Raw genomic sequence first — 72,089 nt, 5'->3', positions numbered from 1 at the left:
AGAACCATCACCCGATTCTAACACTTGGTTCATATTATATACTCCGAGCCACCCTGCTCCAATTTAATAACAACGGAGAGGCAAATGACAAAATACCACACAAAAACCTGAAAGGACATAACCATTACACTATCGATCATGCAATACCCAATTACTTATCACACTCAAATTTGGCTATAAAGCTCAAATAGAACCGCTCCATCTGTGCACATAACCAATGAATCACAACTCCTCGTAGCATAAAGGAATAACTCCCAGATCATTTGAGAACACGAATAAGTTCAACATCAACCAAATGACACATTCCTCAATAATAGCAGTATGGAGCCAACCATTCCGACTCGGTGTAGAATACACATCTTAATTGGGCCTACCTATGGACCCATAAATCAACTCGGGTTACCCAAAAATAGTAAAAATTCTTTCGAAAATCTATAATGACTGAATCATAACACATTCTATCATATGGCTAGCTCCGGCCACAACTTCACAGTCCACATCCACGAAATAATCCGCTCCTGAGAACTCCTAATCTCCAAATCCATATAACACACGAATCACCATATTTGATTCCATCTCCACTGCCCGATTGCCTAATAACTCTCTCATACATGATCATCCCACGAGAAATACTTTAAAAGTCCTTCCGTGCCAATTGATAAAATTTGAATATCATCAGTCTATCAACCATGTGAGTACCGCAATACTAATTTATACATCCGTAAGTAAAAAAAATACAATGCGCCTTCTGAAGTCTGCCCCTTTCTCATACAACACCAAGTAGTAATAGTATTTATCTAGTTATTTGAAACCGTCCATGTGGTCCAACATTTGTTACCTTCTCTTCAAGACTACACTGCCACCTTGTACATGAAAATCTAGCTTTCGTACAACACGTAACATCTATATTGCCATCATATGAAAAGCACAAGAATCCTATTATCACCTTTGAGTCACCAATAATTTATATATCATCTTAGTTAGAAACCTTTCTCTTGCTTCTTTCCAGGAGGAAATCACAATTCACAACACATTCTCCATACCGGTAGAAACCATCAAGAATACTTTGGAATCCATTTGCACATAATCAAGCCCTTAAAACTAAATTCCTCTAACTCGACCAAGCCACGTAGGTCGCCAAGTTCAGGTGTATTGCCACAAAGCACCTGTAGAAAAACCCCATATCATAAGCACTCAAAGATCCAATCATATCCATTACCATACTGATCCAACCTACTACCAAGCTGTCCTATTTCTCCAAGTCCCTTCCGAATTTGTCTTCAGATTGATACTTCTTCTTGCTAAAATACCATGATCTTTAACCACAACTTACCCCACAAACGTTAGCATAGAACCACAATGCCCTACGGCCCATAAGCAACTGTATTCTTCTTAAGCACCTTCAAAAATACTACCACTATAACACTCACTCTGAGAATACCTTACGTGAATTTGAAATTGTTCTTCTTACCTTCCTTACACAAAAATGTAGAATCCATACACAAGTCCGGAAACATTCTCACTTGCTATATATAATTCTCAAACCCACTGAAATTTTCTTTCTCGGGAGTCACCCACTTTGCTCAAATCTAATTGCACCGTCCAAATGGGCCAAAAGACAAGTGGCCCATTAGCACCACAACACTCAAAGAAGTAACTCTACTTTAACACCACATATCAAATTCATACTCCGTGCGCACTACATCATTCACCAATAACAACTCACTCATCCTGTGAATTTCATTTACTCATACGTGAAATATAATCCTTAACCAGGAATCTCCTTATTCGAGTCATCCTCGATCTCAACTTATGCAAGTCATAGCTATCCCACAAGTATGGCTCCGACCAAAATTAAAATTTAACACCTAATCATGGAATCAAATGGTCAATAGCAGACTCCCCCACTTGGCTCAAAGCCATAGATTAAAATATTCCATAACTCACAATACCAATACTCTCTTACTGCCATAATGCCACAGTCAGTCCAACAAAACTTCTTCCCAAGTTCATACAACGCCAACCATAAAAATACCTCAATCATCCGCTAAGCTCGTATTCATCCTCTTAACACACAAGTCAACTTTCTCAACCAGATTTAGATTCAAATCTCCACTCATACACCCCGTTGGAAGAAAAGAAACTCTCCACTCACATCATAAGAAGTACTCCTACATAGATTACTCCGCAGGGGATAATCCACCTGCTTAGCCTCAATCTAGTATCTTGTTATATCTTTTCGCAGTCATAATTACTATGCAATCACTTAAAAAATCTGCATCCAAACTCATTACCCAGACATGAGAATTTAATTTATCCCAAAATTTAACAATATAAAAGACACTTCAAAACATTCATACTCGAGACTGTGCGTCACATTAAAATGAAAATCAAGCACCCAATGGCCATTTCTTTACATTTCAAGGAAACACTTCTCGTCACATTCAAATCTTCTTAACGCATCCCGCATTTATATCATACTCATCACAAAGCCATTCTTCCGTTTATCGAGCCACAACTTCCCCCCCATAGGGATATTACCGGACATATGAGTCCAAATGTACAGGTTACAACTGAAGCTGCCGAGCTTAAACTGCGGTCTAACCATGGCCTCAAGTCCTCCAAACTAGCCCACCTCCAAAACACAGAATACTCACCTCGAACCTCTTTCATAGAATCACAATCCGGCGATGCACAGCTGATACTGAGCGCTCATGTGCGCATACGAATACGTGGAAGGAATTCAAAGAGTTTATATCTCAAGCTGAATCAATCTCGCACGATAAGGAAAGAAAAATGGGAAGTATATATCCTAAATGCCGTGTAGCCTCTCGAAGATAAGTATGGATATCATCATACCGATCCGCAAGACTCTACTAGACACTTGCTCATGACTTGTAGAACCTATGAACCTAGTGCCCTGATACCACCTTGTCACGACCCAAAATCCAACTAGTCGCGATGGCACCTAACCCAACCCGTTAGGTAAGCCGATTACTAACTATCCGATTTCAATAATAATCATTAAAGCAATTTAAGTGAATAAAGGTCTAAATCGTGTACAATCCCCAAGAACTGGTAGTACAAATCATGAGCTTCTAAGAATAGAGTATACAAAGCGGAAATGAAATAAATACATAATCTATTTGAATAATACATAAATAGAGCTTTTATAAATCTAAGGCTACCCTGAACAAAAGGCAGCTACAACATGAATGCAGGTACATCTTCAAGTCCCGCAACCATTGAGCACAGCAATAACAGCAGCCGACATCTGCACGCAATGTGCAGAAGTGTAGTATCTGTACAACCGACCCCATGTACTGAGTAAGTAACAAACCTAGTCGTAGGTTGAAAGTACTGACGAGCTTCCACCAAGTCGGGTCCAAAACCAACAGTCCACAACAATCCATAACAACAATAAGCAAATAATACCAGAAGCAACTCAGGGATAAAATACCCAGCCAAATCATGATTTCAAAAATAGTAGTTCTTTCTTTCAAATACATCAGTGAAAACCCAAATCGTTTGTTGGAGTTGCCAAAAAAATATGAATAGTTTGAAAACAATAAATTTCTCCCAAAATCTTGTCAATAATAAATAAGATGTTTCATTTTCCTTCCGGATAACCCGTGCAAAACAAATGCATCACTATGCCCATCTGTCAAAAACATATGTGAGAAATCATGAATGATGTGATGTTGTACAGCATGAGAAAAAATACATCTCTATGCATGTATGCCATGTGTGCATGCCAATGCAATGCAACTCAATGATAAAATCATAAACAGCCCCTCAGGCAGAACATCACTCATATACAGCCCCTCAGGCAAAACCTCACAGTCACTCGTGCCACTCGGGCATACCTCACAATCACTCTTGCCACTCGGGCATACCTCACGGTCACTCATGCCTCCCAGTCACTCAGTACTCGGCACTCAGCACACGCACTCAGTATGTACCTGCGCTCACTGGGGGTGTGTACAGGCTCCGGAATGGATCCTTCATCCCAAGCGCTATAATCTACATGGACAACTCACGTGCGATAATAATAAAGTATTCTGCAGGCGGGCAGCCCCGATCCACACTCATCCTCACCAATCAGGCCCTCGGCCTCACTCAGTCATAAGTATGCTGCAGGCGGGCAGCCCCGATCCACACTCATCCTCACCAATCAGGCCCTCGGCCGATATCAAACATGCTGCGGCGTGCAGCCCGATCCCATAAATATGCAACATGCTGCAGCGTGCCACCCGATCCCATGAATATGCAACATAAATCAGGCCCTCGGCCTTACTCAGTCATAAACCTCTCAAGCCACTCGGGCATCTCAGTGAAACAGGGCATTCGGCCCAAAACATTTATATGCATCAAAATAGAGTCATAAAACTGAGTTATGATATGCAATGAAATGAATATGACTGGGTATGAATTTTTTAATTTAACACAATAATTCACAACAATATGACCTATGTGGGTCCCAATAATACTGGCACATAGCCTCAACATGATTTTTAATATTCTTTTCAGCTCAATTTCTTTAACACATGAAACCGCATGGAAAATGCCAAGATTATTTAACTATAAAATTCCACATAAACAATTATGTCACAATTTTTATAGTGCACGCGAGCATGTGCGTCACCTAGCATGTGCGTCATTTCCCAACAAATCACAAAATACATATATTCAGGGTTCATACCCTCAACTCCAAGATTAGAAGAGTTACTTACCTCGAACAAGCCAAATCCAATGTCGAGCAAGCTAAACAATGCTCCAGAAATCTCATTATGTGCGTATCAACTCCCGAACGGCTCGAATCTACCACAATTAATTTGATTCAGCCCACAAAATTTATAGAAATTAATTCCATATCAAAATACTAATATTTTCACAAAATCCGATATTACGCCCCAAAAATCACCTTTGGGGCCCATGTCTCAAAATCCGACGAAACTTACAAAATACGACAACCCATCTAATTACAAGTTCAACCATACTAATTTCACTCAAATCCGACTCCAAATCGGTATTCAAACTTGAAAAATTCATTTTTGTGACATTATAGAAATTCCCTTCTATTTCTCTTGAAGATTCAATAATCTTACCCCAAAAATGAAGATGAATTCATGGAATATAATCCCAAGGGAGTTAAAAACACTTACCCCAAGTTGTGTGGAAAATTTCCCCTCCAAAATCGCCTAACCTGAGCTCCAAAATGTCCAAAATGAGAAAAATCTCGGAACCCTCGTTTTTTAAACACTACCCAGGCATTTCCGCATATGCGGTGCCTGGGCTCGCACCTACGCATCTGCATTTGCGGACAAAAATGTGCACCTGCGAAAAACAACCAACCTCCCAAAACCTCGCATCTGCATCCCTTCTCTCGCATCTGCGGGCTCGCAGATGCGCATTCTCCTTCGCACCTGCGGCCTCGTAGATGCGGCAAATTCCTCGCACCTGCGAGCACTGCCCAGTCTCACTCTTGGCCGCTTCTGCGGCTTATTTCACGCACATGTGGCTTCGCACCTGCGATCAAAATCTTTCAGGTGCGATCACACCAATAGGCAGCAGTTCCAGCATTTCCTTAAGTCCAAATTTGAACCGTTAACCGTCCGAAACTCACCCGAGGCCCCCGGGACCTCAACCAATTATATCAACAAGTCCCATAACATAACACGGACCTACTCGAGGCCTCAAATCACACATAACAACATCAAAACGATGAATTACACCTCAATCCGAAATCATTGAACCTTGAAACTTCAAATTCTATAACTTACGTCGAAACACATCAAATTACGTCCGATTGACCTTAAATTTTGCACACAAGTCACATTTCACATTACGGACGTATTCCAATTTCCCGAATCAGATTCCGACCCCGATATCAAAAAGTCAACCCCCCGGTCAAACTTCCCAAAAATTTAACTTTTGGCAATTCAAGCCAAATTCCACTATGGACCTCCAAATAATTTTTCGGACACGCTCCTATGTCCAAAATCACCATACGATGCTATTGGAATCATCAGAATTAAATTCCGAGGTCATTTAGATATAAGTCGACATCCCGTCACTATTTTAACTTAAGCTTTAACCCTTGGAACTAAGTGTTCCAATTCATTTCAAAATCTCACCGGACCCGAACCGATTACCCCAGCAATTCACACAACAACTGTAAAGTACAATTTGAGCAGTAAAGGGGGAAGCGGAGTTGTAATACTCAAAATGACCGGCCAGGTCATTACAACAGCCGGCAGAGGAAGAGTTGCAGATCTCTTCGAGACGAGCTCATATGTCCAGTCTAGGGAAGCATCAGAGGGTAACGCAGCCTCTGTTCAGGAGCAGTCGGCCGTACAGTCAAGGCCTCCATGGAGATTCCATCTCGGGGACAATACATCCTCATCTCATAGCACTTCCAAAAAGTCGGAGAGTTATGGTCAGGCTTTTGAGCCATTGGCTACACCAGTCCCTGAGGCATATGATGCTCCAGTTCATGATATCCCGATGATGGAAGAGGGGGAGATGCTACCACTGTCGGCCTCAAAAGGTCAAAGAAGAAAGAGGTTTGGGAGGTCCGATTTGTTAGCTAGGATTCCTTCACTAGCTTTCGTACCTAGTGGCCAATGAGGCCGCTAACCCTTGAGCGATAGTTTCTGTTGAAAGATTTAGAGAAGTACAATCCAGCAGTTTTGAGGCAGTTCAGGGAGCGCAAATGGTGGATGTGGTTCACTTAGAGTGTAGTATATGCCAAAGAATACCTTGTCCGGGAATTATACGCCAATGTGGCGCATATCAAAAAGGGGACAAAGGTGACCAAAGTGCGTAACCTCAAAGTGAGGTTTGATCAGCATACAGTTAATACGTACTTGGGTGAAGGGGTGTAAAACCTTTGTTTGCAGCAGACTAGACCCGAGCCAAAATAAGACTCATCTTCCTATTTCCTCGGGTAGTTTTGGTTGCTTATATTATGGCCGGGTACCCTATCAATGTGCGTGTCATGATGTCGGCCAACATCTCAGTGATTGCTCTGCCACAGTTCTTTCCACAGGTAGTTTTAGTGTGAAGCGGGTGACTCGTCCTAACAATGAATGGCGTGACAACCTTCTTAAGGGAATGAGTCTGTTTTTTACTTTAGGTAATAATAGTATTAGTAATGAATAAAAAGACCTAATTGAGTCATGCTCGAAGAGTCAGGCATGCTTCAATTGGCACCAACACACTTAACTACGTGCTTATGGTTAGAAACAAGGTTTTTGAAAGAAATAAACCTAGTTAGTGACTTTATGACTCTTGAGTTGACTTTGGCAATCATTGAGTGCTTTAATTAGATCATAGTGATCTTTAAACTTAAATGTAGTCATTGTGGGCCCTCGAATATGTCCTCTTTTACAGTCCGATTGCGTGAGGGGTAAGATGAATTATTACTAGTCCAAGTATCTGTATGAAAGGTCTAGAACTTTCCCTGAATGTGTTTCATTGCGAAATCCTAAGTTTTGCTTAGTTTGAGAAGTGATTGTAGGCTCTCCTTCGCCCGTTTGAGTTTTCTAGTGCCAACCAATGTCATTATCCCTAATCAACCCCTTTGAGCCTCTAGCCTTTCTCATTTGATAACCATGTTACAATTCTTTACCTATTTTGTCGTGGCCCTCTCTTGACACCCGAGCTTTCCTTAACACTCTTGTGAAATAAATGACTTAAAACTTAAGTTTGGGGGAGAGATGAGAAACTTGAAAAAGGTATCAAGTCACAAAAAATAGAAAAGAAATGATCTCTATGAGAAGAGAAGGCAAGAAAAGAAAAGAACAAAAAGAAAAATGCAAAAAGTGAATAAGCGGAAGGGTTGAATAGATTCAAAAAAAGGTAATGATCCCAAATATAGAGAAATCAGAAAGGGAGAAAAAGAATGAAATTATCAAGAAAGAGTGATGCGAAGTTCATCTAGTCCCCAATGAAAAGAAAGTGCCTCTAAGAATTAGCAAAGTGAGCAGAGAAACGAAAGATGGAGTGAAAGATGTAACCACTTACCCATACGATATCCTACCCTAACCCAAAAGCCTTCATTACATTCTTAAAGAACTCCTACTTGATTTCAAACCGAGTGAGCTTACATGAGTGGCGATCTACATGAGGGGCAAGCCTATGGTACTTGAAGTCGTACTTGTGACATTCTCTTAAGAGAGATGAGTGAACCTTTCATAAATATTTGGATTGAGTGCTAAATTTCTTAAGTAAGCTAGGAAAATGGAAAGTAGAGGAGGAAGAGTTTGGAGTCCACCATAACCTACATGATAGAGCAAGAGTCCTTGATGAGTAAAGTAAATACTTGAAGCTCAAATGTCACATTAGAGCTATATGTGCATGAATAATGAACTTTGAACAGAGAAAGAGCAGATTTTTTATGATATCAATGTAATGAAAACGATCTAGGGTTATGGGCTATCTAACAATCATATTGTATTCTTAAATTGAATTGACCGACTAATTTATCTAGCTTATTGGTTGACAGGGTTAATATTGCTCATAAGAATCTGTCGAGTTCTTACTCGCCTATTCAAGCTAACCTAACGCCTATATGTCTATGGAGTTAGAATCAACAAGAACGCATTTATAATTGCTGTAAATCAACCAAGCAAGGCAATTAGGTATATGTCTATCCTAACCACGAATCTGTTCCCCGATGCCCGAGTTCAAGAACTTTCTCTACTCAATCCTATATGCAATCTAAAATTCCCACTTTCGAGTTCAATTCTAGATTCGTAGATAATATTCAATTAGTGATCAAGCAATTAAATAATTAAGCGCAAGATTGAATAAATAAACTAATATGATAAATCAAGAAGGCAAAATCAATATCCGAATAACAATAATCATGAAAGAACCACAACCCTAGAACGTGAAGTTTAGCTCCATATAGACATGGTAGCCAAACAACAAATCATGCAAAGAAACATAAAAATTATTAAGTTTGGTGGGAGAAAGATGGAACTTGATGAATTCCGGCCTCCACAGCTTTGTCGTGGCTTTTTCCCCCTTCCCAATATGTTAGATGCCCTAAAAGAGGTATTTTTGGCTTATATATTGCGTACAAAAGTCGTGGGCCAAAGTTCTCCTATTCCTAATCCGACTTGGCTACAGGGATTGATGCTGGGGTGGATGTGTCGCATCCACCTCGTCCTCCACTTCTCAGTTTCACATGCTAGGGTGGATGCGACTATGCGTCGCATCCACCCTTTGTTCCTCCTTCTCAGCTTTGCCCAGGTGCGGATGCTATGGGCCGACTTCACTGCCAAGGGTGCACGAAATCCAACTTTTTTTCTAGATTGGATGCGACGCATCCAACCCCTCTTCCACTAGCTAGAGCACATTTTCTTCATAATTTTGCACTCCAAACACCCTAATTCATCACACATAACTCAATTAGTCATAAAACTAATAATTAAACCATGTTGGGAATTTTAAAGATCAAATAGCATCAAAAAACGGTTAAAACATAGGTAAAGTAACATCAACACATATCGAAATATGCCAAACATCAATAATACATGAGTAGTGTGGATAATTGTTGGTCCCAACTGATGTGTGGATCGCTCACCTTTGACTTGCTGAAATGACACTTAACTTTTGGAGGTGGGAACTAACTTATTTGCTTGATGACAAGCAAAGACGTAAGTTTGGGGGAGTTGATAAGTGGGGATTTTTGACTGCTTATTAGCACCTTTTATCTTTTATTTTAGTCTGAAAGTATTGAATTGTGTTCCCAAAACTAATAAAATTGTGCAAATTGCATAAATGCTGGAAGTTTGGTCTATCAAGATGAAATCCGACTAAAAAAAAGGAGTGTTCCAAAGCACAAGGCAATAAAGGGCGCAGAAGCACAAATGTGTGGTCCGTAGAAAACATTGCAGAACATAGAATTCCATCTACGGCCGCAAACCAAGAAGCAATATTCAACAGAACTTTCAGCGATGTGCGGCCGCAGAACCAGGCTTTTACTCACAAAGATGCAAAGTTCAGAGAATATGCAAGAAGACCAAGTCTTGAAGCCTTTGTGAAGTGCGGACCACACAAGAATTATGTGGCCGCAGAAGTCTGCCTTGCGGCCGCAGTCCAGAAATGTACGGTCGCAGAAACCTCCTTCCTACCAACTGAAGCAATCTGGGAACTACACATGGAATTGTCCGGCCGCAGAACCTTCCGAGGGCAATTTTTGTCCGCGGTTTTTGGCCCTGTATAAATAGATGAGTTTCACTAAATTAGGTCAACTTTTGAACATACAAAGTTGGTGTGGTCGTTTCTTTTAGCTATTTTAGGAAGTTTTAGCTTATTTGAGTATTTTAACATTAGATTTCATTATTTTAATCTTCCATTATGAGTTTAATTAGATTTTCTTCTTTATTTTCTGCAAATTTTATTATGAGTAGCTAGATTTTTACTAGGGTTGTGACCCAACCCTAGTATGTAAACCTTATGGGTAATTAATTTAGTATTTATTTATGATTGGGTGTTGATTATTTAGCTTAGTTCATGCATCAACTTTAGAATTAATGGTTGCAAACATTGATTCGTGCCTATTTGACTTAGTCTTTACTTGAGAAAGAAAGACCTAGTCTAGGATAACTTAGCTAACAAGGAATTGGGTTAATTGAGAGATTGATTAACCTAATTAAAGGGTTCAAACTAGAGATAGTAAAAACCCAACTTGAGCTCTTATCAAATATTTTGGTTGATACCCATTTGGACTTAAGAAAGCTAAATTAGGAAAAATCACTCTCTGACCGGGAGGTATTGAGTGGGTAATGTAGAATTGAGAGCTATAATACACTTCAATCAACAAAATAAGCATTAACGTCTTTATCCCATTAGGAAAATACCTAGGTTATGGTCACAATCCTAGGCCTTTAAACTATTTGGAAAAATACCAAAAACACTGATTCTCTTCTAGTTTCTTTTCTTAGCTTATAATTGGTAGAGTAAAATTAGAATTAAAAATCAAAACCTGTTGTGGAAGTGAAATTTAGCTATTCCTTTCGCTTTCATCAAGTGTATACTCCTAACACCCCTAGTAACTCCCTGTGGAAATCAACCTCGGCTCTTGTTGGGTACTATTCTTCCAACGACCGTTTCCACTCACTATTGAGTGCGGATTGGACGTGGATCAGTTGCCTTCACCACCTTTAACACACACCCTACTGTTATTATTTTTTTATCCTTGGACCATTCCTCGGTGTGAAATATATAACCATTCACAAAATACTTAGACATAGTTATAACCATTGGTGCAGGTCCCCAAGATACACCTTTCAAAAATTGATCAACACTGTTGTTTGGACTATGGACCTACATGTAGTGCTAAAGAAATCGCAAGTGAGCAAGTATATTCACAAGTGACCAAGTATATATATTAACATATGAGAAAGTATGTAAGTTGCACTTACACACTCTTTAAACCATACCTCAAATGTAGGATATATAGCATCATGGCCAAATTGACTCACGAAGTCACTGAGCGACACATTGAAAATTTTGTTAGTTGCATCAACCTAATTAAATAATTGTATCGACCCGACCGGTCATTTTGAGAGTATTAGACCCGAACTCCTATTTATTTTTCCCTCTATTTTATTTTTGATGTTACATAACATGCCAGGAGGTTTGGTTTTTGGCTTTGGAGTGAAATGGGACATATAGTCCTTAAAATGGAAGTTTAAGTCGTAGGAATTGATCGTAGTTTGATTTGTGTGAAGTCAACTCTAGAATGGAGTTTTGACGGTTCCAATAGCTCCGTAGGGTAATTTTGGTCTTAGGAGCGTGTCCGAATGTTGATTTGGAGGTCCGTATGTCATTTCAGCGTTAATTGGCGAAGTTGGAAAGTTGGATGATTTTTAGGAAATTTGACCAGGAGTGGACTTTTTAATATCGGGGTCGGATCCTGATTCTGGAAGTTTGAGTAGGTCCGTAATGTCAATTATGACTTGTGCGCAAAATTCTAGGTCAATCGGATTTGATTTGATAGGTTTCGGCATCGGATGTAGAAGTTTGAAGTTCTAAAGTTCATTAGGCTTGAATCGATGTGCACTTTGTGTTTGTAGCATTGTTTAATATGATTTGAAGGCCTGACTAAGTTCGTATGGTGTTTTGAAACTTGTTGGTATATTCGGACAGGGTCCCGAGGGCCTCTGGTATGATTCGAATTGAATCCGGAACAATTTTGGACCTTAAGAATTGCTAAAGCACTACTGCTTCTGGTGTGATCGCACCTACGATGGGTGTGGCAGGTGCGATGCCGTAGGTGAGATGCCACAGGTGCGGCCTTACTAGTGCAGGTGCGGTAGTGAGTGGGGGATGCTGGGATTGCAGAAGCGGGAAGGTTTCCGTAGAAGCGAAGTCGCTTCTGCGATGGCAGGAAGCGCAGGAGCGGGCATTCGTTGCAGGTGCGACATTCCCTTCGCAGGTGCGCTTCCACAGATGCAGTTGTTTTCTCGCAGAAGCGAAGGATGCCGGTCTTAGTGTGGACCACACCTGCGATCAAAATTCCGCAGGTGCAGAGCCGCAGATGCGGCGATGGCTTAGCAGAAGCTGTTTAACTAGGCAGAAAAGGCCTAATTTCGAGGGTTTGATCTCACTTTGATTTTTGGACCTAGAGAGCTCGGTTTGTGGCGATTTTTCGAGAGATTTGCAAGGAAATCATTGGGGTAAGAAATTCTCACTCGGTATTGGCTATATTACACGAAGTTATTATTGTTTTCATCAATTAATTAGTGTTCTTAGTTGGAAATTTGAAGGCAAATTGGGAAAACTTCTTAGACTAAAATTTGGGGATTTGAAAGGCGATTTGAGGTCGGATTTGAGTAATTCTTGTATGGTTGGACTAGATATCGAATGGGTGTTCGGATTTTATAATTTTTGTCGGTTCCGAGAAGTGGGCCCGAGTCAAATTTTTGGGGCGATTTTTCAATTCTTTGCTAAAGTCGTAGATTTATTATTTAGATTAGTTTCTTATAGTTATATTTATAGTATGTAATTATTTTGGCTAGATTCAAGCCGATCGGAGTTGGAAAGACGAGGGAAAGACATTCTTATTGATTGATTGAGCGAGATTTGAGGTAAGTGACTTGTCTAACCTTGTATGGGGGAAACTCCCCTTAGGTTTTGGTGTTGTTATGGTATTTGCAATACATGAAGGCCGTGTATGCGAGGTGACGAGTGTGTATTCGGATTAAATATTAAAAATCCGGTTCTTGCTAAGTAGTTTCCTTTTTAATTCTTTAACTGAGTTATCCTAGCATATGCAATCATCATATTTAGCCTAATGTCGCATGTCTACGTGTCTTATCTCTTACTTGCAATTTGTGCAACATGCTTAGTTGGATTACCTGCTTCCTTGATTTTGTATTCAGTCTTTAACTGTAGGATTCTTGCTGTAATTTCATTGTCCCATTGGTTATCTGTTGTGTACTTAATTTTGGGACTACGGGACGGTACGTCAGGAGCGCCCCTCTTGTATATTTACTTTTGGGATTACGAGGCGGTACCTCGGGAGAGCCCATGTTACATCTTTACTTTTTGGACTACGAGGTGGTACCTCGTGAGTGCCACTGTTGTGTATTTACTTTTGGGATTACAAGGCGGTACCTTGGAAGCGCCCTTGTTGTTTTCTATTATTTCCAGTAGGGCCCTGACCTGACCTCGTCACTACTCTACTGAGGTTAGGCTTGGCACTTACTGGGTATCGTTCTGGTGTATTCATACTACACTTATGCACATCTTTTTGTGCAGATACAGGTACTGCTTACCAGACCAGGTACCAGTGAGATAGCCGTACGTGGAGACTTCAAGGTACGTCTAACAACGTCTGCATACCTCGGAGTCCCCCTCTATCTTTATAATGTTGTTTTCCTTATTTTCATTAGATTCTGATGTATAGAGATACTTAACATTTTCTCTTTAGAGCTTGTGACTTATTTCTACTGGATTTTGGGAGTTGTAACTATTTTGAATTCCAGTTCTTATTTATTTCAGCTTTATATTCAGTTTTTCCACAAAATTGTTAGACTTACCTAGTCTTAAGGACTAGGTGTCGTCACGACATCCTACGGAGGAAAATTGGGATCGTGACAATAATAGTACATGTAAATTAATCTTACGTCAACAAATACTTAAGAAAGGGTTCGTGACAATAATAGTACACGTATGTATGTATTCCAATCGTGTGATTTGACCGAGTATATGTTGTTGCTACAACTTAAGTTTTAATATATCACTACATCTTCTAGCACTATATTTTTTTTTTAAATATGTTATAGCGTGTTGGATGCCGATACTTAGAAAGTTAGAATCGATCGCTCCAACATTAAAACTCAATATATATTTAATTTACTAAGGCCGTAAGTACGGCCGTCAATATATGACTTAAATATATATAAATTGTAGTTTGACAAGTCAAAAGCATTCAGAGGCGGATCTAGAGCGTGTTCGGTTGATCCATGGCTTTCAATGTGCACTCTCTCTCTCACACACACACACACATACACAACCAATTCGAATCAATCGACTCTAAATCCGAAATCAAATTTGTTGAAGCAACAACAACAACAACAATAACAACGAACCCATCGAAATCCCACAAAGTGGGATTTGGGAGAGGATAGAGTGTATGCTCACCTTATACCTACCTTACGAAGGTAGAGAAAGGCTATTTCTGATGGACCCCCGACTCAAGAGGAAAAACTAAAAAGAAAGCAGAAACAACAAGTAACTATAGCAAGCATAGGTGATATAATAACCGAAACGAAAGAAACGATATATAGTAAAAGAAATATGCGGATACGAAGAAATGAAAATATAAGACTAACACTAATGATACCGGCATATAAATAAGACACGCCCGCTTAACCACTACCCTTCTACCCTGATTCTCAACCCCCATACCTTCATATCAAGTGTCATGTCCGCAGTAAGCTGAAACAGCGTCATGTCATGCCTAATCATCTTTGTTGAAGCATCTTGAAAAAACTCTAAGGGGAGACTTGATATGTAATCGAATTTAGTTCTTCCTCTATGAATTTAGAAAAACATTTTAACGATGGATTAATTCAGAAAATAACTACACAACATACTGTTGATCCCTAATGACTTTGTGTCGAAGTTTGCACAGCGGTTCTGAGTCAAAGAAAATGATTGAAGTCTTTTAAAACTCAAGTGAAGCGCCTAACGCAATAGTAAACTATTTGAGTCAAATACAGGTTTTTTCTGTTAAAAAAACATCTTCTCCCCTATTGAAGGCAATTTCAGTGAACCTTAACAAGGGAACCCATGCGTTATTTCACAAGAAATGTTTTTAAGTTCACTCAATATGAAATATATTATTGAACTCACCTGGATTAGGCTCACAGTTCTTTAGCTCAATTAGCTATAACAGTCAATATCTGCAAACTCAATAGGGATCTCTTCCAAATCAAGGCAATCTCTCATCAACAGGTGCTCAAGAGCAGAGATATTATCATTTGTGGCTTTCTAATACCTGAGATTATTAAGATGATCAATTAGCAAAAGCTTCAACTGAGTAAATGCTCCTTCAGTTGGATGCCATTCTCTGCCATGACAAGTGAAAGTACAAGAAGGGGGTGAATTGTAGCTGATTTTAAAACTTAGTTGACTTAGAGAGGAATTAGTCGACTAAACTTCACAGTGGAATCAATCGTAGCAGAATTAAATTGCACAAACAGAAAAAAGGAGGCACAACAGTTTTTATACTGGTTCAGTACCGGTATGCTACTTACGTCCAGTTCCCTTGGGTCACAAGGGTTCTCTTAGATCTTCGGTAAGCTTTTACAACAGTGATGGTTTTAGTACGTTCACCACCAACGACATACAACAACAATGTTTCTTTCTAATGTTGATACAACTCTTGTTTTGTTTTCTAACTCTTCCGCTATCTTTTGTGATATTTGTAGACTCAAGAATACAGTGTTTGTACTAAGAACTAAAAATGTGTAGAAATAAATGTGAAGTTGTGTAATCTTCCTTGTGCTTCTACATCTTCTTTTATATTGCTCGATGAGTCTTCTGGTTTTTCCTTTCTGGGATCACACGACAACAATGATTGGAGGTCTTTCCTTGTGAGGCATAGATTTCTAAGAATAAGACCCAAGGGTAGCCTCATGAATCTAGCTTGAGAAGTGTGGCCAGATTCATTCTCAGTTTGAAGTTTTGGTTCCTCCAATTTTCCTTGATTAGAGCTTCCGGAGATTGCCCTTTGCTCTCTATCCTTGATTTGCTCTCTTTCCTTTCTTGCACGCTTTGAGAATCTTCGGCAAGTCCGATTGATTGTCTTTCCTTCCTTGTTCCTTGATTGATTGATTCTCTGATTCTTTTTACATTTGATGAACATAGCCGTTGGCTTCCTCTTATTCTTGTTATTCCCGGTCAATATTGCTGTATTTGTAAATATTAATTCTGTAAAATATAAGTTAACGTAATGAAATAATAATAATAAATTCGAGCCCACTGAATTCACAGTATTTCCTTAAGGAATTTAATCCCCTCCTAGTACCCAAGGTAATGGATTATTTCCTCCCAGGATAGAACGAATAACACACTGGTGTAGCGGTACTTCAAACCCCAGTGTTTCGGCGAACACAAAGTTCGGTAGCAAATCACACTTACAGTTGCTTTGTTTGAAGTTAAAAACAATGCAGAACGAAGGAGTATATACTCAATGGAAGTTCTGAGAGGAAGGAATGCAATGTATAGCCAATTGTATGTTGAGTTTTTGGTGTCTTTCTTCAACATTTGCTGCTCATATATATAGCAGCCAAGAAGGAGTGCAAGACCAAACGTCCACCCTTCATGGTGGAGCAAGCATTACATGTTTGTGGAGCAAGCACTTCATGTTTGTGGAGCAAGCACTTCATGGTGGGAAGACCATTATCCGGCTGCCAAATTATCAATACACGGATTGGAAAATATCCGTTTACAAATACGGATAATCTTACGTTAATATTTACTATTAACAAATAAATTTGGTCCAAAAAATTAATCAATCAATCGATCATTTGACCAAATCCAAATCCAAATCCGAATTCGAATCCGAATCCGAAGCCGAAGCCGAAGCCGAAGCCGAAGCCGAAGCCGTAGCCGTAGCCGAAGCCGAAGCCGAAGCCGAGCCGAGCGAGCGACGACGACGACGGCGCGAGGCTTGCTTTCTTCTTAACTCTTTAAGAGCTACAAGAAGAGCAATTATATATATACCCACCAAAAATGTCTTCCACTTCCAATATGGGACAATGTCTCATTGTTAAGAGGGGAAACTTAAAATTTTACTCAAAATTTCATTTTCCCTCCATTTCCCATTCACCCTCATTTTAAGAATATTACATCTTAAAAAATAAAACCTCAACAATCCCCCACATGAATGGGGAATGGCTATATCACGGAAGTATGCATGAAAAAACTGTGTGATTTACAAGCAAGGATTAATTGCATCTGGATAAGTAGGTTTCCCTTTGAACTTTCCGTAGTAAACTTATGTCGGATATACTCGGTCAATCGGTAGATTTGATATCTTTGAACCGTCGATCTTTGGTGTATACCTAGACAACCATAAGTCACACAATCAACCCTTAACCGTCTTTGGTTCTCATTGTTGTGTTCGTTTCAGCCATGAACACCGCCTGGTTTCATAAGTGCGTAGAGAACTGGCCTTACAAAGTTCTCCTTGAAGCGGCTCACACTTCACACTTAAATAGGTGATTCCTAAACGTGTCATCCTGTAGATACACTATTTGATATACCCCGTATCAAATTTAGAAATCATTAAAAAGCCTTAATGCTTTATCCTTGGTACTGAACATTGTCTCATCACGAGAATGGACTAAAATTTTATTTGACAATGTTGAACCGTCATTAATGACTTTGTTTGATCTCTTTGAACCTAGATCTTGGGATCTCCAGTCTTCTAGGTAGAGTTACCGCCACAATGACTTGTTCTCGGCCATAGCCCCATTCCCCTTGATGATTTCTCAACTACCTCTCTAGTTAGGCCTTTTGTAAGTGGATCCGACACATTATCACTTGACTTTACATAGTCAATTGTGATAATTCCTCTAGAGAGTAATTGCCTAACGGTTTTATGTCTTCGTCGTATATGACGAGATTTACCGTTATACATGACGCTCCCAGCCCTTCCAATTGCCGCTTGACTATCACAATGTATGCATATTGGTGCCAACGGTTTGGGCCAAAATGGAATGTCTTCCAAGAAATTCCGGAGCCATTCAGCTTCTTCACCGGCTTTATCTAAGGCTATGAATTCAGCCTCCATTGTAGAGCGGGCAATACATGTTTGTTTGGACGACTTCCAAGATACCGCTCCTCCACCAATAGTGAATACATATCCACTCGTGGACTTAGAATCAGTTGAACCGGTGATCCAATTTGCATCACAGTATCCCTCAATCACCGCAGGGAAATTACTGTAGTGCAATTCAAAGTTCTGGGTATGTTCTAAATATCCCAAAACTCGTTTCATTGCCATCCAATGAGATTGGCCTGGATTGCTCGTATATCGACTCAGTTTACTTATAGCACAAGCTATGTCTGGTCGTGTACAATTCATGATATACATTAAGCATCCCAATACACGAGCATAATCCAATTGTGATATGCTTTGGCCTTTGTTCTTTGCTAATGCAAGATTCACGTCAATTGGAGTCTTTGCAACTTTAAAGCCCAAGTGCTTGAATTTTTCAAGTACTGTCTTAATATAATGAGATTGTGACAATGCCAGACCTTGAGGAGTCTTATTGATCTTAATTCCCAGAATTAAATCAGCAACTCCCAAGTCTTTCATATCAAACTTGCTATTGAGCATACGCTTAGTAGTATTTATGTTGGCAATGTCATTACTCATTATCAACATATCATCCACATATAGGCAAACAATGACTATGTGATTTGGAACATTTTTAATGTACACGCATTTATCACATTCATTTATCTTAAAACCATTTGACAACATTGTTTGGTCAAATTTCGCATGCCATTGTTTGGGTGCTTGTTTTAGTCCGTAAAGAGACTTAACAAGTCTACATACTTTCTTTTCTTTACCTGGAACCACAAACCCTTCAGGTTGTTCCATGTAAATTTCTTCCTCCAACTCTCCATTTAAGAAGGCCGTCTTAACATCCATTTGATGAATTTCAAGACCATACACTGCAGCTAATGCTACTAACATCCGTATGGACGTAATTCTTGTAACTGGAGAGTATGTATCAAAGTAGTCTAGACCTTCTCGTTGTCTATACCCTTTGACTACGAGCCTTGCCTTGAATTTATCAATAGTGCCATCATCTTTGATTTTTCTCTTAAAAATCCATTTAGAACCCAAAGGTTTATTTCCAGGAGGAAGATCAACCAATTCCCATGTATGGTTGTTCAATATGGATTCTATTTCACTATTGACTGCCTCTTTCCAAAATAATGATTCCGAAGAAGTCATAGCTTCTTTAAATGTTTGAGGCTCATTCTCCAATAAGAAAGTCACAAAATCTGGTCCAAATGAAGTAGACGTTCTTTGACGTTTACTACGTCTTGGATTCTCCTGATTACATGTACTTTCTTTTGTTTCTTCCCGAGGTCGTTTAGATCCTTCACCAAACGACTCACATTCCTTTTTATACGGATATATATTTTCAAAAAACTCAGCATTATCTGATTCTATAACCGTATTATTATGAATGTCGGGATTTTCTGATTTATGAACCAGAAATCGATATGCTTTACTATTTGTCGCATATCCTATGAAAACACAATCAACGGTTTTCGGTCCTATCTTTACCCTTTTGGGTTTAGGAACTTGCACTTTTGCCAAACACCCCCACACTTTAAAATAATTCAAGTTGGGCTTCCTTCCTTTCCATTGTTCATAAGGAATGGATTGTGTTTTGCTATGGGGCACTCGATTTAATATTCGATTAGCCGTAAGAATGGCTTCCCCCCACAAGTTCTGTGGCAAACCAGAACTTATCAACAACGCATTCATCATCTCCTTTAATGTGCGATTCTTTCTTTCCGCAATCCCATTAGATTGGGGCGTGTAAGGGGCTGTTGTTTGATGAATAATTCCATATTCTAAACATATTTCTTCAAAAGGAGATTCATATTCACCACCCCTATCACTTCTTATCATTTTTACTTTCTTGTTAAGTTGCGTTTCAACTTCATTTTTGTATTGCCTGAATGCGTCTATTGCTTCATCTTTACTATTCAGTAAGTAAACATAGCAATATCGAGTACCATCGTCAATAAAAGTTATGAAATACTTCTTTCCACCGCGAGATGGTATTGACTTCATGTCACAAATATCTGTGTGAATTAAGTCTAAAGGATTTGAATTCCTTTCAACTGACTTATAAGGATGTTTAACATACTTACATTCCACACATATTTGACATTTTGATTTTTCGCATTCAAACTTGGGCAGTACTTCCAAGTTAATCATTTTCCGCAAGGTTTTATAATTGACATGACCCAAACGTACATGCCATAAATCATTTGACTCAAGTAAGTAAGAAGAAGCTGAAATATTATTATTATTTTCAACAACCATTACATTTAGGTTGAAAAGGCCCTCGGTGAGGTAACCTTTTCCCACAAATATTTCATTCTTACTAATTACAACCTTGTTGGATACAAAAACGCACTTAAAACCGTGCTTAACAAGAAGTCCAGTAGAGACTAAATTCTTTCTCATTTCGGGAACATGAAGGACATTGTTCAAAGTCATGACCTTGCCAGAAGTCATTTTTAGAAATACCTTCCCATATCCTTCAACTTTTGCTGTTGAAGCATTTCCCATATAAACTGTCTCTCCGGGTTCAGCAAGAGCATAGGTAGCAAAAGCCTCTCTAACTGCACAAACATGGCGAGTGGCTCCTGAATCAAACCACCACAGTTTAGGATTTCCCACCAAGTTACATTCAGAGAGCATGGCACACAAGTTATCAACATCATCATGGTTTACTACCATGTTTGCTTGACCCCTTTTCTTGTCTTTCTTCGGAGCACGACACTCCGTAGATTTGTGTCCGGTTTTCCCACAGTTGTAGCAGTTTCCACTGAACCGCTTCTTGCTTGGGTTGTATTTCGGACCAGAAGCCTTCTTCCTCTTTTTGTTTGCTTCAACAATATTTGCTCCCATTATTGTTGAATTTCCACGGCCTCTCCTTTCAGCAGCTTTATTGTCCTCTTCGATTCTCAACCGAACAATGAGATCTTCAAGGGACATTTCCTTTCGTTTGTGTTTCAAATAATTTTTGAAGTCCTTCCACAACGGAGGCAACTTCTCAATCATTGCTGCTACTTGGAATGCTTCGTTGATTACAAGACCTTCAGCAAGTAGATCATGAATAATCACTTGCAATTCCTGGACTTGAGTAATAACAGACTTGCTATCTATCATTTTGTAGTCCAGAAATTTTGCGGCAACGAATTTCTTCATCCCGGCATCTTCAGTCTTATATTTCTTTTCAAGTGCATTCCACAATTCTTTGGATGTCTCCATGCTACTGTATACATTATACAGATTATCATCCAGTCCGCTAAGAATATAATTCTTGCATAAAAAATCAGAATGCTTCCACGCTTCAATCACGAGAAAGCGTTCATTATCTGGAGTTTTATCCGGCAGATCAGGAACATCTTCCTTGATGAACTTCTGTAGACATAACGTAGTTAAGTAGAAGAACATCTTCTGCTGCCAGCGTTTGAAATCAATCCCGGAAAATTTTCCGGGTTTTTCTGCCGGTGCCAACGCCGGTGTTCGGCTTGTCGTTGCGTTGGCAGTCGCCATCGGAACAGCTTGGTTTTCGTTTTCAGTCATCATCTTTTTCAGAAAAGAATGACACAAACAAACGTTTAATACACGTTTTCAAACTGGAGTAAAAATCACGTAGATTTTAATATCCAACAAAACGCCACGAAGGCTTAACTCTCCAAAACGGGAGTACACAAACCACAAAGGTTTTAGTTTGCAGAATAATAAGAATAACACAAGTACAGAAATAAATATTAAATTCCTTAAGATTGTTATTCCCGGTCAATATTGCTGTATTTGTAAATATTAATTCTGCAAAATATAAGTTAACGTAATGAAACAATAATAATAAATTCGAGCCCACTGAATTCACAGTGTTTCCTTAAGGAATTTAATCCCCTCCTAGTACCCAAGGTAATGGATTATTTTCTCCCAGGATAGAACGAATAACACACTGGTGTAGCGGTACTTCAAACCCCAGTGTTTCGGCGAACACAAAGTTCGGTAGCAAATCACACTTACAGTTGCTTTGTTTGAAGTTAAAAACAATGCAGAACGAAGGAGTATATACTCAGAAAAACGTATGGAAGTTCTGAGAGGAAGGAATGCAATGTATAGCCAATTTGTTGAGCGAATTGTATGTTGAGTTGAGTATCTTTCTTCAACATTTGCTGCTCATATATATAGCAGCCAAGAAGGAGTGCAAGACCAAACGTCCACCCTTCATGGTGGAGCAAGCATTACATGTTTGTGGAGCAAGCACTTCATGTTTGTGGAGCAAGCACTTCATGGTGGGAAGACCATTATCCGGCTGCCAAATTATCAATACACGGATTGAAAAATATCCGTTTACAAATACGGATAATCTTACGTTAATATTTACTATTAACAAATAAATTTGGTCCAAAAAATTAATCAATCAAGCCGAGCCGAGCGAGCGACGACGACGACGGCGCGAGGCTTGCTTTCTTCTTAACTCTTTAAGAGCTACAAGAAGAGCAATTATATATATACCCACCAAAAATATCTTCCACTTCCAATATGGGACAATGTCTCATTGTTAAGAGGGGAAACTTAAAATTTTACTCAAAATTTCATTTTCCCTCCATTTCCCATTCACCCTCATTTTAAGAATATTACATCTTAAAAAATAAAACCTCAACAATTCTCTCGTATGATTTTCTTTCCTTTCATTCATCAGTGTTGTTGCGAATCTGCACACAAAGTGAGATGACATAAGTTAGAGCTCTTTTGATTATTGATCATTATTAAAATTCAAAACCTAACAACAAGCACATAAACATCTTGCCATCATTACAATCTACTGAATTCACAATCACCTTGGAACAATAGATTGCTGAAACTTGCTAATATAATGATAAACAAATTAAAAGTTTAACAGTCTTCACCAGGATGAAATCTCTGGACTTCAAACCGTCGACTCAAACTCCACAGCTACGGAGAAGCATCTGACGCTTGTTCCTCATTTCTACATTTATCAATGGCAGAGAAAAAGCAAAAACAACAAGAAGAAGATTAAAGTGTCAGCTACACAAAAGTAACAATTAACAGTTGTTTATCTTATGTTAGTTGACTGATGTAATTAGCATAGTTTTGTTAAATAAATCCGGTCTATCAAAATTATTATTAGGTAATTGTAAAAGATAATATTTCTTAATTTAAGCTTTAGCTTGAGTATTGTAAAAGAAAATATTTCCTCTACCTCCTCGTCCTCATCCTCTTTTGTTGCAGAAATGTTGAGAGAAGTTAAATGAAATGACAGAAGTAATTTCATCCAAATGTTATGTGCATTATATTAATCAAGATTAGAACAGTAAAACAAAAGAAGCAAGTAAAGGAACTGTAATTAAACGAGTATAACCTTGTGGGAAATTGGAAACTAATGTAACCTTTATAAATTAATGCTAAGCAATTATGGGAAGTTCATTCTGGAATATAACCTGGATCTTTAAAGATACGAACATCCACAGGTTTGTTTCCAGAGGTCTTTTTGTTCTTGTTGAATCCGTGCAGCAGAAGCCTCGAGTTCAGGTGTACAGTTACTTAACTCAATTAGTTGTAATGAGTCAATATCTGCAAATTAAACTCAATAGGTATCTCTTCCAATTCCTCGCAATCTTCAATCACAAGGCGCTCAAAGACAGGAAAATTATCATTTGTGGCTTTCCAGTACTTGAGATCATTACTTTTAAATATCAAAAGCTTCAACCGAGTAAATCCCCCTGCTATTGGACAACATTCTTCACCAGAAACTTATAATATTCAAGTCTTCCCACCTTAAATAAGTTAATTATACAACCTTAACGTCTTGAGTGTTGCTGGAAAAGCTTTTGCACTTGGAAAGGTGATCGATGAAATCTTGCAATCTTCCGTATATCGACCTTCAAATTCTAAACTCAATGTTTCAAGTTGTTGTAGATGGACAAGATTTTCCAAAAGTTTAGATCCTTTAGAACTTCCATAGCCACCTAATTTTTTAACATTCTTAATCCCTGAAATAACCTCCTTTCTGCAACTACTTGGAGACAAGACAGAAATAGTTTGTATGTTTGAAAAAACCAAGTACCTCTCTTCTTCGTCAACAGCTACACTTGGAGGATTTGGCAAATAAATACTGTGGAGTTGAAGATGCCTTAATTGCATTAGTTCCCAAATTTGTTCTGGAAATTTTACACTTCTTGCCCCTTGAACAATGAATGTTTGCATATTCTATAACCAGCAAAATTCTAGAGGTATGTCAAAATCCCCCAACCAAAATACAAAAGGCATGCTTTTAGGTCACTGGTCAAGTGACTGTAACTCAATCCAAGAACATGTAAACATTGTTCACCAGGATCTTTTGTGACAAATGACATGACATCTTCAGCAACATTTTACCAATCTTCTATTGTCCAATAGTTACATTTGGATAGAAGCCCAGCAACCACAACAATAGTTAGTGGCAAGTGGCAACCCATGATATTTTCTACAATTTGCTTCCCAATAGTCTCAAATTCAGATAGTAATGCTTCATTTGCAAATGGTACACTTTTGAATAGGTACCAACTCTCAATCTGGATCCAGGAAGTCCATCTGCAAAGAAAGATTCTGGAGCATCAACAGTGAAAAATAAACCAAGAGAATCACCAATACAAATATAAAATATTACAAATACAAAATACTTCCGTCATTGTAATAAATCACTTTACCCAACAAAAAAAAATATAATCCATGCCCTCGACGTTAATTATGCACAAAACAGAAACTTAAAAATTGAGAACAAATTATGTGTAATAAACTTTTGCACTAGCCCAGGCTATGTATGTACATAAAAATTAGTAATGCCCAACAAGTTGTATCACTAACAATTCTACAAACTAAAAAATGTGGTACTATACAAATCTGACTGTTATAGGAAGCCACACAATATTGCTAAAACCTAGTAATGTAAATGTAAAGTGAAACAGTGTGAACTATGAAGAAATCCCTGGACTTCAATCCTTCTACTATTGAATTCCTTAGCTAATGTCAGTCTGAATCAAACTCACTTCCATTTTCTTTAGTTGTAGCAAAAGAGACATAAAGGGTCAGTAGTAGGATTTTTTTCTTGGGGGGAGGGGGGGGGGAATAAAATATTATTACCAACTGGAAGTATTACATCAGGAAAAAAATGAAGACTATACAGCCACAACTTAATCAAAAACAAACTACCACAATTACTAATAGTTCAGGGATCTCAAGTTTAGGCAACAAGTCGCCTTTACAGAAAATATCCTAGATAATCACTTGGACAATAGTCTCAGCGGACCTCTATTTGCTTTGAAATATTCTGAAGTTCGTCTCCTGCCAAACATGATCAACACATCCTTCAACAGACATTCTGAAGATGTTGTCCCTAGCAGTTTTTCCCTTCATATTGGAAGCCATCCATACCAACTCCTCTTGCCAAGTCAAAGCTACTCTCCTGATGCCCTGCCATTGTAGCAACTTGTTCCATATAGATGCAAAAAAATCACACTAAAAAAAAACAGATGATTGTCAATTTCCAGCCCATATGAAACCAAGAAATGGTCCAGACATACGTCATGTAGCAAGTCTATCTTTAGTACTATATAGTTTCCCTAGTGCTGCTAACCTTAGAATAAACATACATTTACAGGCACTATAGTTGTTGCAAACTACTCTTCTTAGTTAGACAAGTCACAAACATCCAGATGCCGATTTAGAGTATGTTCCACAATTTTTAACTCAGAATTATGTGTGCGTATATATACTAGTTTCCGGACACGTGCAAAATAATTATACCCAAAAGTTACATAAATAACAACATAGAGACTCAAAAATGAGGTAGTGAACAAATCTAGTTCATAAGCAATTATTAGAAGGTCACTCTGGAATATAATGTTAAACGTACCTCTATGATTATAGGATACTAACATCGACGGGTTTGTTTCCGATCTCTTCTTGTTCTTGTTGAATACGTACAGCAGAAGCCATGAGTTCGGGTGTACAGCTATCTAACTCAATTAACTGTAGTGACTGGATATCTGCAAACTCAAAGGGTATCTCTTCCAAATCAGAGCAAGATATAATCACGAGCCGCTCAAGGACAGGAAAACTATCACAAGTGGCGTTCCAGCACTTGATATTACACATCTGAATTAGCAAAAGCTTCAACCGAGTAAAACCCCCTTCAATTGGATGCCATTCTTGGCCACAACAAGCATCTAATATCAGCTTCAGTACCTCTAGGTTAGGCAACTCACCTATGATGTTCAAGTCCTCCCACCTTAGACCAGTTCCGACTAACTTTAAATTCTTGAGCGTTGCTGGAAAGGCTTTTGCGCTTGGAATAGTCGCTGGTGAGATCTGTTCTGACATCCAAACATATCTAAATTGAAACTTCAATGTTTCAAGTTGATGTAGATGGACAAGATTATCGAAAAATGCTGATTTTTGAAAAGTTCGATAGTCACCACCATCTCCAACGATTCCTAATTTTTTAACATTCTGAATACTTGAAATAACCTCCTTGGTGCAACTACATGGCGATAAGCCAGAAATAGTTTGTACATTTGAAAAAACTAAGTACCTCTCAGATACATTTGGAGGATTTGGCAAATAAAATAAGTTCAGTTTAAGATGCCTTATTCCTGTTAGTTCCCAGATATGTTGAGGAAATATTACATCTATGGAACCATAGCCTTCAACAATGAATGTTTGCAGATTCACTAACTTGAAAATTTCTGGAGGTATGTCAAAACCCCACCAACCGTACCTGGATAATACTAGGTACCTCAAACAAATGAGGCATAGTATCTCGGGAGGGAAGCTACTTAACTGTATGAGACTCAAGTCCAAGATTGTGAGTGTTTTGTAATGTCTAAGGTTTGACCGGAGAGTAAAAGTTGTACAAGGATAACGGCAAAGAAAGATAATAGAACAAGTTCGTTTGAAGCGATTGTTGTCATATAGATGACGTTTAGGGGTAAGAAGGGCCCTATAACAACCAGAGTAGGGAATATGTCTACTAAAGGGTTCCATTCCCATAACAAGCGTACTAACATCATTCATGAAAAAAATGTCTTGCCTTTGAGCTAATTCTCTCAAGCACAACTCATATATTAGATCATGAACCTTACATGATCTAATTTTTGTTCCATCCATACTTTTCTTGCTAACAAGAACTAGACATCTATCGATAAGATCTTGTAAGCACTTCTTAGCCTCTCCTTCCAAGTCTTTTCCCAACTTCAGAAACCCCGCAGCAATCCATAATCTTACCAATTTCTTCACTGATATATCACTGTCTTCTGAAAAAATTCCAAAGTACAGAAGACATGCTTTTAGGTCACTAGTCAAGTGATTGTAACTCAACCCAAGTACATGCAAACATTGTTCATCAGGATCATTTCTGACAAATGACATGACATCTTTAGCAATCTCTTCCCAATCTTTTATTGTCCTTTTAGATCTGGACAAAAGCCCAGCAACCACCACAATAGTTAATGGTAACCCTTGACATTTATTTGCAATTTGCTTCCCAATAGTCTCAAATTCAGATGCTAATCCTTCATTTGCAAACGCCGCTCTTACAAAAAGGTTCCAACTCTCGTTTGGATCCATGAAACCCATCTCAAAAGAAAGATTCTTTGTACCAGCATAACAAGCTAACTCAGTGTCACGGGTAGTCAATAATATTCGACTCCCATTGCTTTGAGTTGGAAAGCATTGTTTCACTTCATCCCATGCTTTACTGCTCCACATGTCATCCATGACAATTAAATATCTCTTACTCTTTAAACTTTTTTGTAGCATGTCTGCTAGATCTGCCTCATCTCCCATGTAAAATGTGTACCCCATTGTAGAACGTAAAAGGCTTAGCAAAATCTCTTTTACATCGTATTGTTGAGATATAGTAGCCCAGGCACGAACATCAAAATGAGATCTAATGGATACATCATTGAACACATCTTTAGCTAAAGTTGTTTTGCCAATACCCCCCATCCCGGTGATCGGGATGACTTTGCATTCACTAGAGAAGCCTCTAGTCAGATCTTCTAGCAACCTTTTCCTTTCATCATCACGTCCCATCATATTTTTCTTAACATTCAGAATATCTTTTGTTGAACTTGAATCTTGAACCAGCGATGATTTGTTTGATGCTAGTTTGCCTTTATCTTGAATCTTTGTTGACTCTTTCTGGAGACGGTCAATGTTATTTGCTGCTTGTTGCAGGCTATCACAAAGAACCTCATCTGCCTTTTCTTTCTGTATTTTATTATTTTCCATTGCAGCTTCTGTTAGTCGCAGTTGAATTGTGTGCTCAACATCATCTGCAACTTCTTTTATCTGTGCTTCAAAATCTGTCATTTCCCCAGAGACATTATTTTTCTCAAAGTTCTTTAGAAATACTTCCAAAGAACTAACTTTTTCATGAAGAAGTTTAAATTCTTCTCTGTGATTGCAAATTAGAGATTGCATTTGTGAATTGGATGTCAAGAGCAATTCTATTGTTCTCATAAGAAAAGTTATACTTGCATAAGCCATATTTACTGTATTCCCGCAGTTTTGACCTGGAACCTGCAATCTTGCTAGAGGTTAATGGTGTTTTCAACGTTGAAAAAGAAAAACTGGGAGAAGTTCAGGTAATTTCAATCGCCTCTATGCACTGATCTGGGCAAGTAAAATTGAATCTTAAATTGGTACCTTTTAGAGGCATTATATTTCGTCTATTCATATTCTGGTCATTCTAGTTACCACACATGATTTTACACTTAGTGCAGTATTTTTTATTTTTTATTTTTAGAAGTTAGTGCGGTATATATTTTAATCTCTAACCCTTGGAATTTGGTTAGAGATTAGGGAAATAATAATTTTTGGCAGCGTATTTGACTTGGAATGAAGTTTCACAAAGAAAGGAATATTTTTTATACTCCTGGTTATTATAAATTATCTCATTAATAGTAAAATATAAATTTTAAAATTAAATTTGTTCTAATTGTAAAAAAGTGATATTTTTTTTTGTTAGAATCGAAATAATCATATGTCATGCGAAAGCTAACAAAGCAAATCTTGAATGACGATATAAATGACGATATATCAAATAATAAAAGAGACATATACCATAAGAGACACAAACATTCAACATGGTTCGGTCAATTAACGAGATCTACGGATAGATATGAACAATCCACTATATAAAATAGAATAATATATCGAGAGGACAATCTCACAAAACTAACTTTAAATGACAAGGTAACACTTTTGTCTCACAAATTCTGCTCCTAAATAACTCTCAAACCCCTCTCCTGCCATGACCCGACTTGTCGTTTTGAGAATTTACGTTCTGTTCAGTGACTTAAGGTCTCAAGCAACTTTGTAATGTGTATTATGACCCGCGTGTGAGGTCGAGTTTGGTTTTCTGAAGATTCGGAATTTAATTGAAAGAACGATTCTCATTTATAAAGCTTGAATCTCTAATGTTTGACCGGAGATTTGATTTTTGAGCAAACGACTCCGGAATAGAATTTTGATAATTCAATAGCTTCGTATGGTGATTTTGGACTTCGGCGTATGTCCGGATTTGGATTTGGATGTCCGTAGGACAATTCGACGTATTTTGGCGAAAGTTAAAAATTGAAAGATTTTTAGAAAGTTTGACCGAGGAGTTGACTTTTATCGGGGTAGGAATCTAGTTCTGAAATTTTTCATAGGTCTGTTATGTCATTTATGACTTGTGTGCAAAATTTGAGGTCAATCGGACTCGATTTGATAGGTTTCAGCATCAAATGTAGAGGTTGGAATTTGTTAGTTTCATTAGACTTGAATTAGGGTATGATTCATGTTTTTAGCGTTGTTTGATGTGATTTGAGGCCTCGACTAAGTTCATAATATATTTTGGAACTTGTTGGTATATTCGGATGGGGTCCCGAGGGGCTCGGGTGAGTTTCGGAGTGGTTTCGGACCATTTCTAGTGCATTTTTAACTGCTGGTGTTTTTGGCTACAAGAGTGTGCATCGCAGAAAATTCTGTTGCACAGAGCTGAATTTGGGAGCTTATATCTCGTAATCTGTAAGGAATTTGGAGATTATTTAAAAACAAAATTTGTAGCCCTTTGAGTCTAGTTTCCAGAAATATAAACCCTTTATCATTTGGATATGTGTACAGAAAGTTATGATCAATTAGCCGAAGTCTGATACTTCAGTTGTTTTGCCTGACAGTGTGCATCGCAGAAATTTCTGCTGCACAAGACTGACTTTGGAAGCTTATATCTCGTAATCTATAAGGAATTGGAGGATGATACAAAAATGGAAGTTGTAGCCCTTTGTATCTAATTTTTAGAAGTTTAAACCATTTGGCAGTTAGAGCTGGGTACAAAAAGTTATGGTTGATACACAACAGGCTGTCTGGGAAGAGTTTTGGAAGAGTTTGGTGTTTTGAGCATAAGTATGTAATGATCCAAAGGTCCATTTTTAGTTCTAGAGATTGAAAATCGATTTTGAGACTTCTGAGAGTTTGATAATGAATTATAGGAATGATCTGGAATGTTTGGTCTAATTTCATCAAGTCGCGATTGAGTTTTTAGCGTGAAATATGAGTTAATTATTTAACGAGCGACTAGGTTCGTATTATTATTTGTGACTCATAGGAACAAGAATCGTCGAATTCTGAGTTCGTATAATGGAGTTAGAGCCTTTTTAGTGAAAAATAAACTACTGGTGTAAACAGTTCTGGTGCGCGCCTTTAGCGACCAGATTTGGCACTTTAGCGACGAGGATGAGGCTTTTAGCGACCAGATTGGTATTTTTATTGGACAAAAACTTAAGGACCAAAAATGGTCATTTCCTTGATTTCGTTTTGAATTTTTGGAGCACGGTTCTTGGGCGATTTTGAGGATTTCTTCATGGCATCAACTGGGGGAAGTGTTCTACATCCGAAAGTGATTATATTTCATAAATCCATGGTTATATTCATCGTTTAATTCGAGATTTAATGAAAAAAATTGGATTTTTTTGTAAAATCTTTCAAAACGAAAATTTTAGATTTGGATGTCGATTCGTTATCGGAATTTGATAAAATCGGTATGGTTGAACTCGTATCGGAATGGGTGTTCGGATTTCGTGAAAATTATGTCGGGTTCCGAGAGGTGAGCCCCGCATTGACTTTGGTTGACTTTTTAATACAAAATTTTAAGTTGACGTTTTATTATCCGAAATTATTTCCGATGAAGTTTAATGAAGTTATACATTCAATTTGCGTAGATTTGAGCTGTCCGGAGGTCAACTCAAGCAAGAAGGCTATTTTGAAATATCGGCCTAACTTCAAAAAGGTAAATATCTTGCTTAACCTTGAGTGGGGAATTACCCCTTAGGCATTGAGTCTTATGTAAAAATTGTGTAATTGAAAACCATGTACGCAAGGTGACGAGTATGTACTTGGTTTATATGTGCAAATTACATTGGTTGAAATTCGTAGACGCCCTTATATATTAAATTGAAAAATTATTGGAACATAGTAAATCCTTTATTTGTCATGCCGCATTCCTTGTTTGCCGAGGTTATTTTTATATGATAATTTGGTGTGATTTTCACTTTGATTTTTATGTGAAATACCGTGGTTAGTTGGGTTGACATTTTTTAAAAATAATTTCATTATGGATTCTTTATCTTCAAATAATTATTAAATAAGTTTAAAAGGAAGCATTAATCTATTTGCCAAAATTTGGATTTAAGAAGGCGTTGTTCCTTGATGAATTATTTTTCAGTTCATGTTGTTGAAACTGGTATTGAGTTATAAAGGCCGTAAATCATAGTGAGGCAAAGCGTTAAATTGTGAAATATTATTCTATTGAGTTGTTCACTCTCGGGTATTTTGTTAAGATTTTGTGCACATTATGGTCGAGTCATGGGCTCTTTATTGTGGAAAATAATGTATTGTTGATTTCTGTGGCAAGTTGTAATATTTGAGTACTTGAGATACAATTTATGAGATGTTGTGATATTGACACGTGATATTGTTGGGAGGTTTGTTCGGGTGTTTGCACGAGGTTTCTTCCGTGATATTGTTACTATTGATATATGCATATGCGGCGTGACAAGGCGGGCTATATATGTGGGTTTGTGCATGTTGCGAGACAAGTTAGGAATATTATTATGCGTGTGCGGCGAGGTAAGGCGGGCATTTACTTTATTATTACGCACGTGGCGAAACAAGGTGGGCTATATCGGGGATTGATTTGTGATGACTTGTGATGGCCTGGGGGCCTTGTTGTTGTTGATATTTGTGTTGAGACTACGAGGCGGTACCTCGGGAATGCCCTTTTGTTGATATTTCTCTATGGCTGCACTTGCCTTTGGTTATTTTATTTTTTCATAATATGTAAATTCTTGTATTCTCTGTGATGTATTATTTGACTTAATATTAAGTGTTTTGTATTTTTTGTTGTATTGTGTTAGCTTTGACTTTTTCGTACGAGACTCTTAAGATTTGTATGTTGGGTTTGTACTTGTTCTTAATGATTGAATTATTTTAAATAAAAGAAATTACTATTATATTTTAACTTAATAAGTTTTACATCCAAATTAGTAGCTTATCTGATGCTTTATTGTAATCGAAATGTCATTGTTCTTCACTCAAACTATTTCAAAAATAAACTCATTTCTTTGTTAAATTCGTACTTAATTTACGAAAAAATAAAAATAATTGTAACCTTACTTTATTAAAAATAAATTGATTGCGAAGATTTTATTTATTAATATATATTTGGCACGAGAGTTGTCTGTGCAGTTGTGATAGAGATATGGGCACAAGGTGCCGTGAGAATATAAAAAGGGGTTGAGACCCGTATTTATGATTATGATATAAGATATTTATTTAAAAGGATTGTTTTCCAAAGATTTCTATTCGAAAAGCTTGTAGATAAAAAGTGTATATTTTGAAGGACTTGATTAATTGATTGTGCTTGTGTTCATTATTCGTTTGGGCAATATTTATGGTGTTCTTGTTGCCTTGTTGTTTATATCACTAGTTGATTATTGTTGCTATCACTGCTATTTATTTTTTATTATTTTGGTATGCTATATTGCACAGGTTATTTGACTAGTGAGTGTCTTGATTGTACCTCATCACTACTCTACCGAGGTTAATCTTGATACTTACTGGGTACCGACTGTGGTGTACTCATACTACACTTTTGCATATTTTTTGTGCAGAGCCAGGTATTGGAGATATCGTACTCGGACAGAGTTAGTGTGTTGATCTCAAGGATTCAAGGTAGAGCTGCTTGGCCGTCGTAGTTCCTTGGAGTCTTTTCCATTTTTATTGTATTATCACTCTTATTCGAACAGTATTTTACACTCGATCCTTGATATCATTGCATGTATTCAGCTAGAGTTCGTGACTCAATATTACCAGTCTTGGGAGGTTGTTGTAATTGTTTTCACTTTTGGTTTTGACACTTGTATTAAATTACATGTTTCAAAAAAAAAAAAGCTCGAAATATAATTTTAATTGGCTTACCTAGTCTTAGAGACTTAGTGCCATAACAATGCCTATGGTGGGATTTTGGGTAGTGACAAGTTAGTATCAAAGCTCTATGTTCATAGGTTCTACGAGTCACGAACGAGTCTAGTAGAGTCTTGCGGATTGGTACGGAGATGTCTGTACTTATCTTCGAGAGGCTACAGAATTGTTAGGAAATTTCCACTTCTTTTATTCTTATCGTGCGGAATTTGTTTATCTTGGAATTTGAGTCTTTGTGTCTCTACTCTCTCACAAATGGTGAGGACACGTGCTACCGAATCAGCTGAGCATACACCCGCGCATTCTGCTAGGGCCGCAAGAGGCCAAGGCCGAGGTAGAGGCCGAGGTGGAGACCGAGGAAGGGCACATGCCGCAACTAGAGCACCGGTCAGGAGCAGCGTATCAATAGTGGCAAGCTTATGAAGGGGGTAGACCAGCCGACGCAACACCACCAACTTGGTCTCAATTTTCAGAGATATTTTTGAAAGAGTTTATTCCCTAGACTCTCCGGGATGCGTGGCGCACAGAGTTTGAACGGTTGCGTCAGGGCACTATGACTATGTCAGAATATGCTATCAGGTTTAATGAGTTAGCCCGTCATGCATCTATCTTGGTTCCTACAGTTAGAGAGCGATTCTGCAGATTCATCAAAGGGCTCGATTATGATTTTAAAATATGTATGGCTCGAGAGTTGCAGACTAACATTCCATTTCAGCAAGTAGAAGAGAATGCCAGAATGTTAGAACGTGTTCGAAGTGAGGAAAAAGAGTCTAAGGAGACCAAAAGGTCTCGGAACTCTGGAGGATTCAGTGAATTCTAATCTACAGCTATGACTCATAATGGTGGAGGCCCGAGTAATCGGTCAGCCCAGTCCGCAATTTAGTGCAAGTACTCTAAATTGGATTCAGTGGATTCTAATCTGCAGCTATAACTCAAGTTAATACTTTTAGTGCACCACCGGCATGAGATTCTTACAGTGGTTATTTTAGTTATCTGGCACAGATTCAGCACGAGCAGTCGCGACCTCAGAGGGGTTGTTATGAGTGTGGTGATACTAGGCACATCATGAAAGATTGTCCCAGATTTAGGAAAGGCGAATTTCATCAAAACACTCAGGCTACAGGCTTTATTCTAGTTAATACTCCAAGTGCACATCCGGTTAGGGGTAGAGGACAGGCGGGTAAAGGACGCCTTAGAGGGAGAGACCTAGCCCGTTGATATAATTGCTATGAATTGGATGAGGCCGATACACCAGATGTTGTCGTTACTGGTCTGATCTTGATTTGTTATAAAGGAATATTTTGATTAATTTGATATGGTTCTATATATCGAGGTGAGTCCTCCTATCATGCTCCACTTATAGGCAAGCTTCGTAATTCTATAATCGACTTTTGTGTTTATCCCTGTTGGGAGATTCTATGGCGATAACAGTGTCTATCATTCTGTCTTGATTACTATTGAGAGCTATGACGCTAAAAGTGATTTTTTGTTACTCCTTACGGTGAGTTTTGATGTAATTTTGGGATAATTGATTAAAATTTTATAAATTATATTCCCTACCGGTATGAGGGTTCATTATGTGTTGTGAAATTGTTTCACGGAATTTATCAAAAAAATAAAAAATTTCAGTTGGCACAATGTGCAAAGCACTTGTGATTCAGAATTTGAGGATGGGATGCTCGCGGTTTAATATGATTTGATATGTTAACCCGAACTACGTGCCGCGGTAGAAGTTATATGAGGATGAGATCTTTGTGGTTAAATTCATGTGTTTTAAATTCTCCCTTTGTGAAATTTAATTTGTACTCTAGTACTGATAGGGAGTCAAGCCTGTTAGGCTTATTTGATAATTCATCTATGTGTTTCTATGCATATTTAACCATATTCGTACTGTAATTATTGAGTTTTAGCCTACAAGGTGAGTACCCAGGTGGCGTTAAATGTGACTCATTAATTCGGATAGATAATTATGAAGTCTTCATGCCTCGTGTCTCGTTGTTAGTAAGGTGAAGGGTTGAAACGAGATTTTAGGCAACATGAGGTTAATTGACGATGCTACCGATTATAAACAACTATTATGACCAGAGGTGTGGTTATGGGAATACGTATAACGTGTGCGTAGGCACGAGTTGCTAAAACCGGTTAAGACTAATATCGTATGTTGATGTGAAAAATCAGGCCTTTTTGAAATGTTAGGAGTGTAAGAAATTGGTTTTAAAGTTTATAAGTATGGATAAAACAAAAATATCTCAACTGAGATGGTGTTGTCGGACCATGTTAAAATTTTGGTGAAGTAGACTCACTGCGATTAGGTGTGTAATAGTAGACTCAGTAATTTAATTTCCTCAAAATAATTCTTGGCACGTTCGAGAACGAACGTATGTTTTAAGAGGGGGAGAATATAACGACCCGACTTGTCGTTTTGAGAATTCACGTTCCGTTCAGTGACCCGCATGTGAGGTCGAGTTTGGTTTTCCGAAGATTCGGAATTTAATTGAAAGAACAATTCTCATTTATAAAGCTTGAATCTCTAATGTTTGACCGAAGATTTGACTTTTGAGCAAACGACTTCAGAATGGAATTTTGATGATTCCAATAGCTTCGTATGGTGATTTTGGACTTCGGCGTATGTCCGAATTTGGATTTGGATGTCCGTAGGACAATTCGACGCCTTTTGGCGAAAGTTGGAAAATGAATTTTTTTTATAAAGTTTGACCAAGGAGTTGACTTTTCGATATCGGGGTCGGAATCCAGTTCTGAAAATTTGTATAGGTCCGTTATGTCATTTATGACTTGTGTACAAAATTTGAGGTCAATCGGACTCGATTTGATAGGTTTGGGCATCGAATGTAGAAGTTGGAATTTGTTAGTTTCATTAGGCTTGAATTGGGACATAATTCGTGTTTTACCGTTGTTTGATGTGATTTAAGGCCTCAACTAAGTCTTTAATATATTTTGGGACTTGTTGGTATGTTCGGACGGGGTCCCGATGGGTTCGGGTGAGTTTCGAAGTGGTTTCAGACTATTTCTAGGCCATTTTTAACTGCTGGTTTTGTTAGCTACATCAATGTGCATCGCAGAAAATTCTGCTGCATAGAGCTCACGTTGCAAGCTTATATCTCGTAATCTGTAAGGAATTTGGAGATGATTCAAAAATAAAATTTGTATCCCTTTTAGTCAAGTTTCAAGAAATATAAACCATTTATCATTTAGACATTTGTACAGAAAGTTATGAACGATTAACCTAAGCCTAGTACTGCAGTTGTTTTGCCTGGCAGTGTGCATCGCAGATATTTATGCTGCACAGGACTGACTTTGGAAGCATATATCTCGTAATCTATAAGCAATTTGGCGATGATACAAAAATAAAAGTTGTAGCCCTTTGTATCTAGTTTTTAGAAATTTAAACCATTTGGTAGTTGGAGTTGGGTACAAAGCGTTATGGTTGATATACTACAAGCTGTCTCGGAAGAGTTTTGGATGAGTTTGGTGTTTTGAGCATAAGCATGTAATGATCCAAAAGTCCATTTTTAGTTCTAGAGATCGAAATTTGATTTTGAGATTTCCGAAAGTTTGATAACAAATTATAGGAATGATCTGGAATGTTTGATCTAATTTCATCAAGTCGCGATTGGGTTTTTAACGCGAAACATAAATTCATTGTTTAACGTGCGAAATTGGTATCACATTGAGAAAATGATCTCCTAATTGAGTTTCGATAGAACGCCTAGGTTCGTATTATTATCTGTGACTCATAGGAACAAGAATCGTCGAATTCCGAGTTCATATGATGGAGTTAGAGCCTTTTTAGTGAAAAATAAACTGCTGGTGTAAACAGTTCTGGTGCGCACCTTTAGCGACCAGATTTGGCACTTTTAGCGATGGGAATAGGGCTTTTAGCGATCACATTAGTGTTTTTATTGGGCAGAAACTTAAGGACCAAAAATGGTCATTTCATTCATTTCGTTTTGGATTTTTGGAGCACGGTTCTTGGGCGATTTTGAGGATTTCTTCATGGCTTCGACTGGGGTAAGTGTTCTACATCCGAAAGTGATTATATTTCATAAATCCATGGTTATATTCATTGTTTAATTTGAGTTTTAATGGAAGAAATTAGATTTTTTGTAAAATCTTTCAAAAACAAAATTTTTAGATTTGGAGGTCGATTTGTATCGGATTTTGATAAAATTGGTATGATTAAACTCATATCAGAATGGGTGTTCGAATTTCGTAAAAATTATGTCGGGTTCCGAGAGGCGGGCCCTTCATTGACTTTGGTTGACTTTTTTAATGCAAATTTTTAAGTTGACGTTTTATTATCCGAAATTATTTCTGATAAATTTTAATGAAGTTATACAATCAAATTGGATAGATTTGCGCTGTCCGGAGGTCAACTCAAGCAACAAGGCTATTTTGAAATATCGGCCTAACTTCAGAAAGGTAAGTATCTTGCCTAATCTTGAGTGGGGAATTACCCCTTAGGCATTGAGTCTTATGTGAAAATTGTGTAATTGAAAACCATGTACGCAAGTTGACGAGTATGTACTTGGTTTATATGTGCAAATTGCATTGGTTGAAATTCGTAGACGCCCTTATGTATTAAATTAAAAAATTATTGGAACATAGTAAATCCTTTATTTATCATGCCGCATTTCTTGTTTGCCGAGGTTGTTTTTATATGATAATTTGGTGTGATTTCCACTTTGATTTTTATGTGAAATACCGTAGTTAGTTGGGTTGACATTTTTTGAAAATAATTTCATTATAGATTCTTTATCTGCAAATAATTATTAAATAAGTTTAAAAGGAAGCATTAATCTATTTGCCAAAATTTGGATTTAAGAAGGCGTTGTTCCTTAATGAATTATTTTTCAGTTCATGTTGTTGAAACTGGTATTGAGTTATAAAGGTCGTAAATCATAGTGAGGTAAAGTATTAAATTGTGAAATATTATTCTGTTGAGTTGTTCACTCTCGGATATTTTATTACAATTTTGTGCACATTATGATCGAGCCATGGGCTCCTTATTATGGAAAATAATGAATTGTTGATTTCTGTGGCAAGTTGTAATATTTGAGCACTTGAGGTGCAATTTATGAGATGTTGTGATATTGACACGTGATATTGTTGTGCGCATTATGGTCGGGTGTTTGCACGAGGTTTCTGCCGTGCTATTGTTACTATTGATATATGCACATACGGCGTGACAAGGCAGGTTATATATGTGAGTTTGGGCATGTGGCGAGACAAGGCGGACATTTATTTTATTATTGCGCACGTGGCGAGACAAGGTGGGCTATGTCGGGGATTCATTTGTGATGACTTGTGATGGCCTGGGGGCCTTGTTGTTGTTGATATTTGTGTTGGGACTCCGAGGCGGTACCTCGGGAGTGCCCTTTTGTTGATTTTTCTCTATGGCTGCACTTGCCTTTGATTATTTTATTTTTCCGTAATATGTAAATTCTTGTGTTCTCCGTGATATATTATTTGACTTAATATTAAGTGTTTTGTATTTCTTGTTGTATTGTGTTGGCTTTGGCTTTGGCTTTTTCGTACGAGACTTTGAGGATTTGTATGTCGGGTTTGTACTTGTTCTTAATGATTGAGTTGTTTTAAATAAAAGAAATTACTATTATATTTTAATTTAATAAGTTTTACATCCAAATCAATAGCTTATCCGATGCTTTATTTTAATTGAAATGTCATTTTTCTTCGCTCAAACTATTTAAAAAATAAACTCATTTCTTTGTTGAATTCTTACTTGATTTACAAAATAATAATAATAATAATAATAATAATAATAATAATAATAATAATAATAATAATAATAATAATAATAATTGTAACTTTACTTTATTGAAAATAAATTGATCGTGCAGATTTTATGTATTGATATATATTTGGCACGAGAGTTGTCTGTGCGGTTGTGATAGAGATATGGGCATGAGGTGCCGTGAGAATATAAAAGGGGGCTGAGACCCGTATTTATGATTATGATATAAGATATTATTTGAAAGGATTTTCTTCCAAAGATTTCTATTCGAAAAGCTTGTAGATAAAAGGTGTATATTTTGAAGGACTTGATTAATTGATGTGCTTGTGTTCATTATTCGTTTGGGCAATATTTATGGTGTTCTTGTTGCCTTGATATTTATATCACTAGTTGATTATTGTTACTATCACTGCTATTTGTTTTCTATGATTTTTGTATGTTATATTGCACAGGTTATTTGACTAGTGAGTTTCTTGACTATACCTCGTTACTACTCCACCCAGGGGCGGATCCACAGGGAGTGGCATGGGGCACTCTAACCCATGCTCCCCTCTTTGGACTGTGTATCATAGTGGTATTTTTCCGATAAAGCACTTAATTATCCACGTGGGAACCCATGGTCAAAAGAGTATTTTGTGTAGTGGTAGCTTTGTACACCATACACCCTTAGTGGGCTAGTGGCTAAGGGTAAGAACTAACAAGTTAGAATTTCTGGGCTGAAAATTGATAACTTGGGCTGGCAGTGAAGGAAGGTGTACTTAAATAATTTGGTATATCGAAATCTCAATACCGAGAACTGTATCAAAATACCGAAAAACTGAAAATCCTATACCAAAGTAGTACCGAAATACCGAATAAATCGATATTGAAATATCAAATCAATTAGGTCCGGTTCGGAATTCGATTTTTCGAACTTTATTCCCACCCGTGCTCCCACCCACATAGATTTTGCTTTTCACTTATTTATGTATATATTTCTACCATATAACACTTCCATATCATTCCTCCATTTCAACAATTATATGTTATTTTTATGTGTTGTTATTTACAACTTTATCGATTATGTCATTCTCTAGAAGATTGAGCTTAGATATCTAAAATTTCCACATTTAGGCACGTACGCAGTCAACACGCTAGGGGAAATTTGTGCTAAGGTTTTAACTCTATTGTTAGAGGGCTTCTAGGAGAATGTTTAATCTTAAAGGTGATTTTGTGTCCAAATACTTTGAGAAATCAAGACTCACAATTTGGGTTGAAATCAAGATTTGGGAGTCTTTTATATCAGAATTTCCTTTCCCCTTGTACTAAATGATAAAGTTTAGATTTGATTTATGTTATATATTGGGGATTTAGACTCTTTCACGGAGTATTTTTTTTTTTTTTTTTGTGAAAAAAAATGGAAGCTACTCTCCCCTTATGTGCTTGATTGCTTATCAGTTCTTATGTTAGCCAAGAGGAGAGACTAGGTTGATATTCTAGTTTTATTTGAAAAATACACTCGTTGGAATTAATTTAAATCTATCATATACACATTGTGCAAGGAGCTAAAACTTTGGTAAGCCAGTACTATAAGTGCTGGTTTGCCCTAAATTTAATCGAATGACAGAGTAATTCAGGGCAACTAACCTTTCAATGGCAAATTGGCAATACAAGAGAATTTGGAAGTAGCAATTAGCTGTAAAATCATTGCAACAAATAGTTTAAAACAAAATATATAAGAAGCATCAAAGATACAGTACGTAACTGTTTAACTAAAGAATTAGATTCTCAGTCAAAACCTATTTTTAGAAGTACTCGGGTTACTGATAATTAAGAAATTCAATATTCTCTCAAAAAATAAGAAAAGAAATCGGAATCAAAAAATGGCAAAGTAATCAGTAGAAAGCACAAAAAAGTAATTATATTCCAATGTTCATCAAAACGTGTCCTTACAGGTGAAATTCCCTTTCCTTATATAGGAATTTACAAATATAACGTTTCTTTCCTTTTAGGATAGAATCATTATGAGCATTAATGACATTAATGAAACGTTATAATTGGCAACCGTAACTGTTCATGAAGATTGTATAACGGTTTCGATTCTTCTTCTACATTCTTTTGAGGTTAATGAATCTTCCCTTTTTACTGTATTGATTCATCCTGCCTGTGTCTCTTCACTGAATAATTTTGGCTCGGGCAACCGTACCTGTTCATCTCGTGAGTGATTTGCTCGTACCTATTGTAAATCGTGACTCTTTTTAATGCGACACTCCAGTTGTCATCTTCTTAGTAATCCACATATCTTGCCCTATCATCCTTATATTATTTCACGTGTAATATTTATTTTTTTACCAATACAGATAGTCCCTCCACTTTTCGAATATTCTGCAATGGTATATGTGGGAAGTGGCATGTATTTATGGCGAGAATTTTTTGCCGCCGTTTTCCATATATCATTGCATCTTCTTCAGAACCATTGCTTTGCATGTCACCTCCATTTAATGTATGTGCTACGTGGACTTCGTTGATTGGGTCTATGATTCTTCAGCGATTTTTAAGGTTTTCTTGCGGCTGCATCATTCACTTTTAGTTTCACAAAACCTTCAATCTATAGCGTTCTTCTTCTTTAATCGTTCTTGTTCTTCAGCACATATTATTTTCTCGTATAACCATGTCTTCATCAAACCCCGATCCTCGCAGAGTAGTAATTGTAGATGAACTTCCCCTTTCAACTGCTCCTGTTAGGAGTAGAAGAGGCGGTAGATTACGCAGTTTAGGATCTATATCCAATCGTGGTTCTACTTCTCAAACTAACGTTGCTACCCCTTCTTCTTCTAGAACTAGGGCTTCTTCAACTCATAGATCTTTTTCCAGAAATAGGGATTCAAGTGAACCTATTCGAGAACCAATTGTTGATGAAATTATCCCTGCAGAATTTTCTTTCTCTACTGATCGTGAATCAATTAGAAATCAAGTTACTTCTATGACCTCCCATGATCGTGCCGATGTTTACCCTTTCCAGATTACTGAGGGTTTGATTTCTCTTGTGCGAAGAGAATGCCATTGAAAATTTGACTTTCCAATTTTAGTTCCTGGTCCAAACCAAAGGATTACTTCGTTTCAAGCTGGTTACTCTTTCGTTTACATATATCCTTTTACGTTAGGTTTTAGACCACCTATTGACCCAGCCATCATAGAATTTTGCCGTTTCTTTAACGTTTGCTTAGGACAGATTAGTCCTATTGTATGGAGAGTTGTTGCATGTTTAAGATACATGGCTAATTCGGCCTCTTTACCCTTCACCTTTCAACACTTGCTTCATCTTTATTCCCCTAAGTTATTTCGTTCAGGGGTGTTTACTCTCGTGTCTAAGAGTAAAAGGGTTTTGGTTAGCCCTGAAGATGATAAAGATCGTGGTTGGTATGACCGTTTTGTTGCTGCTCCCACAAGTGATTTAGTGGATGAAGAGAACATGCCTTTTTCAGAAAAATGGAACTTTGCATGTAAGTTTTTTTTTAGATATCTTTCTTCTTTTTTATGAAGGAAGAAGAAACTTACGATCCCGTAGCTGTTTTTTTCTTTTTAGCAACCATGGAAGTTGTTGAAGAAATACCAGACTTCCGTTCTTGGGTAGAAAAATTGTTGTCAGTTGTCCTATAGAAGGAAGGTCTTGGAAATACCTTTCTCATAGGTTTGGTTGGAAAGTTAAAACTGATGGTATGCTCCCCCTCTAACTTTCTACCTTTCTTTCATATTTATTTGGAGATTTTCTAACTTCTTCTTTTGCTAGGATTTCCCATACAGGGTGTTAGTGTCACGTCTATTACTTCATTAAGACTTTCTTTGTACATGGCTCAAGAGATGATTTTGAGTTCTTCATCAAAGAGAAAAGCAGAGAGAGCTCACGTTTCCGAGGGTGAAGAGGAACGAGATGAGGGTTCTTTAGTGCATAAGCCTTGGGCTAGGAGACGTGTTGTTTCAGATGATGAAGCCACTCCTCCTCCAAGTTCAGTTCCCGTGAATGAGCCCGAAAATGACACTTTGGTGAGCTCTGATGAAGAGATGATTGTTGCACCTCGTAACTCTACAGAGCTGTTGTTTTCCTATGGGTTTGATAACGAAGATTTTGGCCTAGGTTCTGATGAAGCACCCCTTGCCTCCTTTCCAGTGTCTGTTCCTATTGGTTCTCAGTTTCCCGCACCTGTTGTTGCTGCCACTGCTCCTCCCGCGGCTATTTTTACTTCCTCAACTATCCTTATTGCTACCACTTCTCATGTTGAATTTGGTTCTTCCAGTAGTAGTAGGAAGATGAAAAAGGTTACCGTTGAAGTCCCCGGGGAATGGTAATCTTTTGAAAAAGTCTGGCCAAGCTAATGTATGGCTAAAACCACTGATTGGCCCAGTTGAGAAGTCTAAATTGGAGAACCACGGCTCTTTGACATGGATGAATGACATTGTCCATTTATCTTTAAAGGTATAAGCCTTAGCTTTTTATTTTGAATGTGATTTCTTTATCTTTGTTTGATAATCATTTCTTCCCTTTCTTTTGTAGATCAACCTGATAGGCACAGAGCTGATGAAGAGAATTGTCCATACTAAGCAGTTAGTCAACGACTATCATACGGAAGCGGACAACTGGAAAGAACAATTTGAAGGCTTTCAGTTAAAAGTTTTAGATGAGGAAAATTGTGCTTTGGAACAACAAGTGAAAATGATGGTAGCGGAATTGGCGATTGAAAAAGCCTCTTCCAGTCAAGTGGGCAAGGATAAAGAACTCCTTGAGTCTTCATTTGCCGAGCAGCTTTCTAAAGCTACTGAGGAAATTAGGGGTCTGAAAGAACTGCTTAATTAGAAGGAAGTCTACGCCGGGGAGCTTGTTCAAACACTCACTCAGGCTCAAGAAGACCTCCGTGCATCTTCTAACAAGATCCAGTTCTTAGATATATCACTCGCCCCTTTACAAACTTCTTCTGATGCTGCTTTGACTGAAAAAGCAGAGTTGGAGGCCGAAGTTGAGCAATGGGAGAGGGATTATGAGGCCCTTGAGGATAAATCAACTCTTGATGTAAGTTGGGCTTTCTTGAACACGCTCCTCGAGACTTTGATGGAGGCTAACCAGTATGGTTATGACTTAACTGCTGAGATTGCAAAAACTAAAGAAACCATAGAAAAAACTCAGCAGAGTCAAAACTTTTCTTCACCTGAGGTCGGCCTTCCCGAGGGTGATGAACTTACTCCTGGTGAAGTTAGTGTTCAAATCTTTCCTGCTCAAGTCGAACCTCCTGCTGCTGCTGATGATGCCATCTTGACTTCTCCCGCTGCTGATAGTACTACTTTAGAATCTGCCCCATAGTGAACTTGTGTCTGAAAAGTTTATTTTGTTTGTTTTTTTATTATTATTTGTGGAATGGTTGGTAAGCTTTACCCCTGATCCATTTTGGGGTTTAATATCAAATACTTTTGTTTGAACTAAGTTTACACTTAATTTTAACCGGGTTTATATAATATTTCATTTTGAGTTTCTGTTCTACTTTTATAATATTTCATTTTGCGTTTCTGTTCTACTCTGCATTTAAAAATGCTTCAATACTCCGTGGCTTTTTGAACATGCACGAATTATAAAAGAGGGCCCTTTTATAAACGACACTTAATGAAGAAGACATCTCAACTTCATAATGGTGTAAACATACGAAAGAAGAAATAGGAACACACATGTTTCTTTGAATAACTTTGAGGAAGTTTTGTATCATTCGGACTTTCAAATTGTATAATACTTTACATGTATTCAAGTATCATCTATAACTCTTTCGTAACTGTTTTCTTTACAACAGATTTTGCAAAATTCAAGGGTATATCTTGCAACCCATGACTAAATATTGCCTTTAACCTAAACATTCGTAAGATATTGGAATTTACATCCACGAGTGTATTCTAATAGGCTTTTGAATCAGGCTTGCAATTTTGGCTCTTGATTTTGCTCTTAACTTTCGATTTGTTGGGTAGATCATAGGCTTCACTTGAATTCTGATTTTTTCAGTTTTCTTTGCCTTCCTTATATATATAGTCCCCCAAGTGTTTGAGCTTTGAAGTATGAAATCTCGAGCACTTGATTATTTCTTCCATGTGGTCCATTTCCTAAAAAGGAAAAACATACGGGACTCAGAGGTATATATAATTTAGATGATGACTGCTTAACCCTTTATATTTTCATCAGAAAGGTTGCAACCCTAGACCGGGAATAATGTTGCTTCCGCGTGTCCTTCAGGTCTAATATCATCATTTGGTATGGCTAGCTTTTTGCCTATCATCTAAAATTGTTAGTATAATTTTAACTGTACAAAATAAAAATCGTAATTGAACGATACCTGACCGTGGGTATTTCTTTTGCTCAGAAATAGTATTTCTTTAAATGAACAACATTTCAACTCGAGGGTAAAACCTTACCATCCATGGTTTCTAACTCGTAGGCACCTTTTCCAGCAATACCTCGAACTTTATAGGGTCCTTCCCAATTTGGATTTAACTTTCCTGCTACTGTTGTTTTCGTTGATTGAAAAATCTTTTTAAGAACGAAGTCCCCAATTTTGAAGTACCTGAGGTGAGCCTTTTGGTTGTAGTATCGTTCTATGATTTGCTTTTGTGCTGCCATTCGTATTAGAGCTTCTTCTCTTCTTTGTTCGAGTAAGTCCAAGTTTGTTCTTAACTCCTCATCGTTCGATTCTTCCGTTGCCAATGTGAATCTCGTGCTTGGTTCTCCCATTTCAACTGGCTTTAAAGCTTCTGAACCGTACACAAGCGAAAATGGAGTTTCTCCCGTAGTTGTTTTTGCTGTGGTTCTATAAGCCCATAATACTCCTGGTAATTCTTTAGGCCAATTCCCTTTTGATTTTTCTAGTCTCTTCTTCAAATTATTGATGATAATCTTATTTGTTGAATTAGCTTGTCCATTTACCACGGGATGGTAAGGTGAAGAGGTTATTCGTTTGATTTGCCAACTTTGAAAGAACTTCGTGATTTTTGAGCCTATAAATTGTGGGCCATTATCACATACGATTTCTTTTGGAACTCCAAACTGACATATGATGTTCCGCCAAATGAAGTCTTTTACTCCTTTTCTCGTACCTGTTTGAAAGCTCCTGGCTCTACCCATTTTGAAAAGTAGTCTGTTAACACTAATAGGAACCGTACCTTACCTTTATCTTGTAGTAAAGGCCATACTATATCCATTCCCCATTTCATAAATGGCCACGGGGAAATAACTATATGTAATAACTCTGCAGGTCAATGTACATTGTTGGCATATCGTTGGCACTTATCACACTTGGCTACAAAATTTTCCGCATCTTCTTCCATTTTAGGCCAATAGTATCCTGTCCTGATTAGTGTTTTAACTAAAGATCTTCCACCTGCGTGATTTACGCAATGTCCTTCGTGTATTTCCCTCATCACGTACTCCGTTTGATTGGGTCCAAGGCACCTTGCTAAAGGACCGCCAAATATTTTTTGATATAAATTGTCTCGAATTAGGCAGTAACGAGCAGCTTTCCGTCGAAGCATTTGAGATTCTTTCTTGCCTTCATCCCAGGTTAAATTATTAAAGCTTACCTTGTGTTTATCCTGGTCAAGTGCTGAATGAAATAAATGGATTACAATAGCATTTTTCTCACTCGTTACTTCTGTAACTAAAGCAAGTTTAGCCAACGCGTCTGCTTCTACATTTTCTTCCCTAAGTATTTGCACGATCTTCCATGATTGGAATTGCCTAACCAGTTCTCGTGCCTTTTCCAAGTATTGCTGCATTCATGGCTCTCTAGCAGTGTAAGTCCTCTATATCTGATTGACTACCAGTTGAGAGTCACTTTTAATCATGATTTGCTCTATGGAGAGTTCTCGTGCTAGTTCTAAACCTGCCATTACAGCTTCATACTCTGCTTCATTGTTAGTAATTGGATAACATTTAATTACTTGTCTTATACTTTCACCTGAGGGTGGGATTAAGACAATACCTAAACCGAATCCTTTGATATTTGAAAAGCCATCAATAAATAAAGTCCATGTACCTGGATTAGCTCCAATAAAAATTTGTAATTCCTTTTCTACTTCAGGAATTATTTTTGTATTAAAATGTGCGACGAAATATGCTAAAACTTGATACTTTATTGTTGTTCGAGGTTGATAAATAATGTCATATTCACTTAGTTCTATTTCTCACTTGGCTAGTTTGCTTGGCAATTCTTGTTTATGCAAAATATTCCTTAACAGATATGCAGTTACTACGGAGATAGGATGGCATTGAAAATATGGTCTCAATTTCCTAGCTGCCATGATTAATGTTAAAACTAGTTTCTCTATATGAGGATATCTAGTTTCAGTATCCAATAAAGTTTTACTAACATAATAAATAAGAGATTGTTTACCTTTGTCCCTCCTTACTAAAACTGCACTTACAGCTACTTCTGTAACTGCAAGATATACAAATAGTCTTTCTCCATCCCTTGGTTTAGACAGTAGGGGAGGATTTGTTAAGTATGCCTTCAAATCTTTGAAGGCTTGCCGGCATTCTTCAGTCCATTCAAACTGATTTTGCTTCTTCAAAACTGAAAAGAATTTAAAGTTTTTTTCTGAAGATCTTGAAATGAATCTTCCCAGAGCTGCAATCCTACCTGTCAATCTTTGTACTTCTTTTTTGCTTGTGAGTATATCAGGTATTTCTTCAATAGCCTTAATTTGTGCAGGAATTACTTCAATTCTTCTATTAGACACAAGAAAGTCTAGAAACTTACCTGAAGCTACGCCAAAAGCGCACTTTTCTGGGTTCAGTTTCATACCATATCTGCGGAGGATCTCGAAGGTAGTTGAAAGATGTTGAAAGTGATCTTCTGCTTGTGTAGATTTGACCAACATATCATCAATGTACACCTCCATCATCTTGCCCAGGTGTTCTTGGAACATCTTGGTCACCTACCTCTGATACGTGGCTCCAGCATTTTTCAAGCCAAAATGCATGACTTTGTAATAATAAGTCCCCCTGTTTGTAATAAATAAAGTTTTTTCTTCTTCTAAGGGGTCCATTTTTATCTGATTATAACCAGAATACACATCTAGAAAGCTTAATAATTCGTGACCTGCGGTAGCATCAATCAATTGATCAATATGTGGTACAGGGAATGAATCATTCGGGCATGCTTTATTTAAGTCAGTGTAATCCATACAAACTCTCCATTTACCATTTTTTTTCGAAACTACCACAGTATTAGTTAACCAGTTAGGATATTTTACCTCGCGTATTGAATCGATCTTTAAGAGTTTCTGTACCTCTTCATCGATCACTTGATTTTTGAATGATCATTGATTCCTCTTCGTTTGTTTGACAGATATGAATCATGGTTCTTTATTTAATTTATGAGTTATCACCTCCGGAAGTATACCTGTCATATCTAAATGGGACCATGCAAAACAATCCGCGTTAGCTTTTAAATATTCAATTAACTTACCTCTCCTATCTGGGTTTAACCTTGCTCCGATATGAATTCTTCGATCTGGCAATTGTTCGAATAGTGGAACAGCTTCAAGATCCTCAACCATTGTTTTAATGTTTTCATTCTCTTCTGGCTCTTGAATTGCATCTGGTCTGGAATCCACGTCTGTTTGTTTTGATACAATTTCTGTTGAAATTTGATTTACCGCATCTTTCTCACTTGCACTGCATTTTTTTGATTGCACTCGTATCTTTTTGACTTGGTTGTATCACTGAATTGATGCTCCTTGAAGTTTGTTGATCTTCTCGAATCTGTTAAATTCCCCATTTTGAAGGGAATTTGATAACCTGATGCAATGTGAATGGCACATCATCCATATCATGAATCCACGACCTCCTAAGAATCACATTATAGGCCATATCCGTGTCTATCACTTGAAATTTTATTTCTTTGATGACCCCATCTGCGTATGTGCTTAGATCAATCTCGCCCTTTGTAATAACGGTTGAGTTATCAAACACAGATAAGGAACATGCTTTTGGAACTACACGATCGCCCATTAGCATTTTGTTCACCACTCGTAATAGAATAATATTCACAGAGCTACCTGGGTCAATCAAAACTCGTTTTACGTTAGTATCATGTATAAGTAAAGATATTACCAGTGCATCGTTGTGAGGAATCATTAATCCATCGGCATCTGCATCATCATAGGTTATGTTGCCGTCTTCCAAAGTTTGGCGAGTTTGCTTCCCGTGAGTTATTGTGAACTTTGTTGTTTTTCTCGTGGCTGTATAGGTTACGCCGTTGACTTCTTCTCCGCCGTTTATCACATTTACTGTTCTCTTTGGAGACTGAGGTTTTGGGGGCTCTTGCCTATTTTTCATGTAATCTTGTTTGCCTTTCTCGCTGAACAATTCTGTCAGATAACCCTGCTTTAATAAATGTTCCACCTCACCTTGTAATAATCTGCAGTCTGATGTTCTATGACCGTGATCATTATGGAACTCGCACCAAAAGTCTGGGTTTCTTCTATTTGGATTTGATCTCATCTCTTTAGGCCATCGTATCTTATATCCCATGCTTCTTAAAACAGCGACCAACTCAGAGGTACTCAGGTTAAAATTGTAGTCCCCAATCCTTACGATTGCATTAGCATCTCTGTTACGTTCATCTTGATTTTTTCTGAATCTTGATGACGAATCTGAATCTCTATTTGCGAACCTGTGATCAGCCCACACGTTTTCGAATTTGGAACGAGCTTCTCGTCCCGAAGGTCCCATATAAGGCTCGTACCTACTTTTACCAGACCTCTTCTCAGGTTCTGACCGTCTCGAACCTGTTTTTTCTTCAACCCTTGACTGAGCTACGGTATATTCTTTGATCCGTAACTCGGTACTGTACCTATTATAGACATCATTCCATGTCGTGGTAGGGAATTCTCGTAGGCTCTCTTTAAGCCTCCATGTCGTGGTACGCCGGGTATTTGTTCAATACAGTCGTTTTGTTCTTTCATCTGTTTCTGCAAGGTTAGTATTAAAGTTTGTAAATCAGAATTATTAGGCGTACCTGGTCTCCCATCACGTGACTCGTTGGGAGTTTCTCCGCTTTCAGAATTAGCCAACCCTAATCGTGAAATTTCCACAGTTGCAGTATTGTTTGGTGGAGGTGTGGGTGGTACAGTTGGTAATCCCCTCACGAAAGCCTCGAGAGCATCATTTACGTACTCAGCAATTAACTGCTTCACAACATCCTGCTCGACAGTTTGTTCATTTCCATGTTGTTCATTGTTATGAGTAGTGGATCTTTCTGGTGATGCTTCTCTTGAATTACATGGGCTTCCTTGAGGTGACGGAACTAGGGTTCCTTCCACCTGCTGGTTGAGCATTAATGACATTAATGAAACGTTATAATTAGCAACCGTAATTGTTCATGAAGATTCTGTAACGGTTTAGATTCTTCTTCCACATTATTTTGAGGTTCATGAATCTTCCCTCTTTACTGTCTTGATTCATCCTGCCTGTGTCTCTTCACTGAATAATTTAGGCTCGGGCAACCGTACCTGTTCGTCTCGTGAGTGATTTGCTCGTACCTGTTGTAAATCGTGACTCTTTTTAATGCAACACTCCAGTTGTCATATTCTTAGTAATTCACGTATTTTGGTCTGTCATCCTCATATTATTCCATGTGTAATATTTATTTTTTACCAATACAGTAACTAAGATAATCAAGATCAGAAGCCAAAGAAAAAATTAATGGCATACCTTTGAGTGGCTGAAATAGTATCTGTAATCTAGTAACTAAATAGAACATACCTCTAATTTTATATTAAGAAAGACCGTGTTCCGTGTTCCGGGTACCAAGTACCAACCATTGGTCTGAATATGTAATTAGTACTTTACAAAAGAGAAATACCGCGTTCACGTTGGCCGGAGTACCTACCATTAAGTATTGATTGAGAGTAATAAGTCAAGAAAATACAATATGATAAATGGTAGAGATACTCAACAAATCAGAAAAAACAAAAAAGAAAAACTAAGTGAATTGTATAGTGTAAAACATGTTTATATTAAATGATCGCACGAGAAAATGATACGTGGAGTCTAAGACAGAAGATAGTTGAAATCGAAGGCAACGATCTCATCTGTTACCAGAGAGAACGATATTCATAAAGATGAAATAAATGTCTGTCACCCGGTAGCATTTAATGAGGAATATTCTACAGTATTAAGTTCACGACTCGTTACAAGGAATACGACATTCATTGCCTGACGTTACACATTTTTCAATGACCCTCATAAGTGACACTAAAGATGGTTTGATCCTAGGGCTTTGTTTCATGTGTGCAGCTATTAATAGTGAGCTAGATTATTGCGGTAAAAGACACGACTTTTCTGGCAAACATACGCTACACTCTATTCAAAGCTTAATATATTTTATCTTCTTATTTATCGATATCATTGTTGTTGGGTCCGGAAGCCTTACTCTCGGAATTGCTATTTTTACTATTTTATTTTTATTTTAAGGCTAAGTATTACATTTTCGTCTAAGTCATCTATTATTTCAGAATTAAATTAATTTACTTGTCTATAAATTATGTATAAATTCAAGTGTAACATTTTACGGGTAAACAAGAATATTGCTTATTCGTTTGGATGACTAGACGCTATTTTACTATATGTTAGAAGAGAAAGTGTTTCGATAAGGCTGTTTTTGGTCATTTAAAAAAAAGCAGAGGGTAGTTTGGACTTTCAACATCTCTTATCAATGTCATTTACGTGTCTTTCAATTATTTACTTATACTTCTACGTGTACACTGAAGATCTTTCCACATGTTTTATAAGTAGACGTGTGGACATGAATTCCAAAAAAAAAATTTAAATTTGTAATTTCATTAAAATTTGAATTTAAGATGAAGTTGTGTTTGGTGATAATTTTTGTAATATATTTGAATATTTTTTTAATATATTTTATAACTAAAAACTAGCAATCTTCTCATTAATTGAAAAATTAGTGAGATTTTAAAATATATTTTCAAAGTGAGATTGAAAAAATGGTAAGATTTTGATAATCAAACACTATTTTACACGGTTTGCAAAAATTATTTTGGGAAAAAAGGAAAATTTTATTATGTCCAAACCGGCCGTAAGATACATCATTGTAGGTGTTTCCCTTTCTTTCAAGAGTTTCTTTTGTGGTCTCTCGTAAATCTCCATTTGCTCTTAAAGCTCTCTTTGTTCTTGCTGGGTATAGCTAAAAGTGTGTTCCTCTTTTAATTTTTTCTCAGTTCTTCTTCTCTTTTCTCTTTTTTTGTCCTTTCGTAATATTTTGGGTTGTCTTCGTACTTTTTCTTTTCGTCGTTTTTCTGGTTCTATGAATACTTTTTAGTTTTGCAATTTCATGGCTATCGTGTGCTAAATCCGAGTGTGTGACTGGGAGTAGATGGGAATTAGCGCTATAATTTTTTCTAAAATACATAATGGATTCTATATTAAATTTTTTGGTTATGGATTTTTTAAAATAGATGATTCGCGATTTTGATTTGGTTGTGGTGGTTTGTGCTGATGTTGGTTTCATGCCCTTTTAGTGGCTGTAAAAAGTGTTTTGTTTTGCAGAAACAATTCGAACATGCGTAGTGAAGAGGATGATCACATTGATAAAAATCTTGATACTGATGACATATTGAAAGAAGACTCGGGGGTTAGTAAATGTTTACTGGCTTAATCTCTTTCTTCGACGGTTCCTCTTCGATTTAGTGCTTTGTTTTGAACATTTTGGGCATTTTAAATTTTCCTTCGTAATTTTTTTCTTTAGGTATACACAGAAGAATATCGAAATTGTTAATTATTTAGCTACTCTAAAAGTTCTTTTGACCTTTATATTCGATTTTGAGAAGGGTGCTTTTAGAAATTTAGGCATTATATTTGTCATCCTTGATGTTTCTGTAGTGCTTCATCTATTTGAGGTAGGACTGGTGCAGTGATAATTCATCCTTTTGATTAAGCGTTCGGATGAGAGGCATGATTGAATTAATTAACAATGATCCTTTTTGTTGAATTAGTAGTGTTGTTTTGTCCTATGAGTATTGGCTAGAAGTTGCAAGGTCTCGAAATGTATCTGATATCTTTTATCCGAAGTAGCAATTGAACTTTTTGGTACATAACTGAAGCTTTTCAATAATAACTTTTTGAGTCTCAACCATTGGTTTTACCTATCTGACCGTGTTTGTTTGAGTAAATTCATTTGATTTAGACTTCTTTCTGAAAATTTTAAATTGGAAAAAAAGAAGAGGGATTTTGTTTATCACTGTTGTTTGATGTTTTGATCTAGAATAAATGGTACATTGAGCAGTTAAGCTAACAAATACTTGATCTTGTCCAGCATGGTGGAGATACTCATGAGTAACTTGGTAGTTAATTAGTCATCGCATGCATGACTTGCCTCTAGCACTTGAATTGGTGTGTAATTTTTCATCTTTGTTAACCTTTTGGTTGCAATTGTCCATTATTGATACTTCATTTTTTATTGTATTTATCTTCTTTGTTATTATTACAGTAGTTGCATTCTGTTATGCTAGTTGTCAGTTCGTGCGCAGCATTTCATAGTGTGATAAGTATTGTTCTTCCACTCCTTAACTTCTTTGTTATTTTGAGAAGGGTCCGGCATCTCTCGATCCTCATCTTGTCGATATAAAAAATGATTTATCCATTCTATTCATTTCAGGCTTCTTAGTCATATTTGGAGGCATTTTTCAATTAAAAGGTAATGTTTTCTCTCATATGATATTTTATGTATAAATATTGTATGTTTAGCTGAGTTCTTCAATTTTATGATATATGCATGCATATTACCGAATGTTAAATATGTAGACATGTATTCACATTGAACAATGTTAAACATGTAATGCACATTTTACATTCAGGGAATAGAAAAAGCGTTGCTGAAATATCGAATAACAATCATATAAATGCTGACAAAAGGGCTGCAAGCTGGTGAAAGGGCTCTCTTAGCGCGAGTACGATCAGACAAAATTGAATAGAGCCCAACGGCAAGCTGAGTTATTACCAAATCAGCTAATGAATCGTATCCCTTGAGGCTGCTAATATTCCAAGCGAGTAGAGTTCTCTTGTTATGAGAGACTCGTTGCTTCTCTCTGAAACAGGTTAGAGTCTAACCTAGACTATCAGTTCTTAATGATAGGCAATTATGTAATTATTAAAATCGAAATAATATATTTTTTATTGGTATTTAATATATGTTCTTTTAGGTACAAATCCCAGATACTTGTAGTAGTTACTAGAGGATGTAACAAATGAGCTAAGTGTCTGTACGTAGCTTCTCTTTTGTGGAGTAACATAGTTTGAAATGTAATTACGGTTTCAAATTCGAAACAATCTAAAAACTACTTCAAGTTATTGTTCTTTGTTGATTTTGTCACTTGTAAAAGAGTCACTTTTTTGCTGGTGTTTCAAACATTCATGGGTCCGGCAATTTATGGGTCTCCAGAAATTTTTATCTATTTTAAGTTTAGCAAAAGAAAAAAAGAAGCAAATGGTTGGCCTATTTAGGTACCATTGAGAAATCATGGCATGGAGTGCTTTTGTTCCATATAGATTCTTTATGACATTATTTGTGGGAGAAACTAAACAAAAGAAAGCAAATATGCTTAGACTCATGCATAGAAGGTAAAAGATAAAGTAGCCTTCAGATGGAGACAAGAGGAAAAGAGAGCAATGATGGAGGCATTCGAATAGGAAAAATTCTCAAAGCAGAGATGCTGCCAAGTATGGTACTATGGACCAAACCCCTAAGAAGTTGCTAGGATGCCTTGGATGTTATAGCTATAAAATGTTTCATTCTGCCGTGCAAGTCTTAAATCACCATACGGAACTATTCCCAGGCTCGGAATCCCAATCGAACCTCGATAACACCAAAATCTACTCCAAACCAAATTTAAAAAACTCTTAAACCTTCAATAAGCCAACTTTCAACATTAAGCGTTGAAACGCTCCCGGGTTATTCAAAACCCGATCCGAACATACGCCCAAGTCCTAAATCATCATACGAACCTATTGGAACCGTCAAATCCCGGTTCCGAGGTTGTTTACTCAAAATATTGACCAAAGTCAAACTTAGCCTTTAAAAGCCAAACTAAGGAACTAAGTGTTTCGATTTCAACCCGAACCCTTCCAAACCCGAACCAACTATCCCCACAGGTCATAAAATAGTAAAAGCACATACGGGGAGTCTTATTTAGGAGAACGGGGATTTAGAAAGCAAAACGACCGGTTGGGTCGTTACATTCTCCACCTCTTAAACAAACGTTTACCCTCGAATGGGTCTGAATCATACCTTGAGTGTGGATATCTGCTTCGCATGTCCTCCTCGGCCTCCCAAGTCGCCTCATCGACTGGTTGGCCCCTCCACTGAACCTTTACCGCAGAAATCTTCTTGGACCTCAACCGGCGAACCTGCCTATCAACAATGGCAACTGGCTCCTCCTCATAACCCAGGCTCTCATCTAACTGAACCGTGCTGAAGTCTAACACACGCGACCTGTCGGCATGATACCTCCGGAGCATAGACACGTGGAAAACCGGATGAACTTATAGGCTGGGAGGCAAATCAAGCTCATTAGCAACCTCCCCAACTCATCTCAACACCTCAAATGGGCCTATAAACCTTGGGCTCAATATGCCCTTCTTCCTGAACCTCATGTTTCCCTTCATCAGCGAGACCTTCAAGAGAACTTTCTTACCCACCATAAATGACAAATCACGCGCCTTCTGATCCACGTAACTCTTCTATCTGGACTGTGTTGTGCGAAGTCGCTCCTGAATCAACTTTACCTTTTTTAAGGCATCCTTTACCAAATCAATACCATATAACTTAGCCTCGCCGGGCTCAAACCATCCGATGGGCGAACAACATCGCCGACCATATAAAACCTCAAATAGAGCCATCTCTATGTTGGACTGATAACTGTTGTTGTAAGCAAACTCGGCCAAAGTCAAGAATCAATCCACTGCCCTCCGAAGTCAATCACACATGCTCTGAGCATATCCTCCAAGATCTGGACTGTCTGCTGCGACTGCCCGTCGGTTTGCAGATGAAAGGCTGTGCTGAGCTCCACCCGGGTCCCCAACTTACTCTATACTGCCTTCCAGAAATAAGAAGTAAACTGAGGGTCTCTATATAATATGATGGAAACAGGCACATCATGCAACCAGACAATCTCCTGAATGTAAATATGGGCCAACCTCTCGGAAGAATATGTGGTCACCACCGGAATGAAGTGCGCCGACTTGGTCAACCTGTCGACAATGAACCAAACAACATCAAGCTTCCGCAGGGTCCACGGCAACCCAACTACGAAGTCCATAGTAATGCGCTCCCATTTCCACTCGGGTATAGTCATATGTTGGAGTAGGCCACCTGGCCTCTGGTGCTCATACTTAACCTGCTGGAAATTTAGACATCTCGCCACATACTCGAGTATGTCCTTCATCCGCCGCCACCAATAATGCTGCCTTAGGACGCGATACATCTTCGTAGCACCTGGATAAATAGAATACCGAGAACTGTGTGCCTCCTCTAGAATCTTTTCCCTCAGCCCATCAACATTGGGAACACATAGACGATCCTGAAGTCGCAGAACACCATCCTCACCAACAGTAACCTCCTGGGCACCACCCTGTAGTACTATCTCCCTAAGAACCAACAAGTGCGGATCATCAAACCGACGAGCCTTGATCTGCTCAAATAGTGAAGACTGGGCAACGATGCATGCAAGAACTCGACTGGGTTCTGAAATATCCAACCTCACAAGTCTGTTAGCCAAGGACTGAATGTCCAAAGCTAGTGGCCTCTCCTCTGCTGAAATGAATGCCAAACTAGCCATACTCTCCGCATTTCTGCTCAAGGCATCCGCAACTACATTCGCCTTGTCCGGATGATAAAAATGATGGTAATATCATAATTCTTTAGTAACTCAAACCACCTGCGCTGCCTCAAATTGAGATCCCTCTGCTTGAACAAATGTTGTAAGCTGCGATGATCGGTGTAAACCTCACAAAACACCCCATAAAGATAATGCCTCCAGATCTTAAGAACATGAACAATCATGGCCAACTCTAAATCATGTACAGGGTAATTCTTCTCATGCAGCTTCAGGTGACTTGAAGCGTATGCAATAACTCGCCCCTCCTGCATCAATACACAACCCAAACCAACGCGTGAAGCATCGTAATACACAGTATACATTCCTGAACCGGAAGGCAACACTAACACTGGTGCTGAAGTCAGGGCAGTCTTGAGCTTCTGAAAGCTCGCCTCACAATCATCGGACCATCGGAACGGAGCACCATTCTAGGTTAATCTAGTCAAAGGTGCTGTAATAAATGAGAATCGCTCCACAAACCGGCGATAATAACCTGCTAACCCCAAAAAGCTCATGATCTCAGTCGCTGTGGTAGGACGAGGCCAACTCTGAACTGCCCTGATACAACATGCCCCAAAAATGCTACAGAATCTAGCCAAAACTCACACTTGGAGAACTTAGCATATAGTTTCTGTTCCCGCAAGGTCTGAAGCACTACTCTCAAATGCTGCTCGTGCTCCTCCATGCCATGCGACTAGATCAAAATGTCATCAATGAAGACAATGACAAACGAATCAATATACGGCCTGAACACTCGGTTCATCAAATCCATAAACGCCGCCGGGGCGATAGTCAAACTGAAGGACATCACTAGAAACTCATAATGACCATATCTAGTCCGGAAAGTCGTCTTCGGAACATCTGAATCACGAATCTTCAACTGATGGTACCCCGAACTCAAGCCAATCTTAGAGAATACCATGGCACCCTGCAACTGGTCAAACAAATCATCAATACGCGACAACGGGTACTTGTTCTTGATGATAACTTTGTTCAACTGGCGGTAATCAATGTACATCCACATAGTCCCATCTTTCTTCTTCACAAATAACACTGGTGCACCCGAAGGCGATACACTCGGTCTGACGAACCCTTTTGCTAGCAACTCCTCAAGTTGTTCCTTCAACTCCTTCAACTCTTTCGGAGCCATGCGGTACGGTGGGATAGAGATAAGCTGGGTGCCTAGAGCCAAATCATTACCAAAATCGATATCACGATCTAGTGGCATGCCTGGTAGATCAGAAGGAAACGCACTGAAGAACTCCCGGACCACGGGCACTGAATCAATTACCGAAGTCTCTGCGATAGTATCTCGAACATAAGATAGATAAGCCAAACAACCCTTCTCGACCATGTGTTGAACCTTCAAAAAAGAGATAACCCGGCTAGATGCATTGACAGACGATACATTCCACTCCAATCTAGGCAACTCTGGCATCGCCAAGGTAACAGTCCTGGCATGGCAATCAAGGATGGCGTGATATGAAGATAACCAGTTCATGCCCAGGATGACCTCAAAGTCGGTTATATCGAGCAATAGAAGATCCTCTCTAGTATCGTAACCACATAAAGTAACAATGCAGGACCGATAAATCTGATCCACAACAACAGAATCGCCCACAGGAGTGGATACATTAACAGGAGTACCCAGGAAATGAGCAAACAGAGATGAAACATATGAATATGTAGACCCTGGATCAAATAGTACTGAAGCATCCCTACCGCAGACAGAAATAATATATGTGATCACGGCATTTGAGGCCACTGCATCTGGTCTGGCCGGAAAAGCATAGATCCTAGCTGGAGCGCCACCTGACTGGCCTCCACCTCTAGGACGGCCCCTACGCACCTGCCCTCCACCTCTGGGCGGCCGGACGACTGGTGGGGCAGCTGGTGCTGTAATCATAGGCTGCTGACCCTGCTGCACTGCCTTGCCCCGAAGCCTGGGGCAGAACCTCCGCACATGACTGAGATTCCCGCACTCGAAACCACCTCTCGGTACGGTGGATTGCTGACCTGAAGTCTGACCTTGATGGCCTGAATACTCACTGGAGGAACCCTGGATAGCTGGTGGGCGGTAGGAACTCTCTAGCATGGCGCTGAAATAAGCTCGCACCGGAGCACCCCGAGGAGGCGGCGGTGCTGGATATGTGGGCCTACTAGACTGACCCCTCCCGAACTGACCTCTGCCCCCAGCCGAGGCACCTATGAACTCTGTAGAATACCGAAATCGCTTATCCCGCATAGCCTGCTCCCGGCTACGCTGACGTACACCCTCGATCCTCCGAGCTATCTCTACAACTAGCTCGTAAGAAGTCCCTATCTCAACCTCTCGGGCCATGGTGGCTTGAATACCAGTTGCAAACCTGCAACAAACCTCCGCACTCTCTCTGCATCGGTGGGAAGTATCATAAGTGCATGGCGAGACAACTTAGAGAACCTCGCCTCATAGTCGTTTACTGACATCTGACCCTGCTGGAGCTGCTCGAACTGAAACCGTAACTCTTCCTTTTGAGAGGGAAGGATATACCTATCTAGAAAAATACGGGTGAACTGGTCCCAAGTCATGGTAGGAGAATCTGTTGGTCTGCCGAGGAGATATGACAGCCATCACCTACGGGCCCTGCCATCTAGCTGGAAAGTAGTAAAATCCGTCCTAGGGGACTCCAATATCCTCATGTTGTGCAGTTTGTCCCTGCACTAATCAATAAAGTCTTGGGGGTCCTCATGTCACTCACCTCCAAAGACACGAGGATGAAATCTGGTCCATCTGTCCAATAGCTTCTGTGGGTCGCCGACTGCAGCTGGTCTGGGCTCAAGTATAGTTGCTGCTACTGGCTGGGCTCTGCCCACAGGTAGTGCGCCCGGGGTTTGATATATGACAGCTGCATGCCCTAGAGCCTTAGCGGTAGGGGTCTGTGCTCCCCCTCCCGCCTGAGATGTGGCCAGGTCTGCTGGAAATAAACCAGCCTGAGTCATAGAATCCATGAACCGCAACATACGACCCACGACCTCCTGGAATCCCGGTGCGGACATGAAATCTACCGGGGCTGGCTCTACTGCAGGAACCTCGCCCTGCTCCTCAATGATAGGATCCTCTACTGGGTCCGCTGGTGGAATAGATGGAGCAACTCTAGGACGTCATCATCCTCTACCACGGGCTGGAGCCCTCCCTCGACCTCTAGCAACAGGGGGAGCAGCTCCTCCATGGTCTGGAACATGCGCTACGCGCGTTCTCACCATATGCGAGAGAATACGAGAAAAATACTTAGTACCACATCAACTGCACGATAGGAGATGAAGAAAGAGTAGTTTCCTAAAACCCCATTGCCTCTCGAAGATAAGTACGCACGTCTTTGCACCAATCCGCAAGACTCTATTAGGCTTATTCATAACTTGTGAGACCTACATGAAACTAGTGCTCTGATACCGTGTTGTCACGACCCAATTCTCTTATGGACCGTGATGGCGCCCAACGCCGCCGCTAGGCAAGCCAATAGTGAACTAACCACGTGATTTCTTTTTTAAAAAAAAATAAGTTTCCAAGTAATTAGATTTCCTTAATTAAAAGATTAAGAAACGACAGATTTAAATAAATAGAATGAAAGCAGCTAAGTGCAATCATAACCATAGTAATAATTCCAAAACCATAAAGTATGCTAGTGTGTGTGCCAAGATTTGGTGTCACAAGTGTACGAGCAATAATGGGTTATACAAAACTCTAGCTACTATCTGAAATGAAAATAGACAGAAATAAATGCAAATGAGAGACTCTAGGTGCTGCGAAACGGCCCAGGAAGCAGCTCACCACTAGGCCTCAGGGTAACGGGGATGCGCGCCGATGTGATCGCCAGTTGCACCTGCCTCATATCTTGCACGGTTAGTGCAGAAGTGTAGCGTGAGTACATATACAACATGTACCCAGTAAGTATCAAATCTAACCTCGAAGAAGTAGTGACGAAGGGTCGACATCGACACTTACTATGGGCCAACAATAAAAATAAAGAAACTCTAAATAAACATGAGTTATGCATATAATCAGTTCAATAATAACCAGGAAATAAATAATTCCTTTAAACATGATAAATCTCAAGTAACTCCAATATCAATTCCATGACACCTGACTAAAAAAACAGTGGTAGTAGGACAATGAGAATTTTTCAATTAAATGTAAGTTTTATTGGCCTCAAAGCAACTAGTTATGTGAATCTTGCCAGTTTTTCTACTCCACCATCAAAAGACCTTTGTGTTCTATGTATTTGTGGTTATCACAAAAAAATTCCGAAGGTCAATAGCGTCGGTTTCTCTCTGGGCTGTCGTTCATTTTTTAGTACAGTACTGTTTGCCACTCGATGCAGTTTTGATTCTTGACAATATGCATCTGATAAATGTTGAGCACTTTAAGCATAGTGACTAGATGTGCTTTAGAATATGTTTTTATATTTCTTTCTCCATTTCTGTGTGATAAGATTTGATTGCCCCCTTATTACATGCATGATAAACTGGATTGATTGTTAGATCAACTTTACTGTTCAGTTGTTGTTGAGAGAAATATTTGACCAACTTATTATTAAACTATTGTTGAAAGAATTTATGCGTTAATTGCATCTATAATGATTATAAAATAATTATTATGGTCATAGTAGTGATGACTTGGCTCCTCTTTTAGGCTAAGAAATCTATCTATTTTTTTTCTTCCTTTTTGTTTTTCTTTTTCCTTTTTCTCATTAAATTGTTTAGCCTCTTTAATGACTTAAAGCCCCATGTTCCAGCAACCCTACAGCTCCTATCCGACCTTACCATTTCTCATTTTTAGTTTTTTAATCATTGAATTGAACTGAATGATGCAACGAAAATAAGATTACCTCGATCTCTTGAATCTATTCTGTTACGAACTTGGATAGACAATTCTGTTAAGATATTATAGACAACTGACCTTTTGCTCTCCGTGCTTCTCTTTCTTGGATTTGCTTTGTTCTAATATATGGGCAATTTCTTGAGTTGCATTGCTAACTCACTCTGGATTTGTTTCTTTTTATTTCAGATTTGACCTTTTTGTATATCACTCTTCAGTTCACAAACACATCATGACATAATTGATATGATGTTTATAAATTTTATATTTTCCTTTTTATAATTGGTCAGCAAATCATATAGGTACTTTCATACAGCAATTCACAAACACATCAAGACATAATATATATGATGTTTATCAATCTTATATTTTCCTTTATATAATTGATCATCAATTCATGTAGGTTCTTTCTCTCATGTTTTAACGATGCTGCTCTAAAATAACAACCAAAAAGGGAAAGAAGGCAAGAAAAGAAAAGGGGATAATATAAACTTGTACAGCTCCATGATGTGAAAAGGTAAATCTATAAATGCTAAAAATGGCCATTGAAAAGTATAAAACTGTTGAAATTAGGGGTATGTTTGGTATGAAGGAAAATGTTTTCCTGGAAAATGAATGGTGTTATCATTTATTTTCTCATGTTTGGTTAGTGAGTGGAAAATCTTTTTCCGGAAAATATTTTCTAGTGTTTGGTTAAAGAGTAGAAAATCTTTTCTTAGGAAAATAATTTTCTATGCAACTCTCCTCACCCCACCCTCCCCCCAATTCCCATGTTTCCTGTGCTCCCCACCCCCTTCCAACAATTACATTTTTCTTCAAAAATTCAATTATTCTTTTAAAAAATTTACATAAACCCAAAGGAACTAATATGTTGATTTACTTTTTCACACAAGTACGTTGAAATTTGAGCTCCATAACTGAAAAGAAAATACTTTTTCTTGTTGAAACAAAATGAAAGTACTCTTTCTACAACACAATTGTTGAAATGAAAGAAAATATTTTTTCTATATCATGAAAAGAAAATACTCATTTTGTTAAAATGAAAAATGAAGTACTCTATCTACAACATGAGAAGAAAGTACTCTAAACAATATTTTCTATTATATAACCTCTTGCAACATATAAGATTCAAGCTAACAACGATAAACGTCTCGTACACAAATAAACGAGAAGAAATACGAGCAACCCCATAATAACCATTCTCAATATAGGAGTACTCAAGAAGAAAGTAGACATGAGAAAAATCATCACAGACCATATTAGACAAGCAACAAAATATTTTTCTATAACAAATGCTTCCTATTCTAGCTTTGTTCTTCAAACTCCATTTGTGTATTTTAGTGTTGTCGCTTGAATCTTTCTAGCCAAACCTTGCGGAGATTCTGATTTTTTACCATGAATTCCTTAGCTAACATATCACTTTGCACCAAATAATCAAAAGCTTCACCTAAGAACTCTTCTTCATAACTTTCTGTTGCCATAATTTCTTCGTACAATCTTGTCACATCTAGTCGACTATCAGCTATCTTACTGATTGCCGTTGCCACTTCTCCAAGCTTTGTTGATGTATCACCGACCACATCTTGCACATCAGAATAACGACTTCGTTTACGACTTGCTTTGACTTGAGAAGTTTCACTTACTACGTCTTGCACATCTTTTTCATTTGATGGCCCTTCAATGTCATTATCATTACCTTTTTCTGAACTACAATCCAAGCCTATATCATCCAACGACTTAGCACAATCACCCCTAACTCGATCATTCCCACACACGAGGGACATTTCTTCAAACATTTCAATCTTTTTGTTAATAAACTTCTCATGAGTAGGATGAGCCTACAATACGACGACAAAGCAAAAAGTATAAGAAACGGGACAAGCAAGACAGTAACAGACAACCACCAATATAGCAGCTAATCCAGCTAAACAGACAGTAAACGGGACAAGCAAGGTAAATGGACTACTTCACATGGTAAGGAAAATGTATAAAATCAGAAAGGCATACACCATAAATTTAGAACCCCAAAATTGTTACCTTTAAATATAAACATGACTAAAAAACATGAATAGTTGTGCTTTCCGACAAGAGAAATTATTCTTGATACCACTTTGCAAGGGGACATCACAATCAACTTGGTACGTGATCACAACCAACTCAAACTCCTCTCACTACTATCTATAAATATCTAATTTTTGTTCTTTCTATTTTCCCTACATTACATTTTTTCTAGGTTAATTGTGTGCATTTATAGATTTTTGAATTAGATTTTAGTTTAATTAGTTTGTTAAAGGGGTTAAGGGATTGGGTTTATTATTTTAAAGCCAAAATTGGCCCAAAAATTGGACCAAAATCGCAGGCCCAGTGGCTCCAAGACCCAGTCCGGATAGGCTGCTTGGAAGATACCAAAACGACGTCATTTTGGTTAAGTGGGTGAGATCAAATCCTAACCTTTCATCTCTCCCAAATCTAACGGCTCTCATCATTTGCCACCCTAGGTATTTAAAGCCTAGTTTGGCCAAAATTTTGCCCCATTTCCCTTATTACTCTTCCCCTTTTCTTCTCTTTCTCCTCTCTGCTGCTACACCCACTTCCGCCCTGCTATGCCGCCGGAAATCGCCCACCGGCGGCGACCGTCATCTAAACCACCCCAAAATCGCACCACACAATCACCTCAACCTCCTCTTTCCAAATATCCAACCCAAATCCCTCAAAACCCATTCAAATTCCACGATTTTTAGATCTAGGAAACCCAAGCCGCCGCCTTTTTTGTCCAAATTCGTGAAGCTCCGGCCACTACCACCCTACAACACATACATGAATGGATAGAGCTCCACGATACCTATACTTTCCCCCTAATTTCACCCATAAACGCCGTCGTCACCTCACTACCGCTGGTTGGTGGCCCCAACTCCTATAAAATGTTTACCTTCCACCTCCTCTTTTCCTCTTAATTTCTCATCTCCAACCCAAAACCACTACTTTCGCACCACTCCTCCTCTGTTTTAGCCTAATTCCGACCCAAGAAAACTCATTTCCTTTTGATATGACACCAAGTTCATTGAATTTGGTATCTACCGAAATGAAATAAGTGTTTCATGGTCGGGCAGCCACTTCTTGGTATCTACGACGTCTTCTCGTGGCTCGAACAACTTCAAGCATGCTCGTTAGGTATAATTGTCATCTCTTTAATTAATTTTTGATTTTTTTTATATTAGTAGGTTAGTTACTGATTTTTGATTTTTCTGTTTTGGTTGTTTTTTGTTAATTAGAATTTCAAGTTAGGTTTATTTAATTAGTTATCTCTATTTAGTTTAGTTGTTTGTTAGACTGTTATTGATTAAACGTGATATTTAGTATATTAGTTAAATCGTTTACTTAGTTAGTCGATTATTTAGTTGTTGAACGTCGTCGTCCGATTGTTAATGATGCTTGTCTAATTTCTGTTTTGAGCATTAGCTTATGAATTTAGTTGTTTGTTCTATGTTTAGTTTGTACAAATCAATTTATTTTAATCTAGTTAGTTTGAGTTTTAGTTCCATTTGAAGTCTTATTTCTGTTTTGTCAATTCTTAGTTGTTTGAGTTTGATTTGGTTCAAAATCAATAGGGTGGTATTGATGTTGTTAAAATCTGAAGTTTAGATGGGTTTGGTCATGACTTAGGGTACTAGTGGCTTACTTTTTACTAGTAGGGTGGCTGAAATGACATTTTTTCTCCTTGATTCTGGCATAGCAGATTTTTCTTTTACCTTTTGGACAGCCTTTTACCTTTTGGACAGCATACAAAGTCGGTCTTTTTTGGACAGACTTTTGGTGAACCAAAATCTGTCCAAAAGTGGCTTTTTTGGCCTACTTAAGGGCTGCCCTTTCCTCACTTTATAGACGGGGATCACACATTTGCTGGACATTTTTTTTACACACTAAAAAAATACAACTATGAGAGTAAAAAATCAGCAGCTGAAGCACCCTTTAGTAAGCTAAAATTGTGAGCTTTGTGAGAAAATTTTAGAGTGCAAACTTTTAGAACAGTATAAATCTTCTTTAGAGTTTGGCTCAGAGAATCTAAGGTTTTCGGGTTGTTTAAACACGAATCTGCTGTTGTTTTCTGTTGTGTTTGCTGCTGTTGTTTTTCTACTGAGCTCTATTTCTTCACTGTTGTATTTATTTTCTGCAATCCAGGTATTTTTTTAAATCTTGCAATGCAGATTTTTATATCCAATGGATGAGGATATAGCTCTTTTTTAGCTCTAAGGATAAGTTTGATGTGCTTTACTGGAATAAATGAATGTTTCACATGTTATTCATATAGTCATATTTAAGCATGTACATCTGTAATATTTGGTCAATCTTCCATTTTTCTTTACATATGTAGCTCAAATAACATTATGTTAAGTGTATCTAGTTAAGGAAAGAAATATTTTTTTAGAATTATTATGTAGAGTTTAGTTTCCTTTTGCCTTGGTTTTACGTATTTGTGGTGTTTGTCATTTTAACTTTTCTCTTGGTGCTAAAAATAACTGATAGTAATACTTCTCTTCTTGGTTAAGTTGAAATGAAGTTGGGGAATAGTATGTGATGAGTGTGCGGGAGAGGAGAGAACCAGTGAAAGAATTCCTTAAATGTGTCATTCCTATTTTGAACTTATGTTTGGTTGAGCTTGATGCATATGTTTTTTCTCAGTTATATGTCTAGAAGTCCATGTTCATTAATGCTTTATTTTTAGCTGCATGTCCTAGTTGGGTTTATATTAATTTTAAAATACTTTAGGTCACCATCACCTTTGGTTTAAATTTGCTGGCCTTCTTTTTTTAACATCAAAGCTACTGGAAAATTTGAATTTGTCAAATTTAAAGTAGTTAACAAGTTTTGACTCGGTCTTTTAAACACTAGGCTTCTTTATTAAATAATAGTTTTAATAAATGAATTAATTTAAACGCTAGGCAATTAGTAGGTGCGCTTCAACTTCTTCACGGAATTGCGGAATTGCTTGCGTAGCATGATGTTTAACATTCACTAAATTAGTTCAATAACCTTATATCATACCCATTAGTTTTAGTTAATCCTTTGCTAAAATCGCAGATTCGCTTGCGTAACGCCATAGTAGTTTTAACAAATGAATTAATTTAAACGCTAGGCAATTAGTAGGTGCGCTTTCAACTTCTTCACGGAATTGCGGAATTGCTTGCGTAGCATGATGTTTAACATTCACTAAATTAGTTCAATAACCTTATATCATACCCATTAGTTTTCGTTAATCCTTTGCTAAAATCGCAGATTCACTTGCGTAACGCCATAGTTGACTTTTAATAATTTTTAAAAGATTAATTTTCTCAAATGTAGTAATTTCTCAAAAGTACTACAAATAATTGATTGCCATGATTTCAGATTCGCTTGCGAGGCACAATTATGATAAATTAATTAATTTTGTTATTCGATCACGCATTCGCTTGCGTAGCGTGGTTATGACCACGTAATATTATCCAAATCATTTTGTTTAATAATTATATTAATCACGAGATAAAAGCGGATAGGTAAAACATGAAAATCATATAAATCACAGTTTGTCCAAAATTAATTCAAGCCAAGTTTTAAGTCAATAAAGCGGCCGTGCTAGAACCACGGGACTCGGGGAATGCCTTACACCTTCTCCCCGGTCAACAGAATTCCTTACCCGAACTTTGTTTTCGCGGACTGATAAAAATAGAGTCAAACCTTCCTTTGACTAGGGATTCAAATTAAAGGAGACTTGGAACACCGAAAAATCAATTTCAAGTGGCCCCTCTGTAAATAAAATAATTCATACTCAAATTTGTCACTTCAATTGGAAAAACTTTTTAACCCACAATTCATAACATATATATATTTTTGCGGTAGAAAAAGAGTGTGACACTATCTACTGTTAATATCATAATATCTCAACAACAAACGCAGTTCCAGAAAGACTAGCTCCAAACGTCAATCCATCAAATTTAGAATGTAAATTCTAACGTAACAAAATAATCAAATCCAATGCAAGGCTATGTGACCCAACAAACAAACACATTTATTTAGGATTAAAAATGTTACTCTTTTTATTAGGCTATGTGACCCAACAAACAGACACATTTATTAGGATTAACAAACAGACACATTTATTAGGCCATTTGACCCAACAAACAGAGACACTAGCAGATTAAAGGAAAAAAAGTACAAAATGGATAAAACAAAATACTAGTAGTAGTAAGTTCTCATTGGTTGTGTTCTCAGGCATTGTGTTAGCTTTCTCAGCATACTGCTCCTGAAGGCGCAAATACATGAAACATTAGCAATTTGATGGGTAACAATAGATACAAATTGCCTTTTCACATAAGACACATTGTAGATAGGGTTCTAAATGGCACCATCATCACAAACATAAATGGATAAATTGATTATGCCATATATACATCAGAGGGGCAGCAGCGTGCAGAAGCTCTAGATTGGATTTGATTTTCCTGCCCTTCCATAGAGAAACAGATTCCTAGATGCCTAAAACATCAATTATTTACTTTAAAAGGATACGGAATGACTTAATGATATCAAACTAAAGATAGGACAGTTCCTGCACAAAATCTCATTACCAAGTGCCAAGCATGAAAGTTATCTACCTAGTAAGTAGTAATGCGCTGTCACCAAAGAAAAAGTACTGTAAATTATGAAAAGAGTGGATTAAAGGTATGTAACTTTGTCTCTTCAAAAAAAAAAAAGAAGTACCAAAGCCAATTTGTATTTGTACCATTAGTACGAACAACAGATGCTAAAAATAGTACTACATATTATAAACTTTAATCTTTCTATGTACTATAGAGCAACCTTTCTTTGTTATTATTAGAAATCATAAGAAGAAAAATGGAGAAATTTTTCTTTTTAACTTCTAACATTTACTAGGGTTTACCAGAAGTAGAGAGATCCACAAATCAGAACACAAATGCACAATCAAATATCACAAAGCATTGAGGAAAATAAAGATGAAACAACAGAAAACAATAAATGAAAGAAAATACATTGCAAAGCATAGACGAAAAATACCGTTTTGTTGCCGGAAAATAGTAGATTAGTGCGGCGGCGAGCGGAGGAGAACAGAGTAAAGCTTCGCCAAAACCCTAGATTGGTGCGATCACGGAGGATCTTAAACCCCGAGACTGAAGAGAGAGAAATCGGAGTGAAGCGAGATCGAGAGAAGGGAGAGAATGAATCGACTGATTTGGGAAACAGCGAGGGAGGGGCGCGGGGCGGGGGGGGGGGGAGGGGAGGGGGAGGGAGAGGAGTGGGACGCGCGTTTTGTTTTCAGGAAAATATTTTTCCTTCAAATTTTAGGGAAAATATTTTCCCCCAATTAAAGAAAAATATGTTGATAGGGAAAATGTTTCCCAAACTATTTATGTTAACTAAACATGGAAAAATGGAAAAAACATTCCTCCATACCAAACACACCCTAGATTGTGCCTCCTCAGTAAGCTGATAGACATTTGAAGCTAAATCATCCATTTAGATTCCTCTTCTAGCTTTCACATTTCTCATTCATCAGAGTATAACAGAGAAAATTAAATGTTATCTGAATCCTGGTTAAGTCAAAAGTAGACAAGTGAATTTACAACATGATTGATGTGCAACGGAAAGATAATGCGTGCAATGAGGACTATTTTATATATGTTTGATTTAGACATGTAGCATTTAGGCTGAAGGTAGGACATGACTCAGGAGCAAGTCGTGAGTTTGATATTATATTGTATTTCTTTATCCCTCAACTTGGGTTCATGATGCTTTTGAACTTTATCAAATTGCATATCTATTTATCATACTGCTAACCTTGCGAGTTGGATTAAAGTCTAAATGCAAATTTTGATTAATTTTTGTAAATTTATAAAAAAGTAAAAGGAATCATTAATTCATTTGTTTATGACCGCGCGAAGTATGGATAGATTTACTAGTTATATATAAAAATGCCAAATACCTAGACAACCCCTTAAACTTGGCTTTAATTTCCATTTAGACACTTTAACTAGGGCTAGTACCTATTAAACACTTTAACTCCATCCCATATATGCCTATTAAATACATATTTGACAACTCTAAACATACATAAGTGAGTGGATGCTACTTGATGTTGACCCCGCTAATAAGACCAATAAGAAAATGACTAGTCAGCAAAATAAAAAACTAAAAACTAAAAACAGACAAAGATTATTTTTCCTCCCCTGCAACACCCCCCCCCCCCCCAAACCCCGTCTTATTCCCTGATCTCTCTCCATCTTTCATCACCCAAGAAAGTATCATATATTAAGATTCCACTTCACTAATTATTCCCCCAATTTCTAAAGTCCTCCATTTCTTTTACGATCCATCTTAAATGTCTACCCAATTTCATGGCCATCAAAAATAACAAGAAAATCTACAACATGCTATATCCACCGTTGTGAGACCACCGCAAGTCAATAACATTTGATTATTTTTTCTTTAAGGACAAAACGAGAAAATATTAGAAGATAAATCTATTTTTTTCATTTCCAGTCGATCGATCTTATTGGAGGAATAATGGTTGGCTTGACTTCGCCGGCTAGTATTATTTTCGAGCTTCCAAGTTTTATTTTTCAATTTCATAGGGCATGCTGTGATTCAAGAAATTATGCATCTTCACTTTAGAAATTGCTTGATTTTGATATTGTCACGACCCAAAATTTAACTAGTCGTGATGGCACCTAACCCAACCCACTAGGTAAGCCAACTTTTAACTATCCAATTTTAATAATAATTATTAAAGCAATTTAAGTAAATAAAGATCTTAATCTTATACATTCCCCAAGAACTCGTAGTACAAATCATGAGCTTCTAAGAATAGAATTTACAAAACCTGGTATGAAATAAATACATCATCTGTTTGAAATATACTGAACATAGGAGTATTCAAAACCGAACCGAAATCGAAGCTTAATGACTTATTGGTATCGGTTTAACAGTTTAACGGACGGGAAACAGATTAAAATTTTTTTATTAACGGCTTATCGGTTTGGGGGCGGATTATTTAATTTTCTTAACGGATAATCCGTTAAACTGTTAAGAATATATATATATATATATATATATATATATATATATATATATATATATAAAAATATTTTTATCCATATATATATTAAATAATCAAAAACCCTTCTTCCACTTCCAGTACTCCATCTCTATTCTCTATTACTAATTTACTATTAGACATTTAGTTATAATTTACTATTCCAGTTAGTTACTATTAGATAATTTTGATGTCATGTATTATACCCAGTGTTCTCTTCTATTTTTTCTGATAGTTATAAGTTGTTGATAGGCTCATCCCCAGAGATGATTCTACTGGGAAATACGCTGGAATGTAGCTCTCTATTTCTTCTATTTAGCTCTCTTCTTAGGTGCCATATTCTATAGACTGGAATGTAGTCTGCTGAGCATAGGAATTTTATTTTGAGTCACAGCTGTCAACAAACAATTAATGCACGTAATATAGATTGAATTAGGCCGATAAACCGCCCGATAAGAGCTAAACCGATACCAATCCGTCCGATATCTTATCAGGTGGCTAGCAAATTAATATATTTAAAAACCGATAACCGATAAGCCAAACCGTTAAGAGTAAATAACCGCCCAATCCGCCCGATAAGCAGCCCTACATGAATAAAGTGTTATGAATCTAAGGCTACCATGAACAAGAGGCAGCTACA

General features: G+C 37.7%; 2 protein-coding genes and 1 long non-coding RNA gene across 4 annotated transcripts; 1 reads left to right on the top strand and 2 right to left on the bottom strand.

Annotated features, from left to right (window-relative positions):
- Window positions 1-15,498: 15,498 nt before the first annotated feature.
- On the bottom strand, window positions 15,499-29,049 carry LOC104091512 (putative late blight resistance protein homolog R1B-17). Of its 2 annotated transcripts, none has more exons than XM_070188371.1 (2): window positions 26,506-29,049; window positions 15,499-15,572 (listed from the first exon to the last, which is right to left on the bottom strand). In XM_070188371.1, the coding sequence occupies exons 1-2, from the start codon at window positions 28,865-28,867 to the stop codon at window positions 15,517-15,519; spliced, it is 2,418 nt and encodes an 805-aa protein (XP_070044472.1). In that variant the 5' UTR covers window positions 28,868-29,049; the 3' UTR covers window positions 15,499-15,516. The 2 variants fall into 2 exon arrangements, with proteins under 2 accessions (XP_070044472.1, XP_070044471.1); XM_070188370.1 differs by lacking the exon at window positions 15,499-15,572 and adding an exon at window positions 23,549-25,834 and having other exon boundaries at window positions 26,232-29,049.
- Window positions 29,050-46,014: 16,965 nt separating this feature from the next.
- Window positions 46,015-49,178, bottom strand: LOC138907501 (uncharacterized). The gene is made up of 5 exons (XM_070198103.1): window positions 49,088-49,178; window positions 48,011-48,190; window positions 47,439-47,653; window positions 47,199-47,387; window positions 46,015-46,665 (listed from the first exon to the last, which is right to left on the bottom strand). Exons 1-5 carry the CDS (start codon window positions 49,176-49,178, stop codon window positions 46,015-46,017), a joined length of 1,326 nt encoding a protein of 441 aa, XP_070054204.1.
- Window positions 49,179-52,672: 3,494 nt separating this feature from the next.
- On the top strand, window positions 52,673-63,710 carry LOC104085103 (uncharacterized). Its single transcript, XR_011412072.1, has 4 exons — window positions 52,673-53,272; window positions 54,296-54,334; window positions 54,495-54,734; window positions 62,771-63,710. It is a non-coding gene; the product is annotated as an uncharacterized lncRNA (long non-coding RNA).
- The last annotated feature ends 8,379 nt before the right edge of the window (window positions 63,711-72,089 follow it).

This window comes from Nicotiana tomentosiformis, chromosome 1, assembly GCF_000390325.3.
Source record: "Nicotiana tomentosiformis chromosome 1, ASM39032v3, whole genome shotgun sequence".
Classification (NCBI taxonomy): Eukaryota; Viridiplantae; Streptophyta; class Magnoliopsida; order Solanales; family Solanaceae; genus Nicotiana; species Nicotiana tomentosiformis.
The sequence above is the reverse complement of the archived record's forward strand: the minus strand, read 5'-3'. Positions and strand labels throughout refer to the sequence as shown.

Bases quoted from the DNA above. Each gene is read 5' to 3' on its own strand.
- LOC104091512 (XM_070188370.1), bottom strand. From the start codon at position 28,867: ATGGCTTATGCAAGTATAACTTTTCTTATGAGAACAATAGAATTGCTC.
- LOC138907501 (XM_070198103.1), bottom strand. From the start codon at position 49,178: ATGGTTGAGGATCTTGAAGCTGTTCCACTATTCGAACAATTGCCAGAT. The intron at 48,191-49,087 runs GTAAGTTAATTG...AATTCTTTTCAG, and splicing joins GTTAAACCCAGATAGGAGAG to TTTTGAAGAAGCAAAATCAG. The intron at 47,654-48,010 runs GTAAACAATCTC...GAGCTAATCCAG, and splicing joins TTTAGTAAGGAGGGACAAAG to GTACATGGACTTTATTTATT.